General features: G+C 34.5%; 5 protein-coding genes across 18 annotated transcripts in view; all 5 read left to right on the top strand.

The window, feature by feature from the left end:
* LOC140864018 (uncharacterized) overlaps positions 1 to 4,189 on the top strand; it is a 4,846-nt gene extending 657 nt beyond the window's left edge. Inside the window, exons 3-8 of one of the 7 annotated variants that reach the window (XR_012144087.1) lie at positions 1 to 173; positions 281 to 388; positions 487 to 2,231; positions 2,679 to 2,751; positions 3,241 to 3,524; positions 3,896 to 4,187. The exon at positions 1 to 173 is cut by the window's left edge and continues 21 nt beyond it. Coding sequence is in view for 6 of the 7 variants with exons in the window: in XM_073267890.1 (XP_073123991.1) it covers positions 1 to 173; positions 281 to 388; positions 487 to 2,231; positions 2,679 to 2,751; positions 3,241 to 3,402 (2,261 nt within the window). In the remaining variant the exon portion in view is untranslated. Of the gene's footprint in view, positions 389 to 486; positions 2,232 to 2,678; positions 2,752 to 3,202 lie in introns of all 7 variants that reach the window. The other 6 variants (XM_073267890.1, XM_073267891.1, XM_073267892.1 and 3 more) reach the window with 6 other exon arrangements.
* Positions 4,190 to 17,206: 13,017 nt separating this feature from the next.
* LOC140864458 (plant intracellular Ras-group-related LRR protein 7) lies at positions 17,207 to 21,422 on the top strand. The gene is made up of 10 exons (XM_073268651.1): positions 17,207 to 17,535; positions 17,987 to 18,056; positions 18,249 to 18,295; positions 18,798 to 18,906; positions 19,031 to 19,116; positions 19,489 to 19,579; positions 20,038 to 20,123; positions 20,632 to 20,718; positions 20,807 to 20,942; positions 21,144 to 21,422. Exons 1-9 carry the CDS (start codon positions 17,437 to 17,439, stop codon positions 20,915 to 20,917), a joined length of 786 nt encoding a protein of 261 aa, XP_073124752.1. The 5' UTR covers positions 17,207 to 17,436; the 3' UTR covers positions 20,918 to 20,942; positions 21,144 to 21,422.
* An 887-nt stretch (positions 21,423 to 22,309) lies between these two features.
* On the top strand, positions 22,310 to 28,530 carry LOC140864093 (uncharacterized). Of its 2 annotated transcripts, XR_012144111.1 has the most exons (4): positions 22,310 to 22,955; positions 24,398 to 24,544; positions 25,045 to 26,496; positions 28,303 to 28,530. XR_012144111.1 is itself a non-coding variant. In XM_073268013.1 (3 exons), the coding sequence occupies exons 2-3, from the start codon at positions 24,403 to 24,405 to the stop codon at positions 26,427 to 26,429; spliced, it is 1,527 nt and encodes a 508-aa protein (XP_073124114.1). In that variant the 5' UTR covers positions 22,310 to 22,955; positions 24,398 to 24,402; the 3' UTR covers positions 26,430 to 26,902. The 2 variants fall into 2 exon arrangements, 1 of the variants encoding a protein (XP_073124114.1); XM_073268013.1 differs by lacking the exon at positions 28,303 to 28,530 and having other exon boundaries at positions 25,045 to 26,902.
* A 1,107-nt stretch (positions 28,531 to 29,637) lies between these two features.
* On the top strand, positions 29,638 to 31,748 carry LOC140866743 (uncharacterized). Of its 2 annotated transcripts, none has more exons than XM_073271778.1 (2): positions 29,638 to 29,693; positions 29,860 to 31,748. In XM_073271778.1, the coding sequence occupies exon 2, from the start codon at positions 30,078 to 30,080 to the stop codon at positions 31,641 to 31,643; it is 1,566 nt and encodes a 521-aa protein (XP_073127879.1). In that variant the 5' UTR covers positions 29,638 to 29,693; positions 29,860 to 30,077; the 3' UTR covers positions 31,644 to 31,748. The 2 variants fall into 2 exon arrangements, with proteins under 2 accessions (XP_073127879.1, XP_073127880.1); XM_073271779.1 differs by having other exon boundaries at positions 29,639 to 29,985; positions 30,113 to 31,748.
* A 15,930-nt stretch (positions 31,749 to 47,678) lies between these two features.
* LOC140865649 (uncharacterized) lies at positions 47,679 to 52,815 on the top strand. 6 transcript variants are annotated; one of them, XR_012144671.1, is made up of 9 exons: positions 47,679 to 47,817; positions 48,343 to 48,417; positions 49,200 to 49,259; positions 49,920 to 50,022; positions 50,448 to 51,018; positions 51,532 to 51,667; positions 51,854 to 52,021; positions 52,106 to 52,256; positions 52,340 to 52,812. XR_012144671.1 is itself a non-coding variant. In XM_073270365.1 (8 exons), exons 2-8 carry the CDS (start codon positions 48,343 to 48,345, stop codon positions 52,172 to 52,174), a joined length of 1,182 nt encoding a protein of 393 aa, XP_073126466.1. In that variant the 5' UTR covers positions 47,693 to 47,817; positions 48,307 to 48,342; the 3' UTR covers positions 52,175 to 52,332. The 6 variants fall into 6 exon arrangements, 2 of the variants coding, with proteins under 2 accessions (XP_073126466.1, XP_073126467.1); XR_012144672.1 differs by having other exon boundaries at positions 47,693 to 47,817; positions 48,307 to 48,417; positions 52,106 to 52,225; positions 52,340 to 52,815; XR_012144673.1 differs by having other exon boundaries at positions 47,693 to 47,817; positions 48,307 to 48,417; positions 52,106 to 52,225; positions 52,436 to 52,814.
* The last annotated feature ends 19,079 nt before the right edge of the window (positions 52,816 to 71,894 follow it).

The following is a 71,894-nucleotide window of genomic DNA, read 5'->3' as shown; positions in this document are numbered from 1 at the left end:
AAATACTTGAGGATATCGGTAAAAACGCGAGAGAATGGGTGTCCTTGAGAGTTTTGGAGAGTTTATATGATCAAGGAGTTCGTGCAAATTCTGTAACTTTGTCTCCAGCCAAAAGAATTGGATTTGATCCGTCTGAGCAATGTGAAGATGTCCTGAAACGAATATTACCAGAGGTACTAGTTTATTGAAATAAAGGTTTTTTTTTTCTGGACATGATACTTCTCAAAATTGCCTTGTCAATTAGTGCCAGCAGTATTGATAATCCCAGAATTGTGGACAGACATCTGTGTCAGATTTGAAAACAGCTGGACTAGAGATGTTGAAATGGGACTTTCAGCCCTTTATTGTGCATAAAAGATCTAGCTTGGCTAAATGTTCCTTACAAAAGGTGAATGATACTCTTTCACCCTGGTCTACACATTAAATTGATTGAGGTACTCTGACTCACCTCTGCTTCTAATTTTTCTGGGGTTCCTTGTAAAACAGCTGAAGGATGCAATTCTTATAGGTAGCCATCCTCTCTCTGCATCTCTAAAGGAACAAAGTGGTTTGTTGGGTGGGAACCAAACTGAAGATAAAGTCCCAGAGGAAGAAAGTAACAACAATGATATTACAACAAAACCCAAGGGAAGTAATACAAACACTCAAATTGGTGCAGCAAATGATCAATTGAATTCTTCCACTCTTGCAGATTGCAGCAACCCCTTCTACAAAAATAGACCCAATCAAAACTCGTTACTGTCTAAGAGGAAAAGAAGTACCGCCGTCGAGAGTATGCAGTTGACAGATACATCTATGGCAACTGTGCAACACAGTGAGGGAGAACTATGCACATTAGGAAAGAAATCTCATGTCGTGGGCCCAGGGAAAAATGGTTCCTTTAGGGATGATAATAATGAGCATACTTCATTGAAGAGGCATGCTGATCCTGATGAAGTTTTGCCTTGTCAAGAGCAGGTTCATAATTTTGTGCCAGATGACACATCTAAAGAGGACGGTGGAGGCTTACATCTGTTGGCAAATGCAGTGTCAATATTCGGGCAAAACAGTGAAGGAGATATCAGTGGCTCATGGGAAAAAATTAATGTTCGAGGCATGGGGACTAATTTACCTTCTAGAGTATATAATAACAATCAAACTTCCACAGAAAGTGTTACTGGTTTGGATGAAATTTTACCTTGTGAAAAGCATGCGCATCATTGTGACGCTGACATTCCAAATGAAGCACTTACTGAGGAACAGGAGCAAGATCATGATGTTAAGGATGCGGAAGGTGACAAAGAAGGTGCCTCTGAGCGAAAAACACGTAAAGGCATGGAACCTCAGCAAAATATTCAGAGAAATGTTTGTGAAACCGAATATGGCAACACTTTCTGTGGTAATGATGTATATTCTGATGATATGACTGATCTCACCAGACAAAAGAATGCTTTTTTCCTCTCAGAATTCACCCACACCCAAGATTCTTTGGAAAAAGTTGATTGGAGAGAGTCAAGTCGTTGCATCAAATGTAATAAGAGTGGGAAATTATTGATATGTAGTTCTAACTCCTGCTCTTCAGCGATTCACGAGGGCTGTTTGGGTTCTGATGCAATCTTTGATAAAATGGAAGAATTTCACTGTCCATTTTGTGCATACTCTCTGGCACTCTCAAAGTACTTGCAAGTTAAGGCAAAGGTCTCTTTGGCAAGAAAGGACTTGGCTACCTTTCTGTCTTGGGGAAGCAGAAAACAATCAAAGGGAAAGTTTTGTATGTCACATGGGATAGTTCATGATCATTTAGAACAGGATGATGATTTGCACAAAAGTGAACTACAGGCCAGGGGGGTTAAAGTCAATATGCATCATTGCAGGAAAAAAATTGAAGGTAAAGAGGTAGGTCCTTCGGTGTCGAGTTCTGGTGGCAATCCCCCTCAAGGTGTAGCATCAACCAATGAGCTGACAAAAGATTTGAATAAAGACAAACAAGGAGAAGGGATGGGGCAAGAATCTCAATCTCCTGGAGTTCATGGACAAAACCAAGTGGCTGCAATTGCAAATCGTATATCTCAGGGTAAAAATACCGGGCACAGATCAAAGAAGGAAGTTCCGTGTCCTTCTGACTCAGACAGTGAAAGCACATCCTTACCAATTAATGAGTATACTGATGAAGATGAAATATCTGGAGAGGGAAGTGAGGATTCTGATTTTTCCAAGTACTTCATAAGCATCCGAAAGCACAAAAGACAAAGGTGAACTTTTCCTGAAAACTATTACAATTAGCAGTTGAGGCTCTTATTTTAGGTCGTCTTTTATGGCTAATTGTTATTTACGGTATGTTACTTGTTCTAGTTAGAAATTAATTGGTGATTAAATTTTAAAATCATGTTTGGGTAATCAAGATGTTGTATGAACTGCAATTCCTCTCCATTTGATCCAAGTTTTACTTGTGATATCATGTCTATATTACACATCAATGTCCACTAGTTTTTTATTTACTGAATCTTGGAATTTATCTATTTTTTATTCTAGATAAGTTTTTTACGTGCTAAGCTATTTTCTTTGAAAGAAAAGCTATAATTAGAAATGCTTAGCAAGGAAACTCAAAAACCAATAAAAGTGGACGTATTATGAAACTTCATTGATAATGTATCTGCTTGAATTTACCTGAAACAGATGATTTTTGTTGCCCTCTGCAGTTCAAATCCTGGAAGACCTCAATTGAGGCGGAAAAGAGTCCCATGGACGATCGAAGAGGAACTGACATTGAAGGTAAGATTTCCATTTTCCTCTATCTGAATGGTGCTTCTAAATTTTGAAGCCTATCTTCGAAACAGTACACAGAACTGAAGAGAGGAGGAGTGCAAATATCTTTATTCTTTAATGGAAGTATAAAGTTACTTTCAGGTCCTACTTCCTAGTACTGTGTGCTATATTAATATCACTAGAACCAAAGTTGTCTGGTCTCAACTGGACTACATTACCAAGTGTGGACCAAATCTCAATAGGAATAGTATCGGGAAATAAAAGATCAAAACTTTCCCACAATATGGCAAGCAATTACTGAGTATCTCCTTGCCAGTTGTTTTGTGTCATCATCTAGGTTTTTGCAGAAGAAAAAATCTGGACCGTTGCTGCTAGAACTTCAGTTTTAGATAGGTTAAAATGTGTTGTTTTCGTCCTCGTCCTAACACGCAAGTTTTTTTCTTGTTCTTTTTCGAAGTAGTAGTTGAAGTATCTTGCTGGTTTTCTCTGCAACAGAATGGGATGCAGAGATTTTGTGGGGATCAAAGTAAAGTTATTCCATGGAAGAAAATTTTGGACTATGGGGAAAATGTTTTCCACGAAAGCCGTACTACAGTAGACCTTAAAGATAAATGGAGGAACGTCAAGAAGCTCCTTGGAAACGCTCCATCCATCTAATGAGGATGCACGGGTGACATAATCATTGGGTCGAGCCCAGTGACGAAATCATGGAAAGGAAACTTCAATGAGCTTGTAGTTTTGTTATAAGCAATGGTTACCATGGCGTATGGCTTTTTTTGGTACTCTCTTAACTATTTATTGATGCTCAAGGTTATTTTTGTTAGCCAAGTAGTGTCTATCGACTAAACCTTTCATATATAAAGGTGCCCGACATAGTGACATGTATTTACAATGTGCATATACCGTTCAGTGAGATATATCAAACAGAGTTGCTGCAATGTATCTTGAACCTTTAACTACTGAATATCTTCCCCCCTATCAGTCCCTTCTTAACTTTCTGCCAAAGCTTTAGCATAAACCCTCTTGACCCTGTACTCTCCTTTGTGCTTTCCCGCACGCTGCCGCTTGTTTTTGGGCAGGAAATCTTCTTCGTCTTTGCGTTCTCTTTATATATTTGTTTCAAACGGTTGACGTGGAAAGGCGACTTCAGGTAAAATGAACGGGGAGATGAAACACCATTTGATGCACGAATGGCTCGGTTAAGCTGTTTGGTGATGTCTTTGAGTTCGTATGAGTCGAGGAGGTTGCTGCCATTGTAATTTGGGCTTAGTTTGTAAATGGGAGTGAGCGTATATGCAGGAGAATTGGTTGATTTGACATCCATTGAAACTCCTCTTTTGCATTGTTTTGAGTAGCTTTTATGTGTTGTTTTTTTCGGCTCTATTTTGTTGATTGTGAATGAGACGTGCTTTGTAAATACCGTTATTGTCCCTAGATTGTATCTTGGGTCTAACTATGCTCACATTGTTTTTAACGGTTTTTGTTGGTGATTTAGATGGACTCTGCTAGGGGTTATGCAACAATCAACTTGTAAATTTAACTTACCGCAGTATTAAAAAGTTTAAAACTCACAACTTGTATACATACCAGAACTTAATATGATTCGAATAAGTTTATCGTCTCATACTCAAGTCTAAGAAAGAAAAAAATTATCGCTTTAATCGAAACAAACGACCAAACCAAATTAAATCGAAAATTTGGTTTGATTTAATCGATCAATCCAATTTAATCGATTCAATTTCGGCTTTCAATTTTTTTTAAAAAAAAGTTAAACCGATAAAATCGATATTTTTATTTACATGAAAAAGTAATATATTGAGGATTGGTGTTGCGCTTTCCTATAATAATACAAAAACAGAAATAAAAATAAATTAAAAAAAAAATTGTAAATAGTGGATAGGAAATTGGGAGGATGCATGTGGAGGTTGTTGGAAGGAGTGAGAAGTGGGAAGGAAGTTGAGAGAGGGAGAGTGTGATGAGGGGTATAAAAAAGAATAAACAGGTAAAAATTCACCATGACACCATAATCAGTTGGTATAGGGTGCTTAGACTTAATAATATAGTAAAATATGTTGTTCTTTTTTCACTTTAATTTCGCTTGCATCCTCGTTATGTTTTCGGTTGATCAAGTATTGTATGATTCACATGTACTCGTTTACTCTTAATCTTGAATTTGAGAACTTCACCACTTTAACAGTTTGGGCGTGCAATTATTCGGTTAAACCAAAAAAACCGAATTAAAAAAAATGGGTTTGGAAATTTAAAATATTCGGTTAAACCAAATTAATATAAATCTTTAATTTAAATTTTATATGGGCCATAAAATTTAAATGAGGAAAGCCCAATTCCAAATATTCAACCCAACCCTATGTATCATACATGTTTCAATGGCTTACCTTATTTTGCCCTAGTTCAGAATTCAGATCTCTTGAACTAGAATTACGAGTATAGATTCTTGTGTATTATGAGTATAGATTCTTGTGTGTGTCAACCAACCGTGTTAACCTCTGTGCCCACCGTGTATAAAATACTCAACTATTGTATATGATGGGTACAGAGATTGACACGATTGGTGGACAGCATAGCAAAACTCCTAAGTGTAATAGCATAAATGCTTACGTATAATGTATTCTTTTACTTTTCAAATTGTTGATTTTCAGTTTATGATTTTTAATAAGATGAAATTTTTTAACCATTTGTGTATTTATGATATATTTAGAATGATGAATAATTAATTTTTTAAAAAAATATCACTTGCTTTATCGAAAAAAAATTGAAATAAATTAATTATAGATGTCCTTCCGCCCATTCTTTATTAATTAATATTAATATTAATATATATATATATATATATTAATATATATATATATATATCCACCAGACGAAATCTGCATAATAAATGTGATGCTGGGTGAAATTGAAAAATTAATTTGGTGTGAGTGGTCATACCAAAACAAATTCTCTAATAGATTTATTTAATTATTATAATATAATAGTAACATGATATAGTAAGTAAATATATTTATTTAGTCATTGAAATGTGACTTCCATGCTTATTTTAACCAATAGATTTTTTTATTTGACACCAATCCAATTTAAATGAATAATTTATATATATATATATATATATATAGTTTTTCTATTTTGCACACCTATCATGTCCGTCTATCATGCCCATCAATAATGTGACTATTTTATTGGATGTGATAAGATAAAATAGAATAATGGCATATGAATTGAAGATGCAACGTGATGTTCAAAATATTAGATGAATTAATCAATCATACAAAATTATTGCAAAAGCCATGTAATTAATAAATCAATATAATTAACAATCTAAAAATTAGATTTAGACATTTATAAATGCGACCTGGTTGAATTTTTTATAAACTATCGGTTTGGATACAGAAGTTGGAAGGTTAAATTAAAAAGCCTTTAAATAAGTTCAAAATTTTAAGTGTTTTTATTTTAATTTTAAAAAAACATAAGCGATTTTGATGTTTAGATAAATGTCAAAAATAATTTTATTTAAAATTTTAAATATGGTTAGAAGCAAAACCCAAAAAAAAAATAAAATTCTAGCTTTTAAATTTTTTTTCAAGTGTTTTTTTTTTAAAATGACTTTTCTAACCAAACACAATAACTTCATGAAAAGTATTTTTTTTTTTTTTTAAAGAAAAATGGTTTTATCACCTCAGCTTCTCAAACCAAACGGACTCTAATTGCAAAAAAGTGGTCGTGATTGGTTTAGTTTTTATTTTATGTTACAATTGATAATCAAGTCATCTCAAATATATAAACTCTCATATAAAATTAAAATATGATTGAAAACATATTTTACAAATAATTTTTTTTATTTTAATTTTTTAAAAAATCCGTTCAAGAAATAATTGTACTTTTTTGTGATTTAGTACACGTATGTATATATATATATATATATATATATATATATATATATATATAGGGCAAATTATTTTAAACTCCCCACTACTAAACTTTTCTTTAACTTAACTCCCTAGTCCCTACCCACTCTTTTTTTTATTTTCACTCCCTAGTGGTCCCCATTTTTGAATTAAAAATTAAATAAAACTTATCATTTGTACGTGGCTTTGTTATACCTATCGAACCATTCCCGGCCATGCAAGACTATCAGTTACGCAAGGTTTCCAGCCGATATACTCCGGATTAAGGGTCCAACATGCTTCCGTAAGATAAATTGAATTTAAATACCTCTTTGACCATAATGTCGTCGGGTCATACATGCCAAGTTTTACGAAGTGCTCCTCACACCCCAACCACGCAGTCGCAACAGATGGTTTCTGCACAAGCTCCTTCAACGATACCCAGCACAGCCTTAATTCTTTTTCTACCTTAAGACGTATGATATATAAATTTAATTATAAAATATGAGCATGAAGAACGAGAGATTTAGGAAATTTATTCAGACATAATATTATTACATAAATCAACTCCTTTGAAGAGGAGAAGACAACTTTTTTAGCTACTCATAGTAGCCTTGTTCTTGAAATACATAAAAGAAAACTTAATACAATAAAAAGAGAAATATTACAACAATTTATTTGTAAGAAACCTGAAGGGAATGATCGATATCTTCAGCTTCCTCAAATGCCTATATTTATAGTTGTAGTTCCACTCGTTTCACCGAGAAACTTTAGGAAATCTCACAGCTGTCTTGTATTTCTTTATGCCATTATTGATGACATCTTTTACTAGTGGAGGAGGCAGTTGTCTTGAATTTTTTATGCCATTATTGATGGCATCTTTTACTAGTGGAGGAATCACATGCCTGCCACTTTCTTTTGGCTTTATTCTCCTCACATGCCTGCTTTATTGTTGTCGGGGCATCTTTTGCTTTTGAAGTAGGCCCCTGTGAAAACGCATCTTTGGTGGTCCTTGTCCACATTTGCTTGTCTCGGAAAAATCCTTTCGATCCGTTCGGGGTCTAAAGGTTTTTCCAAATTCTGGCTCCTTTTGATTTGGGCATTCTGGGCAGATATTCTCTGACCATCGTCCAATATGAGCCATGTTACAGAATTTTCGGCGAGTTTCTTTACTCCTCGGTAGCTTGTTGTTCCACAAAAGATTTCTCTTCTTTTCGAAGAGTTCTTCCGCAAATGCTGTAGTTTTTCCTGTCATTGTGTTTAACAGGAACGATCCATTCACAGAATTCTGATAAAATTTGAATGGAAACTTGACTTTATCCATCTCAGTAAGACAGACCCAAATACCCCATGCCCTTGGTTGAGATCTCATTTTCCCCGAAAGTGGATACCAAGGGTATTTCTTTAGTTTTAGGATCTTTGATAAATTTATGACTGTTTATATCAGGTCTCCTCAGCTTGATAAAATGAAAGGGTTCGTGTGATCCTTTCACTGTTGGTTCTGGAGCTGCACTGAAAAAGTATAATTCAAGCACATCTCCTCTGACCAAATGATCATTAGTTGCCCATGTTTCTTGGACTGCTTCCTGGATCCATTTTGGTAACTATGATATCTCCGGGAAGCTTGGTGATGTTGTATAAACTGAGGCCAAAGCCCCAAATTCATACCAGAGTTTTACATCTTTAGGATTGACATTATTTTTTAGCCAAACCCTTGGATATATTCCTGCAACATCAACCATTCGGCGGCCGGAGCTGGCTGACAGCAGGCCATAAAGTCTGCTGCTACATGGCTTAGGGTAAAGAACATGGGGGGGGGGGGGGGGGGGAAGTCTGTACGTATTCTTTTATTAATTATTTTGGGTTATGGGTTTTTTAGGCGGGCCGGGCTTGGGTCTTGGGTCTTGGGTCCGGGTCGGGTTACGTCTTGATTGGTCAAATTAATTTTAGTCCGGGTTTAGATTATTAATAATTAGGCTTGGATATTTTAATTAATTGAGTGTTTAAGTTAGTAATTTATGGGTTGGACTCGATTAAATTAATTAATTAGACTAATTTAATGGGCTTTAATAATTATTGAGGTGAGCCCACTAATTTGTCATGGACCGTGTGATCCATGAGAATTATTGGGTCAAGCTGTGTCGGGTTTAATAATTTTATCGGTCTAATTTATAAGTTAATGATTAGTTAATAATTTTATTAATTCAACTTTAAGTTAATAAGTTGATGAGCCTAATTTATGTTTTAATGAGCCCATTAGTTTTCCATGGGCTCGGAGGCCCATGAAGCTTAATGGGCCAGGTCAGGTTGGGCTTTTGGGTTTTTGGACCAATCTAAGAATTTTTGAGTTTAAGTCTAGTGGTCAGCAGCTCGAACAAGTCCATGGAAAAATAAACATCCGTAAATATATATTTAATTCATGCATGCATTTTTATTAAATATATAAATATGATTTTTAAGAAAATAAATTAAATATATATTTACGGACAAATTTTTATGAAATAAAGAAATAATGAGAATTTTTATGTTCATGCATCATTAAGAATTTTTATGATAAGTTTAATTTCATGTTAAGAAAAAAAAATATATTTTTATGGAAGTTGAAGTGAAGGTGGAAAGTGATGTGGTTGGAGGCCGGGATACCTGGGCCCGGTGACCTTCCTAATGATGTTTATGTATGATGAGCTTATGGATCCAGCTGAGAGGGCTGGTGAAGTGGCATCACAGAGGTGGAAATCCCACCGCCATGTACGTTGGTTTATAGATTGATCAATCGCTTAGTATGATGCCACCGACATGGATACGACCTGTTGAGAACTAAGAAATCATGATAAGTTATTTTATGAGATTTATTAAGTATGATGATACATGTTTAGCATTATGATAAATCAGTATAATTATTTTATTTCATGTTTATATGTATATAATTTTAAGATCATGCACGTATATTTATATTCACGTATTTATATGATGTGTGCTTGTGTGTGGTTTCATTTTGTTATGTAAGGATAGAACGTGCTGAGCCTCTAGGCTCACTAGATTTAAATGGTGCAGGTGAGCAAAATGTCAATGAAGTTAATGTGTTTCCGACTGGAGGCGAGGGTGTATGAGTATCCAGGCAGCTAGTACCCGTGACCATAGCTCATTTATGATATTGATGTTTTGAGAGTAGAACGTTTATTTCCGCATATGTTTTATTATTATGGATTTTTAGTATGTGCATGAAATTTAGATTTGAGTATTTATTTTCTAAGTTTTCATAAATTTTTGTGAAAGAAATATTATTTAGGAATTTTATTATGAAATTCTTATGAAATATTATTTAGTAATAATTTTAAGTATTTAATTGCATGCGTGTACCTTTATTGTATTTTTTGTGTATTTTTATTTTAAATTAAGTAAAGTTATTTTTAAGTATTATATATATATGTATGGGCATATATATATTTATATTCATTATTTTATTATCGGAGAGTTTTAAAAAAAAAAAAATCCAGTAGAAGTTTTAGGACGTTTCATTTGGTATCAGAGCCATGGTCCTTGGAGGGTGACTAGTCTGCTTCTCGGAGCTCAGAAGCCGCACTGCCAGTCTGTAAGTTTTAAGTGTTTAAAATTATGATTTATGCATGGGACACAGGAGTTATATTTTTAATGATTTATGAAAATGAGAATTTAAAGTTACGACAGTCTTAAAGTCAAAAATATTAGTTATGCATTGCGATTTACGTGGGAAAATATATGGTGGTGCAGTATGCCTCCTAGACAGATGAACCAACGCGGGAATCCTCCAACTCCTCCTCAGCAAAATTCGCTCACAGCACTGGAGCAGGTCAGTGCTAATATGATGACAGGGATCACCACACTGTTGGAGCAACATGCAGCACGACCCCAACTTTCACACGACGAAGACGTTGCGGAACGGTTCCAGAAAAAGGGACCGAAGGAGTTTTCTGGTGCCACTGACCCACTCATGGTTGAGGGGTGGATCCGTTCCTTGGAGACCATATTTGCTTATATGGAACTCACTAATGCCGATAAAGTAAAGTGCGCGGTATACATGATGAAAGATGATGCAGCCCTTTGGTGGGAGGGCGCAGTTCGAGGTGTGAACCCACGGACTTTGATGTGGGAGGAGTTCAAGCGGATGTTCTTCGCCAAATATTTTACTGAGGATGTGCGCAGTCGAATGATTAGGGAGTTCATGAGTCTCCGACAGGGGGACAAGACAGTGGTTGAGTACATCAAGCAGTTCGAGAGGGGGTGTCATTTTGTGCCCCTGATTGATGATAGTGCGCAGGAGAAGATGAGACAGTTTGTCGATGGGCTTAGGGCGGACATCAAGCATGATGTACGCATGTTGGACGTCACTACTTATGAGGCTGCGGTTAGTAGGGCATTGAGATCCGAGGATGGTAGGAAGGAAATCTTGAGGGAGCAACAGAGGAAGAGACAGTTCCAACCATCGTACCACGAGTCGCATCCACAGCAGGATGCAAAGAAGCAGTCCACTGGGCCGTCGAAGGTACCAAATCCACTGAGACAGCAGGGAGCTATCGTTCCTCGTGCAGAAGCACTACCTCTCTGCCAGAAATGCCAGAAGCCCCATCCAGGACCGTGCATGAAGGGATCAGGCATGTGCTATCATTGCAAGGAACCAGGACACATTATGCTGCACTGTCCCAAGAAGAATGCTGTCGGACGTGTTTATGTGATGCAGGCGGAGGAAGCAGTGCCGGATACTTTGCGCATCACAGGTAATTTTTCTTAACGCATTAAAATTTGTCGTTTTTGGATTGCTCTATTCGGGACTACGCGAAGAAACTTGTTATTGCCTGGAGTTCGTTTCAATTTCGAGGACGAAATTCCATTTAAGGGGGAGAGAATTGTAACGCCCAGAAATTCGTCACGTAAATTCGCATGCATAACTAGGGAATTTAATAATTTTAAAATAATGTAAAAATGTGTTAAATTATTTTTATGAATGATTATTTAAATTATGTGATTTATTTGCATGTTTTAAATAATTTCTTTCGGCATTTAAATCTGTTTGATGTGATTTATGAATTTATTTGAGAAATCTTATTTTTATGATCGCGTAGGCGGGGCCGTGGACGGACGAGATGTTATTTTCACTCAAAATATTTTATGAGATTTTTAAGAGCCTTAAAATATTATTTTAAGGTATAATTTGAAGAAAATTATGGTATTTATATATATATATTTATTTATGTGCTAGTTTTTATCCAAAATAAGTTATTTTAATTACTTTTATTAACCTTTAAAAATCTCCTATTTTATTATTTTGAGATTATTAAGTTTTTAGCAAATTATCATGTATTTATTTTAAGTTTAAATTATAGTATTTATCTATCCTAATTATTTATTAACTAATTAACCTAGTTTATCCTAAGTATCTACCCAAAATCCCTCCCAAAACCTACGATCGTATCCCCTAGCCGCCTCCATCACCCTCTTCTCCACCATCTTCATTGTTCCATCAGATATTTCTTAGCCCCATAGCCGAGCGTTAAAAGTTTTTGGGTTATTTAGAAGATTCGTTCGTCCCGGCGAGCCCGATACGCGTCGTTTACGTCGTTTCGTCCAAATAATTCTCAAGGCACGTTTAATTCCATTCTTGAACACCATTTGAATCATATTACAATGTTTTTAAGCTTGAGTGATCTGATGCATGCCTACGATTTCATTGATCCATGTTCTTCATGTTTTATTTTCATTTGTGTGCATGGACTCGGTTCTTTGGCATAATTTCCACCCATGGTCATTCGCGTCTACTGCTCCACTGTTAGAGGTCTGAGTCAAGGTCCCTAGGGTTGAATTAACTAGTGGGTTCCGACCTAGAAGTGGTGGTGTAAGCTGCTGGGTGTGGGCTGTACAAGGGAACCCACGCAGTAAGCTTTGTCTTGATTGGGAAAGGGAGAAACTCACGTTGCTTGTATTGTGCATGGACATTCTTCACGTTTTCTTGTGATGGATTGAACATGGCTGCTGGTTCATGGGTAAGGGGCCGTGTTAGGGTCCCTTAGGGTCAGGTTAGGTGGGTGGTAAGGGGCTGGAGACGGCTAGGACCGAAGCCTTCTTCCTTGGTTGCAAAGCAGAATACGGCGGTTTCGGGATTCCCGAATAGTGTGTCGCTAGGGCGGTGTAGGGATCGGTTCAAGGCGAGACTTGGTTCGTTGGAACCGCCCAGACGTAGGCTACGTCTGGGCGGTGGAGTTCCGGCCATTCGGCGGTCGGAGCTGGCTGGCAGCAGGCCATAAAGCCTGCTGCTACATGGCTTAGAGTAAAGAACATGGGGGGGGGGGGGAGTCTGTACGTATTCTTTTATTAATTATTTTGGGTTATGGGTTTTTTAGGCGGGCCGGGCTTGGGTCTTGGGTCCGGGGCCGGGTCGGGTCATGTCTTGATTGATCAAATTAATTTTAGTCCGGGTCTAGATTATTAATAATTAGGCTTGGATATTTTATTTTAATTAATTGAGTGTTTAAGTTAGTAATTTATGGGCTGGACTCGATTAAATTAATTAATTAGACTAATTTAATGGGCTTTAATAATTATTGAGGTGAGCCCACTAATTTGTCATGGACCGTGTGATCCATGAGAATTATTGGGTCAAGCTGTGTCGGGTTTAATAATTTTATCGGTCTAATTTATAAGTTAATGATTAGTTAATAATTTTATTAATTCAACTTTAAGTTAATAAGTTGATGAGCCTAATTTATGTTTTAATGAGCCCATTAGTTTTCCATGGGCTCGGAGGCCCATGAAGCTTAATGGGCCAGGTCAGGTTGGGCTTTTGGGTTTTTGGACCAATCTAAGAATTTTTGAGTTTAAGTCTAGTGGTCAGCAGCTCGAACAAGTCCATGGAAAAATAAACATCCGTAAATATATATTTAATTCATGCATGCATTTTTATTAAATATATAAATATGATTTTTAAAAAAATAAATTAAATATATATTTACGGACAAATTTTCATGAAATAAAAAAATAATGAGAATTTTTATGTTCATGCATCATTAAGAATTTTTATGATAAGTTTAATTTCATGTTAAGAAAAAAAAAATATATTTTTATGGAAGTTGAAGTGAAGGTGGAAAGTGATGTGGTTGGAGGCCGGGATACCTGGGCCCGGTGACCTTCCTAATGATGTTTATGTATGATGAGCTTATGGATCCAGCTGAGAGGGCTGGTGAAGTGGCAGCACAGAGGTGGAAATCCCACCGCCACGTACGTTGATTTATAGATTGATCAATCGCTTAGTATGATGCCACCGACATGGATACGACCTGTTGAGAACTAAGAAATCATGATAAGTTATTTTATGAGATTTATTAAGTATGATGATACATGTTTAGCATTATGATAAATCAGTATAATTATTTTATTTCATGTTTATATGTATATAATTTTAAGATCATGCACGTATATTTATATTCACGTATTTTATATGATGTGTGCTTGTGTGTGGTTTCATTTTGTTATGTAAGGATAGAACGTGCTGAGCCTCTAGGCTCACTAGATTTAAATGGTGCAGATGAGCAAAATGTCAATGAAGTTAATGTGTTTTCGACTGGCGGCGAGGGTGTATGAGTATCCAGGCAGCTAGTACCCGTGACCATAGCTCATTTATGATATTGATGTTTTGAGAGTAGAACGTTTATTTCCGCATATGTTTTATTATTATGGATTTTTAGTATGTGCATGAAATTTAGATTTGAGTATTTATTTTCTAAGTTTTCATAAATTTTTGTGAAAGAAATATTATTTAGGAATTTTATTATGAAATTCTTATGAAATATTATTTAATAATTAATTTTAAGTATTTAATTGCATGCGTGTACCTTTATTGTATTTTTTGTGTATTTTTATTTTAAATTAAGTAAAGTTATTTTTAAGTATTATATATATATATATATATGTATGGGTATATATATATTTATATTCATTATTTTATTATCGGAGAGTTTTAAAAAAAAAAAAATCAAGTAGAAGTTTTAGGACGTTTCACCTTTCCTAAAAAATAAGATTGAATCTAAACCTGAGAAAGCTAGGTTATTAAGATGGCAAGCATTATGTCAAAATTATATTTTTGATATTGTTATTATTAAATCTCATGAAAATATTCTTGCAGATTTCTTAACAAGAGATGGAAGACAGTGACGTGGATTCCATCATTAAAATGCAGAGGCATCTCAAGGAACACCTTGGGTTGCTTCAAAACGAGTTCAACCAGTTAGCCATTAATGCTGAAATGGCCGACAGGTTACAACAAGCTGATCGGATCAAAGTATCTAATCGAATTACAGGATGTATGCAAGCTCAAACACAACTATGGGCTGCTATTCAAGGGCCAATTGTGAAGGCTATAGAGAAACCATTGGTTTCTCATAAACAAGATATGCTAAAACCATTGGTTTTACAAGAACAAGAAATACAACCACCGGTTGTGAAACAAGATGTTGAGGAATCCAAAACTCAAGAAACAAGTGCTAATCTATCATCAGCCTTTGATGATCTGGATGAAGCAACAATTGATGAGGATAACTCATCAAGTCAACCCTCCGCCTCGGGGATAAAAGAGGAAGATATCAATCTTCGGCCCAACACTGACAAGGGCAAATCTAAGATTGATACTAATACATCTATTATTTATACATTCCAGGTTTATCAACAAAGGTGGGAGAAATTGAATACAAGGAGTGAAATCAACCCGAACACTTGTAGGGTTGATGTTGCAGGAATATATTCAAGGGTTTGGCTAAAAAACAATGTCAATCCTAAAGATGTAAAACTCTGGTATGAATTTGGGGCTTTGGCCTTTGTTTATACAACGTCACCAAACTTCCCGAAGATATCGCAGTTACCAAAATGGATCCAGGAAGCAGTCCAAGAAACATGGGCAAATAATGATCATTTGTCAAGAGGAGATGTGCTTGAGTTATACTTTTTTAGTGCAGCTCCAGAACCAACAGTGAAAGGATCACATGAACCATTTCATTTCATCAAGCTGAGGAGACCTGATATAAACAGTCATAAATTTATCAAGGATCCTAAAACTGAAGAAATACTCTTGGTGTCCACTTTTGGGGAAAATGAGATCTCAACCAGAAGGGCATGGGGTATTTGAGTCTGTCTTACTGAGATGGACAAAGTCAAGTTTCCATTCAAATTTTATCAGAATTCTGTGAATGGATCGTTACTGTTGAACACAATGACAGGAAAAACTACAGCATTTGTGGAAGAACTCTTCGAAAAGAAGAGAAACCTTTTGTGGAACAGCAAGCTGCCGGGGAGTAAAGAAATTCGCCGAAAATTTTGTAACATGGCTCATATTGGACGATGGTCAGAGAATATCTGCCCAAAATGCCCAAATCAGAAGGAGCCAGAATTTGAAAAAACCTTTAGACCCCGAACGGATCGAAAGAATTTTTCCGAGACAAGCAAAGGGGGACAAGGAACACCGAAGATGCGTTTTCACAGGGGCCTACTTCAAAAGCAAAAGATGCCCCGACAACAATAAAGCATGCATGTGAGGAGAATAAAGCCAAAAGAAAGTGGCATGTGATTCCTCCACTAGTAAAAGATGCCATCAATAATTACATAAAAAATTCCAGACAGTTGCCTCTTCCACTAGTAAAAGATGTCATCAATAATGTCATAAAGAAATACAAGACAACTGTAAGATTCCCTGAAGTTTCTCGGTGAAACTAGTGGAACTACAGCTATAAATACAGGCATTTAAGGAAGCTGAAGATATCGATCATTCCCTTCAGTTTTCTTACAAATAAATTGTTGTAATATTTTTTTTTCTATTGTATTAAGTTTTCTTTTATGTATTTCAAGAACAAGACTACTATGAGTAGCTAAACAAATTGTCTTCTCCTCTTCAAAGGAATTGATTTATGTAATAATATTATGTTTGAATAAATTTCCTAAATCTCTCGTTCTTCATGCTCATATTTTATAATTAAATTTATATACCATACGCCTTAAGGTAGAAAATGAATTAAGGCTGTGCTGGGTGTCGTTGAAGGAGCTTGTGCAGAAACCATCTGTTGCGACTGCGTGGTTGGGGTGTGAGGAGCACTTTGTAAAACTCGGCAGGTATGACCCGACGACATTATGGTCAAAGAGGTATTTAAATTCAATTTATCTTACGGAAGCATGTTGGACCCTTAATCCGAAGTATATCGGCTGGAAACCTTGCGTAACTGATAGTTTTGCATGGCCGGGACTGGTTCGATAGATATAACAAAGCCACGTACAAAGGATAAGTTTTATTTAATTTTTAATTTAAAAATGGGGACACTAGGAAGTGAAAATAAAGAAAAGGATGGATAAAGAGTTAAGTTAAAAGAGAGAGTTAAGTTAAAAGAGAAATTTAGTAGTAAAGAGTTTAAAATAATTTGTCGTTTCTTTTATTATGTTGAATCAGATGGAATATTCATCCTGGAAAAGAAAAAGGAAAAAAAAAAAACTTAATTTGGTGAAGCAAATTGAAATCAACTTTGAAAAATTCAACCTTCGAATTATAAACTACAGCCCAACGCGGTTTCTCATTCCCAAGTGTCACAATTCTCTCTCCGAATTTCGTCGGATTGAATCCTCACATTTCTCAATCATAAACCCTTTTGTCCATAAATTGTTTGACATCTCCATTGTCAAATTCCGAAAAATTTTGAATAAAAATTGGGAAAAATCCTACAGTCTTGAGTAGCTTCTTTTTAATGTTTATCTTGATCATTGAAGGTGAATTAAATTGAGCTAAATGGGTTGTTGCAGCAGCAAGAACGCCGATTCCAGAGCGAGTCGCGTCGCTCGATGGCGCTCCACGGGGATTGTAGCCTTGCGCGACTCTAAATTGAAGGTACCATCTTTTTTTTTTTTTTGCCTGATTATTATTGTTGTCACTATTGTTTAATGCGTTATACTTTAAGGTGGTCGGATACCCGGGATTGCCTTTTCTTTCTGAATTTTCGTGGTAGCTTTATTGGATGGTGTATTGGTGTTGAAAATGATTTGCATGCAAGGACAGAAGCATTTCTGAATATTTATGTGGTGTTGCTGTTGCAGGTTTTTTTTTCTTAGGAAGATGTAAGGACATAATTCTTGGTAATCCATATTAGTCTGTAGGTTGAGTTAGTTTCAGGCAGTTAACTAGTTTAAGTATTTGTGGATTCTTGTAGAACTCACAAATTGATTTTGGTGTTCTCTGTTGTTGAGAAGGTTCTCAAATATTGATGTTTGAATGCTGAAAATATTTTCTCCTGACATGTGTTTTCCTTATGTTGATTGGAAATGTTTACCATGGTTTACAGACATTTCCGGATGAAGTTCTCAATTTGGAGAGATCAGTGCGCACACTTGATTTGACGCATAACAGATTAGGTAATATTTCAAGTATAAAAACAATTTAGTCATAATTACTGTTCTCATTACAATTGATTTTTATCCTGAACTTGGGTTATGGTGGGGCATTAGTGTGTCATGTAGATTTGCAAAACATCACTAGACAAAAAATATTAACTGTGCTTTTGTCAATCGCTTCAATTTCCTAAATTCTCTTCTTTGCTGTGACAGTTGATGTTCCGACGGAGATAAGCAAATTGATTAATTTGCAGCGTTTGGTAAGAATTAAGATTTGCATGTGTTAATCTTGGTGAATTTTTTTGAATATTTGTTGCATGAGTTAAATACTTCTTTGTTGTAAAGGCTAATATTACTTGTTTTTATCCATCAGTAATTCTTCTATATCTTCGTGATAGTTTAAGACAATCTAAAATGTATTATTATGGATAGTTGTGAATTTTACATGCTATATGTAAAGTAAAAAATAATTTTCAAGAGTTCACGGATGTTGCATATTTGTTTTACTCTTTATATACATTAAAATTGTTCAGGTTTTTTCATGATTGTCTTAGATGAAACAAAAGAAAACACTTTCTGTCAGAACTAAGACCTTTATTGCTCTATGTTTTTCCATACGACAACCTACAACAATTTTATTTGTCATAGTATTATTTTCGTCATGCAGTGCCCTTGAATAGGATGTTACTTCTGAGGATTGAATTATATCATCCTGGCATCTGTTTTCTCACATATATAATTGATTAACCTTTTCTTTCACAGATTTTAGCTGATAATCTTATTGAGCGTCTTCCAATGAACTTAGGAAAGCTTCAGTCTTTAAAGGTTATGACACTCGATGGAAATAAAGTGACCACATTACCTGATGAATGTGAGTTCCTCGGTCTCAAAATGAAAGGATTCTACTTCAATATGTTGTGAAATCGCCCCCTTACTACTTTAACCTTAAAGTTCTAAAATTAATTGATAAGTGAAAATTATTGTGAATTTCACAGTGGGCCAGTTGGTGAAACTGGAGAGGCTATCGATATCAGGAAATTTGTTGATTCAGTTGCCCGAAACTATAGGGAGCTTGCGCAATGTGAGTTGCTTGTTCTAGTGTTTCACTCATCATTTGACAGTATTTCAGATTTTGTGACTTGACATGTTGCTTACCGTTTTTTCCTACTTTAGAGAGATTAAGCAAACTTCATCATTTTACCTATTTTTTTTTATTATTATTATTATTATTATTATTATTATTATAAGGATGTTAATGAATTGTAGCTTTTCAATGTGATATATCAAGTATTTTACATAATGAACCAGCGAAAATGGTCCATCACGAGGTTGTTTGGTTTTGAATTCGTTGCTTGACTGGATTTTGGATGTAGTCTCTATTATTTGATAGCAATAGGTTGTTTTATATGTTGTATATGCTGAAGAAAGTCATTCAAAACTTTGAACTCTGCAGTTGGTGCTGTTAAATGTATCAAACAACAAAATAAAGTTTCTTCCGGAGTCAATTGGTAGCTGTTACTCGCTGGAGGAGTTTCAAGCTAATGGTACTTTCTGATGTATCCTTTCGTACTTTTTTTTGTAAGACACTCAATTCAGTTGTACAAATAGAATGTCCTAGATGTACATAAGTTGTGGTTGCGAAATATACCAATACCTGAATTCCAAAGGATAGTACAGAACAATTAGCGTCAAATAGCTTTAAGTTAGCATAGACCTCCACTCAGTTAGCAACAAATGGATGGTTTTCATTCCTCATGTCTGATTGTGTCAATAGCATTTTCTAGTGCTTGGTGTTTATATATGAGTCTCATCCCCATCAGTTTCTTAACGATCAGTTCATTCCTTTCACATAGATACAATTTATATGACACAAAAGAGAGACTGGTTAGAAGGATGTCTTATTTGGTTTAGAAGGATCGATGTCTTGTACTTCTATTGTTCCCTGCATGTGCATTATTGAATTTTAATTTCTAATAATTGTTATATAACATACATCATACAGAAAATTCTATTGAAGAGCTTCCCGCTTCAGTTTGCAATCTTGTTAATCTAAAGTCACTCTGTTTGGATAACAATGACGTGAAGCAGGTATCATTTAACTTCATTTTATTTTTGGTGTTAATGTTTTTAATTGAAATATCTCGCTTACCTTAGTCCTAAGCATATGATCGTTATGCTTTTATTTTAATGCATGTAGTCGTGGTGCCTGTTCGATGTTAGGTTTTTGGTGTGTGAGAATGCTAAAATGAAATGACACAAAATAATATGGGGCGGTGCGTATTTTTAGAAAAAAAATTATACATTTGTTGCACCTGAGTAACTTTAATCAAGACCTTATGTTCCATCGTCCCAAAGTTGTAACTTCTCCTCGGAAGATTTAGTTTTCTAGACTCGGTCTTTTTTTTTGTGGGGGCAAATTTAGATCTCCCCCAGTGTAATGAAATACACTGGGAGAGGTCAAATTTGCAAAAAGTATTTTGACCGAGCCTATTTAACAAAATTGCCCTCTAACTTTTCCATGTAATGTCATCTGGCTGATAATTTGAACTCTTTCTGCTAGCGATTTATTTATTAATTAGTGTCCTACACTTCACAGATACCTCCAAACTTGTTGAAAGATTGCAAAAGTCTGCAGAATATATCCCTCCATGGAAACCCAATATCTATGGATCATTTTCAACAGGTGAAACCATTTAAATATTTTGTGCTCCCGTGTTGTACATCTTATTCCGCAAGCATTCAACATTTTCTTTTTCTTTTGTTCTTGTCAGATGGAAGGGTTCCCAGAATTCGAGTCACGGAGGAAAAGAAAGTTTGACAAACAGATTGATTCTAATGTGATGATCAGCTCCAAAGGCCTTGACGAGGGCGTCGACCTGTAAATCTTGCAACTGAAATTTTTTTAAGGTTTGAACTCTTTCCAATGGGAAAATTTTCTTTTATTTGAAGTTAATTCATGCTGCTACATTTTCGTCAACTATCTTCCTAGATACTTCATCATAATATTTTGGCAGTCTTCATCGTTCTACTCTGACATTGCTTGGTCCTCAGATGTAAATTTAGTGTGTGTGTGTGTGTTTTTTTTTTTTTTTTTTAACTTTTTTGCAGTTGCTGTATGTCGTGATGTTCGGGTTCAGTCTCCTCGATATTCAATCACAGCGCGCCATCTCTTTACGATCCTCTTCTGCTGCCGATTATTTATTAGTGTGCCTATATTTCTTAGCTCTTCTCCCCTTGTTCGACTGCCATATGCATCTGCAGTAGTTCTGCACTGTGATAGCCATGTAAATAATGATAACGATTTTTTTTCTCTTTGTATTGTATATTTGAAAATCTTGCGGAGGAAACTTGTACACCCATGAAATAAATATATATTAGTTAAAAATATATATATCAACGTCCAAAAATAGATTTCCAATGTAATTAGTATTACATTGTAGAAGAAAAATGTATGGATTTATCTTCCAAATGAAATAAATTTACAAATCTAATGCACTTAATCCATTTTTTTTTTCAAAAATGTGAATTTGCATTTCCCAATGCTCCATTTGTTCGAATTTTTGTGATCCATCCTCCATTCGTCGGTTGGATTTGGAAAAAAATAAAAATTAAAAAAACACTTCTGAAATTTCAAATTATAAATGTGTGAAGCCCAATTGAATGATTTACATGACAATGGCCTATTCGTTTGGCAATCAAGACAAATATGTTTTAACAAAGAGATTAAATGTGCTGGACTTTTAATAAATAAATAATAAATAATATACTAGCAAATCAATATATATATTTTAATTAAGTTTTCACGTCTTTTAGATTTCCACAGGATAGGATGCAATTAGTTCGCTACAAGAAAGAAATATAGGGTACAAACGTGCAGAGTGGGTGATCACGGTGCGATTTGATCGGTTTTTTTTATTAAATTGAAATCAAATTGTTACGTACGATTTGGGTAAGAATATTTTGAAAATTACGTTTATTTAAAAAAATTTAGGTACTGTTTTGAACGATTTCGATTAAATTGTTTTTAAAATTACAAAAAAAAAATCTATTGAACAAAAAAATCTATACAACGTACATTGTACATCATTGATCAAAGGGGCCTCATAGCCAAATAAAAGAGTTTGTGGGTTATTTGACAATAACAAATACTTTCAGGGATGTGTTTGAAAATAACAAAAATTGCATGGCAAGGTCATTGCTGTAATTTCATCTGGGCTTGTTACAGTATCGTCACTAACAATAGCTTTACCTTTTTATTTTTTCCTATTTATTAATTATATTATAAGTCAAACAAAATAATTTTCCCCTCTTTTCGATCCCCTTTCTTCTTCGCCTAATTTCAACCATTTTTCTCTTTTGGATCTTTAAATTGAGAGCATATCCTTTCAATTCGGTTGTTTATCTTTGTATCGATACCTCATTTACCTTCCTTTGTTTATGGAATTGAAATCTAGGGTTAGGGTTTGTAGTTGTTCGATTCTGGATAGATCTTGTCGAATTAAGCTGTGATTTGCGTAGATCGTTCAGTATTTATTTGTATTTTCACGGTTTCCTAAGTTTTTTGTTGAATTTGGAAAATTATAAAAAACATCATCGTTATCATTTTTTTGTGATTTAATTGCTTTGAATTTTGATTTCCTTTTTCCTGATAGTTTCTTGGATTTTCGAAATAAAGTTTTTTCGATTTTTCGGTAAATTTTTGCAGATTGATTTGTTTGTGTCTGTCATTTAGGGATCTAGAGTTTGTTTATTTGATTTTTTTTAAAAAAAAATTAAAATTAAGCTGGAGAATTTATTTAATTGGACCGGCAGCAAGAAAACTGCTTCGGTGCTTAGTAATTTTCGCCAAGCCCATTAATATACGATCAGAAATTCATCGATCAGCTGTTCCGTTTGATTCGAAGATTCTATTATTTAGAGGTATGTAAATATTTTTTTTTTTAGAAATTTTAACTTTTCCGACTGCTTTTGAAATTTTCTTTGCTTAGAGGAGCTTAATTTTTTTTATCCATTTATATATTTATATGATACTTCTTCAGCAATTTACCTTATTATTTTTTTCCATAATTAGAGTCAACATGAATTTGGGTTAATTCAAGTTCTTTGATGACATAAAATAAAAATTCAAAGTACAGTGACGACATCGCCTTACTGATGCATGGCCTTATCTTGCTTTTTGGTGGAGCCCAACTTATCATTGATGGGTTTTATTTCAAATAACATTTATTTACTATTCTTGGTATGTTGCAACATGCATGGTCGTGGGATAAGAATGGCATACCAGGTTTCAAATTGCAAATGGTGTGAAACAAATTTAGGCATGCACCACTAATCTGCCTGTTCTTTACATGAAATAATAGAAGAGAAATCTAAAACAAATTGTACGAGCTGCAGTTGCCCTTATGGATTCTATTCCTGGCATCATCATGAAAGAAAATATGAGTTGGCATTTGTACTTGGAATTCTAATTCTTAGTGGGTGCTTGCTATTTTCACTAGATTGACTCTGTTAGAACTTAGAAGCGCTACTGAGCTGCACTTTTTTCTTATTAGTTTGAAACCCAAAATTTTCTGTTGGAATTATTGATTTTCATCATTATTATTCTGAGGTGCAACTCTTTTTAGAAGTCTAGTACCTACTGGTTGGATATCAATATCATTCATTACCGAGATCGTTCTCTACCTATTCTGGAATAAGTAGATATTTTCTGCACGGAGATGTTGTGATGGCCTAATAAAATCTTGGCAAACCATGGTAAAAAGATGAAGTACTTTCTTGTATAAGTTTCTAATTAAAGGGGGTCCGTTTCTCATTATTACCTAATTTAGCACTACCTAATCATTTGACAAGAGTGATGCAAAATTACTTTACCTTGGTCAGTTTGGTACTTTGATTGGAGAAGAATAGAAGGATTTTTAATGATACAACGGAGTCGGGTGAAGAGTGTTGGGAAAAGATAAAGATTTGGACATCTACATGGATAAGGAAGCATAAGGAGTTTATTTCATTTTCAGTTTCAGATTTATCTAGGGATTGGACCTTTATATACTGTTAATATGATTTGAGCTTTAGGTGCTCCGTGTGCGAATATCTTGTCCGCATTTTGTAATTAACAGCTGATTATTATATAATATAATTTCGTTCCTACAAAAAAAAGAATGGGGGAAAGAGATCTGATTTTCTGTTGTAGCTTGTATTCTTTTTCCGTTTTCTTTTATATCATCTGTGAAAGTTGCATATAGTGTTTTGTCTCTTCAGAGCTTCATATATATTCAATTTTATTTTTATTTTCTGTTTAGTTGTATGGTGAATTTTCTTCTCTACTCTGAATTCTTTTTTCCAAATTATTTTGCCTTTTGCAGTTAAAATGGTACAGAAACGCATTTTTGATGAAGACGAGTCGATTGAAGTTTCATCTAAACAAGCTAGGCAACTTGAACCAAATAAGCAACTCATTACAACTTTGGAATTTCCTTCTGACTCTGCATTTCTGAGTCCTCATGTTTCAGGTGGGGAAGAGGAAGTGACATTTTCCTGACCTTCTAAAAATGTCTAGCCTAAGAGTTTTAAGTCACATAGCAAGCTTCTTAGAGTTGAACAATAGAGTCTGTGTTCAGTGTTCTTCTACTGTCCACTGTCCATGAATTCAGTGTACTACCTGAGATCTACGAAATGATTTGAGTGTGTTCACTGTAAAAATGTAGTTAAAGTTTGGTCCTGAGAGATCTCGTGATATTGGATCATCGGCAAGTTATATGATTTATTTGATTCGATGTTTCAGCATTCTTATATTCTGTTGTTAATTATCAATGGTGCTGTCGATTCTTATGATGGCATCTCGAGTTTATTTTTAAAATTTTTGAACTACATTAATTTGCAGCTCGTTACTTCAATATTCTCTCTCTTTGTTTTCATTTAACTGCCTTACAATTCAAGTTTTGGAACTGAATTTTTGTTTTCTAGTCTGAGTTCATTCGTTTGTCAATTGACTGAAACCATTGTGCTTCAGGTCAAGGTGATAACTGTTCAACTAAAATTAAGCCTGAATATAGCGAGAAGTTCCATGTTACTGGTGCAGATCCTCTATTTTTCATCACGAAAGATGTTGCATCCACTGCCTCCAGTTCTCTTCCCTACAGTTCCTGGGCCACCAGCAGTGTCTGTGAAGAGGATAGAAGGTTGGAGTCACCATTTCACTTGTTGCAATCCCCTGATTATCATAACACTGAACGCCCACCAAGGACCAATGTGCACCATGCGGAGATTTATTCGTTTCTTTTGGATCATCCTCCTCGAAAAGTTGTTCCTGTGGGACCAGATTTCCAGGCTACCGTACTGGAATGGGTTGGGCATGGAAATCAAACGACCCTTGAATGCTCCAAGTATCAACAGGAAGAATCTAATCTGATTTTTCAATCCCCAGAATCTGTTCCTTTCAAACCTTTTGATTTTGAGAAGGAATTAGCTGGATGTCGTGTCATTCCAATGCCAGAATCAAAATTGCTTGCAGATAGTAATGAGGTTGGGGTTGGTAGAATAGATTGTTCATGTGAAGACATGGGCTCAATCAGATGTGTCCAACAACACATTCTAGAAGCCAGAGAGAAACTTAAGAGAACACTTGGGCTTAAGGCTTTTGCTGAGCTAGGTTTCTGTGATATGGGAGAGTTAGTTGCGGAGAAATGGAGTGAAGATGAAGAGCAATTATTTCACGAGGTTGTATTTTCCAATCCTGCATCAGTAGGGAAGAACTTCTGGGACCATCTAGCAGTTGTATTTCCCTCCAGGACAAGGAAGGAAATTGTCAGTTATTATTTTAATGTCTTTATGCTTCGAAAACGTGCTGAGCAAAACAGGATCGATCCAATGAATATTGACAGCGATGATGATCAATGGCAGGGGACTGACGATTCTAGTGATGATGAGGTTGAAGTTGATGAAGATGTTGGCTTTGAGGTTGAATTGCCTTTAGATGCCGGTAGACATGAAATCTTTGATAAAGTCACGCATCCATCTGGTGAGGATGTTTGCCAGGCAACTGCTGTATATCCTGGTAATACACATGCCATGTGCCAGATTTCAGGTGGCGGCCATTCTCATAAAACCGGCAGTCCTGGTATTAAAAATGAATCTCGTGCATCTGGTGATGCTGATGTTGCTCTTGGCGAGCGTGCGGAGAAAAGTGATGATCATAGACAATGGACTGGCACTAATGGGGCCAGTGGACATGACTTCATGTTGGAGGCTTGTAATGCTCGAGAATGGGAAGGCGGGTACATTGCTCACACAAGAAAAGAAGTGGATCTCTTGCCCACATGTAGTATGATTGAAGAAGTGTTTGGTACCGGATCTTGGAACAACTGTAAGGCCCGGGATGGACAGGGCTTGAGCTAGCGTCCGATACCTTCTTTGATCTCGAACATTTTTGTTGGCCTTATGGCGTTTTAACACCCTGGCTCAGGTAACCAACGGATCTACTCTGGAGAACAGTTCCAATTTTCCTTGTAAATTTTCAGCACCTGCTGATTCTGTAAGATTTGCTAATTGTTATCATTTGGCAGTCTTTATTTTACTAGTTACCTGTTTGTCTCCCCAGTTTTCCCCGTCGTTCGGCCTCGAACTCCTGAGATTTATGTTTTAACCCATTACAATGGCATGATACACTCTGTAAATTATCTAATTTATGGCTTTTTAGGAGCCAAGGGTATTTACCCTTGTAAATTATTTATCACCCTATGAACAACCAATATATATTTTTCTGCAGGGGAGTTTACTTTTTTGTATTATTAGCCTTAAAAACTTGAATACGGAAAGTATGTGACAATTGGGATCAAAATGTCGTCTCATTCAACATGGAGTGGTTTTTATTATATGTTATTGCATACTTTTGTGTTTTTTCTAATATATTTTTTGCTAGCTGTACTAATCATTAACTAAGTAAAAAATAATAGTGCTATTCGAGGGACAGGTGGGAGTTTTGAGTGTTTCTTAAGCATGTGTTGCTCAGAAACATGCTGATAATATGTACACAAATATACATGGAAATACCATTAATATATATATTTGTATGCATTGTAATATGTGAAAATTGGATTTTGTTACATATTTATTGGATTATTTGTGTTCTTATGCAAATTAAGGAAGTTATTGAAAAAGTTAGTTTTATTGAGAAAATTGTTATTATTTTCTTATTTAACGAGAGTGTATTCACGATGTAAAAAATTGTTGGAAGTAACTAATGTATTTAATGAAATGTGGTAGATAAAAATGAGAATAAAGAAAATAATGGAAATTATAGATACTTGGCTATAGTTATATTTGAGATTTCCAAAACCTTTTCCTTTTTGTTATTTAAATGAATATTGTTTTGTGCATTAACAAGTGTTGCAATGTTGTTACTTAAATTCTCAGTTCTCATCTGTTTTCTAACATTTATCATGTAGTCTAACAATCATTTACCTAAAATAATTTATAGACGTGAAAAACTATGTTTCTTGGAAAATATTAAAGAGACCATTAGGTAGATCATGCAACTCTCCATTGGTTGAAGTGTTGGTAAAAGTTGTTCATTTTCAATAATCCATTAATACCCATGTCTATCTTTTACTGCATGAGAGTGATTAATGAAGAGTTTGAAACTGATAAAAAAAAAATTTAAAAAAATAATCGCCAGTATTTGACGACGATTAATTAGAAATCGTCACTAAACTGCGTGTTTTCTTGTAGTGGATAGCATAGATGCCTAATATAGATAGGCCATCCCATATGAGTTAATTATCATAATCACTGTGATGTTAGGATTAGGTGCTAGATGGGTGTAGCAAATTGTAGGGAACAATTTGACCAATGAAGCCAAAAGAAAGGTATCTTATCTTTCTTGTACTTAATGATGCTAATAAGGTAGTAGAGAGAAGACAAGTGAGTGGCCAACCTTTTGCTTGGAAGGTGTTTGCTTGTCAATTTAAGCATCACTTTGGGGCAATGTTTGAACTTTGCTCACAAGTGAAGTCACTTTATTAATGTAAATGCTTTCAAATGGAAAAATCATTAATGTTCATTGTTGAGGAGCTTTGGATTGATTGATCGGCTAAATCGATCGACTATTACGGGAAAAATATCGAGTATAACTAGTTCATGATTATCTACGTGAACCCGATTAGGTAAATTAACTTTGGTATATTATAAGATTTAACTTTAAATTAATTTCCTCATGAAGAAATATAATATGGTTTGACATATACAGCTAAATCTTGGAGTGAAATTGCAGGCTAAAAGATGGAATTAGAAGACATTTGAAAGTGCGGTTTTTGCAATGAAAAAAGCCGGCATGGCAGCAAATTTGGGCCGGCACTGTCACTACTGCTGCATGCTCAGCCTCAAGTTGTCAACTAAGTTTTGTATTAAAATAAAATAATACATTTTTCTGCCATCTTTTTTTATTTATATTTTGTATCATTTTTTTCAAATTTGTTATGTTGTTTTTTACACCTAAAAATTTGATGGGTCAATGTCATTTTTCTCCCACTCTGTTTTGTGAAAGTGGGTGGCAAATACTTGCATAAAAGTAGGGGGGGATTCCTTCTTAAAAAGTAGTAGATATCCACATAATAAAATAAAATGATAAATAGAGGCAAAGATCCACAACTTGAACAGCTACTTATTGTTGGATCCACCAGAATGATACTTACAAAGAATTGCACGGTTAATACCAAAGAACACCAATTTAATTTGTTTCTATGTACATACATTTTCATTTTTGAAATATATAAAGTTCAGATATTTAATATTTTAAAGGAGTATTTGCAAAAAAAAAAATAAAAAAATTATGCTTTTATAGAAGTGATTAAGTTTATGTATTGTGATTTTTTTTTTAAAATAAAGTTTATAAATTGTGATGAAGTGAGAAAAAAATCAAAAGTCGAGCAGTGTTTAAAAATAAAAGTAAAAAAACTAGAATTTTTTTAGGTAGAATGTTTGGTAGATAAGTGAGTCTAATACTATATTTTTAACAAAAATACCCAAAATACACATTAAATGTAAAATATAATTTTGAATTAGACAACAATATTGAGTGTAATAGTGTTCGTTCAGAAAAAATTTCTATTTATTTACTTAAATATAAAATAATAATTACTTTTGAAGAATCAAAATGAGACCACTTTCTCAGTTAAATCTAGAAGAAGCAAAATGTGATGTTAAGAAACACATAAGAAAAACTTAGTGAAAAATCTATTTTATTATTATTTGTATTATTTTTTTTAAGAAATGGCAAACAGTACTCTTTATGTAATACCCAGATAAAATTAATTGTCAGCTCCAATATTCCAATTGGAGCTGAAAGCCTGAAACTCAGCAAGAGGAGTAAGGATATCTCAAAGGGCCCCCCCACCAATTTATTGTCACTTTCTTTGCTTTGTTTCTCTTTTTTTATCTTAGCTTTCATGCATGGATTTCTCCTCCCTATTGTAGTTTGTGACAGATAGAAATTTAATATGAATATATAATATTTATTTTATATATATATTTTTTAATTCTTTGTTTCTTGTTTTATATTGGCTTGTTCTTTGCCATCATTTGCAACAAAGCCAACTGATTCTGCTCTTTCCAATTTGATATTTACTTCAACTTTCAACTACCCTAAAGCTACTACTACTACAAGTAAGAGTAGCTTAAAAAAAAAAGAGGAGTCTCTTCCTTAGTTGCTAACTGAACTGATCTTTTCTTTCTTTTTATTCTTCTTTTTCATATATATATTTTTTCTTGTCAGTCAGATCTTGTTCTGCTCTGGAACTCTGACAAATTCTTGAATCTCTGTTCTCTCCAGCTGTTGTTCAAGATTCAAGATATCGAATCCAGTCGTCTGCTTTCGAGCTTCAAGTTCATGTTTCTTGATTTGAGCTTACTGGTTATGTGTTTGGGATTGGAGAAAACTGGATTGATCCCATTTCTGGTTTGACTTTGATCCCATCTTCTTGATTTGATCTTTTTGCATTTGGTGTGCTGTTTTTGCATCTTTGTTTCTGTGAAATTTTCTACTCAATTATGGAGGAAGTGAAGCACATGTGCAAATTCTGCAGCAAAAGTTTCCCCTGTGGCAGATCCTTAGGTGGCCACATGAGGTCTCATTTGATCAATGTTTCATCTAATCAAACTCAGAAGAATGATCACAAGTTGCAAAAGAAGAAGCTCCCACCTCATACAAATGGCAAAAGCAATGCTAAACTGGAGGAGATCATAGTATTCGGAGGCCGAGTCGGTTCGGACAAGATAAGAAAATTCTCAAAGTCAGTTAAAGAAGTGGATGCTTTGCTTCAAAGAAAGCTCTGTAAAGAATGCGGCAAAAGTTTCCAATCTTGGAAGGCTTTGTTTGGCCACATGAAATCTCACTCTCTTAGTGGAAGGATTGAGAATAGCTTGGAAGAGGATTCCCGGGACGGTTCCGATGATCGTCGAAAAATGATCATGGATAGCTGTTCAGATGATGAGGCAGCGACTCCCTTTCGCAAGAGAAAGAGATCAGAGAGATTGAAAAGGTTCACATCTACTGCAAATTCATCTTCTTTAGCCAACTTTTCGTCGTATGTTTCTGATATCGATCAGGGAGAGCAAGAAGCTGTAGCTTTGAGTTTGATCATGCTTTCAAGGGATGTGAGGAAATGGGATGGTATGCATTCTTTTGAATCTTCTGATAATAATTCTGATCTTTTAGAGGCTAAGAACATTGGTAAAATTGTGGACAAAAACTCGAAAGCTGGTGAGTTCTTGAGGTTCAAGGAACTGAAAAATGGGGAGATAGATTCTCTAGTTGTGGATTCTGAGGTTAAAACTCCATATTCAAGAAATGGACACAAAACAAGAACTGAATTTGGTGCAGATGAACATTTTAAGAAGTCCAAGTATGTCGACATCGGATGCAACGAATCCGAAGTTAGCTCCACAAAGAATTTGATCAAGAAAAGTGAATTGGATCTGCTTGAAGAACAAGATTTCAAGAAGAACAAGAAAAGGAAATTTACAAATTCAAGTGATTCTGACTTGACTTTGCCTGTGGAAAACTACAGATTCCCATTATCCTACAAACAGTTTGACTCCGAAGATTTCGCGAAAAACAGCAAATTTTTGTGCACAATTTGTAAAAGAGCTTTCCCTTCTTACCAAGCTCTTGGGGGTCACAGAGCTAGCCATAAAAAGTTCAAAGGCTGCTGTGCTCCAAGAAATGAAAACACAGAAAGTTCACCAGTTCAAAGTGACCAAAACATCGAAAATATACGTGATTTCGCAGCAAAAGCTGCATCAGAAGTTGGATTCAAGAAAGCTAAAGATCATGAATGCCCAATTTGCTTCAAGATTTTCTCATCAGGCCAAGCTTTAGGTGGCCACAAAAGATCACACTTGATTAGTCATCAAACCAAAATCAGCCATCCATCTACAGAACCTCAGAAACCAATGCCCGAAATCCGAGACTTTCTTGATCTCAACATGCCTGCTCCTGTCGATGAAGAATGCAGTGACTTCAAATCTTGGTGGACAGGGATCAGCCATGAACAAGAGCGCGATCTCAGTCACAAGAACGAGCACGAGCTGCTGCTCGGCCTCATCTCCAGCTGATCATAGTCTTGCTGTTTTGCTTACCTTTTACTAATTCACCAATTCATTGATTCTTTACAGAAAATTCAAGTGTTCTATGGTCTATTAGCCACTAAAGTTGCTTCAATTTTTTACCAAAAAGTTTCCCATTAAACATTTTCTTGAGTCATCTCTTCCACTTGTTTTTACCATTTCTAGATTATGCAACACTTGATCATTACTATATTCTTGTTCTTGCTTGAAAATGATAGTGATAATTAATTTAATTGTAATTTCTAGTTCATCTATACATCATCCACAAATTAAAGTCATCTGCTGTAATTATCTTGACTTGGCAATGAAGGGAAATGAATGAAGATTGAAAATTGGACTTGCTATTTAAGTATATACACATGAAGTCATTACCATGTGGAGTCTTTTTATATTGTACACATATACAAAGTTTGCAAGTGAGCTAAAGGTGGTGGTTTAGTCACCTACCATTTAAAATGACCACCCATCCCATCTCCCTTTCATTATATTATAATATATACACACACATATATGTGTGTGTGTGGTTTTTTCTTTTTTCTTTTTTTTTTTTTATATATCTATGTGTATATATACATGAGTGTGTTTTTTGGTTGCCAAGGTCTAAACGATGGGTAAGGTGAATAAAATAATGCATCCATCACCTTAATATTACATAGGCAAATAGTGACCAAGATATGTTTGAAGGGGATCGGTCATTGCTACCTTTTCTGGCGTTTTTTTTTAATGATAGATTTAATGATTTTTTTTTTTTTTCACGTGAAATGTTTATATTGATTCTGGCATATAAGCACTACCTATATTCTAGCATCGACAAATCATTTGAATGATGAGCAATTAAAAAAAAAACTATTCTAGCTATGTATTGTATTTATGTCTCACAAAAATCGACTATTTACATTTACGTCCCTTATATTCGACGCATTTGACACTTAAGTCATTTACCTCCTATAATTTTTGCATTAAAGCAGAGATCGAGAGATAAGTGTCAAATACATTAAATATAGAGGGGTGAATAGAAAAAATCTCATATAGTATATATGTAATAACTAATTAAATTAACTAAAAATCCAAGAGTTTATAAATTTAAGAGTGGATTAAAGATTTTGGACGAAGAAATCGATTGAATGCGTATATTCGATCAATCAAAGCTACCAGTTTTTGTTTGATTTAAAAAAAAAACTGCATATATATAGAACTTGAAAAATTATTCATTTTCTTACATTGTTCTAGACAGTCAAGTTAAAATAAAGTAGTTGATGATAACTGTATAGTTGCTGCTAAAGATATATAAAATTATAGTAATGATATATAATAATTATGAGTTAAAACTTGAAAGATTTGTCTTCTTAATCGTCATTTACGAGGAATCTATTTAAAGTCAAAAGCCTAATAAGTAATAATGCTTTTTATTTTAATAGATCATGCAAATTATTTCCAGTACTTAATTCAACCTAAAATAAACCGCATACAATTAATTATGGTCATTTTAAATTCAACATCTAACTCTCAATTATTGTTTTTATGACGATAAAACATACCGTCGCTACTTTTTGATGCGAATTTGGTAACTGTAGTCTGTAAATGTAAATTACGCTAGCTAGTCATGTCGACATTAACTCGGACACACGGAAGGATGTGACTCTGAATTATTTGCTTATTTTGTTGATAAGTTAAGCTTCCAAAATTGTGAAAAATAATTTATTTGCATCCACGTCTTCTGATCAGGTTTTTGGTAAAGACATATGTCACTACTTTTTAGTTAGTCAAATACATTATTATCAAGATTCTCCTGTTCAAATCTAATTTGTATAAAATTTTTTAATACAAATTAATTTAATTTACTAATGCAAACCTATATTGACCAGGAATCATATATACGCATAAATAATTCTTCTATAAATAAAATTTCTCCTTGTTAAGTAATTTTGTGTCAAATATATTAAAATGAGATGCATTAAAGTTAGCGGATGTGAGTTATCACGATATAAAAAAACCACACTATATGTATGTTGGTCATATTTTTTTTTCATATTTTTTATATGAGTTTTTAAATAATTATTAAGACAATTTAGTAGATCTTTTGTGAAACGATATCACAGAGCTTTATTTTGGATCAACCATGTTCATATTTATAATAAAAAAAATAATACTTTTGGCATAAAAAATAATATTTTATCATTGATGACCCAATGAAAAGATCCATCTCATAAGATTGATTAGTGAGATCGGCTAACATGAGTTTTGTAAGGAAAAATTATAATTTTAGTCATGTAAGTTGGTTTTTTTTTTTTGGTCTTAATCCAGTAACTTGGATTTTTTTTTTATTTTGGTCTATTTTCATCGAAAGTCACTAAATCACCCGAATATTACTTATTTGGCATCTACGGAGACTCGTGTGGTTAGAATTAAGCTTATATCACACGTATTAAAATATACTTAATCAAAATAAAACAAAACAATAAATTTTTTTTCTCGATTTGTGAACAATCAGTGTCCTTTTTTATTTATTTTTTATTTTTATTTTTGCGTAAGGAATTTTAATTTATATATGTAACATATGGTTAATTACTTAATTACAACCAAATGAATCATATAGTGACTTTTGATGAAAAATGAAAAAAAAATTTTAAAAAAAATTCAAGTTACTGGATAATTAAAACCAAATTTGAAAAGTTATAGGACTAAACTAAAAATAGACCAACTTACATGACTAAAATTATAATTTTTTATTTTTTGTGAAGACAATTATTTAAGTATGATACTGTTTTTAATTATAATTATAAAATCCATGATATTATCATTTGGGCTTGGTAGTGTCCAAGATCTGGGCTCCGCCCTTGGAAATTTAAGTAAAGGACTTGTCTTCTGTTGGGCTTTCATTGTTAATTGGTGGAAACTTCAGTTTAAACCCCTTTACATCAAATTCTGTAGTAATTTATTTAGTTTGCTTTTAAATTTCAAATCAAATTACATTATTTGATCATCACCACACAAAATAATTTTGATCGACTTATCTTAGCTCTATGATAGTGTACTAACATAACTATATATCATTTTTGTTAAACGAAAAAAAAATTAACCAAATCCAATATATCTATACCATGATACTTATTTTAGTAAATTATAATAATCTGACCATAACTATTTATTTTGGGTTAAAATAATATAATTTTTATTTTATTTATTTTTAAAAAGACAAAATAGTCATTTAACATTTTTATATAAAATCAATCAAATCAAATAAATTATAATCTATCAATCAAATCCAATACTTTTTTAACTATCATTTCTTATTTATTTTTTATTACATTATATTACTTATTATATCATATCTCAAACCAAACGGTGTCTAGCTAGTGTATAAATTGAATATAAATTATACCATCCATGATTATATTTTATCGTCTGCATCAAACAATAATTATTTCAGTTATACAAACAAACAAATACCATAATTAATATATACTAGTGTATATGCACACACCCGTTGTGTGTGACAAAAAAGTTGTTTTTTTTTATTAAAATTAATTTCAAAAAAAAATCTAATAAATTTATGAAAACAAAAAATTATCTGATAATTATCCCACGTCGTATCCCAACACGATCCATCGTGGCATCATCAGACTCCCTTTCTCCACTCCATTAATTTCATTACTGAATGATGCCTAACAAAAAAACTCTGAGTTTCATCAACTTTCATTTCATCATGTCTACATATTTTATGTTTGAATTGTATGACATATTTCTAGTTCAATTGCAAGAAGATTGATCAGTTGTACTTTCATGGTATTTTAATAGGTGTTATTTATAAGGGTTTAATTAAGCAATTTATGGTGTAAATATAATAGACAATGGTTTTTAAAATTTAGAACAAAAACAATTTGCTAAAAAGTTGTATTTTAAACAAAAGACAACGCTTTTTTTCATTAAAAAAACGTCGTCTGCATTGTCTTTGATGTGGATTTTTTACAACAGTGTTTTTAACAACATTTTCAGCCACATAAACAATGTGTTGTCTATGACCTTTTTTCTTGTAGTTTTCCCACACCATTTTATATATTTCTAATTTCTAATATCAAAACACCAATTGAGAATAGAAATAATAATCAATTTGAATGCATCACTGTTGAGGAATTTCAAAAATAGTATAAGGATTTTAATTGAATCTCCAAGGCACGTTATATAACGTTTTTTAAAAAATGTTTCTCGATCTCTCTTAGGATACAATGTTGTAAACCACTATAATTCAAATCTAATGATGCAGGTATTTATAGAAAATTAAGAGTCGATCCCGATAATCACAGCGGAGATCATTATTCGTCATCGGCAACAAAATGTCTGAAAATATTAAATGAATTCAGAAAAATATACTAACAATCAATACCAAAATTCGGATATTAGAGGCCGAAATCGATGTTATCCTTCAAAATTAACCCCGAAAACGATAAATCGCATCATTTAACAAGTTCAATGAAAATTCGGGTATTTGACATTTACCATTTTTTGTGTTCATTATTAATTAAAATAACTATCTTAAAACGTTGATTTTTGTAGCATTTACCATTTTTTGTGTTTATTATTTTGAAGTTATATTGATGGAAAGTACACAAAATTTTGAAGTTAATATTCAATAATTTTCTGGAGGCACAATGAGCTAGGATCGGAGATTCCACTCTATCTTTAATTTACTCAAAATTAACTTCATTTTCACCTGAAAAACATATATAGTTGCACAAAGATTGCACATTAGATGCACAAATAATATAATGGACGTCATTCGATCAATATTGCACAAATATTGCACGTCGTTAGTAATTAGATGCACAAATATTGCACAATAATCTATAAATTAACTAAAGAATCGTCGTCTTCTGTTCTTCTTTTTCTCCTATCATTCTACATATCATTCAATCGAAAAAAGTCAAGGCATTGCATTTGCATGAACAATTTTGAAATTAATAGTTTTTTAAGATATTCGAAATGGTGACAGGTCTCATCTTCTTGCTACATTACCTCTGTTGATGATGGCGTCATTTCTGCATTAACCTGTCGCGGGGTTCGTGTGAATTCATGCAGGATGTGGCTGAAAGAAGGCGCCACGAGCTAGTAATTCGAACCCTAGTTCTTGCAAACTTGTGGGTTCAGTTTCCCTGTGGAATCTCAAAATTGCTTCGATTTCGATTGATATTGGATCCACTTTGTCGTGTGCAAATTGTGGGATAGGCCCTGAAATGTGGGAATCAACCATTTTTCGAACTCAAGAAAATTAGGGTTTCCAAGTATCAAAGAATTAGGTTTAGGTAATGTTTGTGATTATTTATATTGTAAAAATTATTTAGTACACCTGTGATTATGATAGACTTAAGACTCTTATCTTGTTCATTATATATATTGTAAAAATTATTTAGTACACTTGTGATTATTTACATTTAAAAATTATTTAACTTTTTTTTTTATAATTTTATTTTTTAGATTTTAGATGATATATATGATTATTTTGTGACTACGATAACACCATGTGTGATTATTCTACAACTCCCCATATATTATATATAATGTAGAATCGAGATGTATAGTATAGCTTAATTTCAATCGCGCGCTCAAATATTTTTCAAAATTAAAAAAAAAAATGAATTCGAAAATAATAATAACAACAACGATAATTTTATTGGACATGTTCCTTGTATTGACAACACAAAAATGGATAAGTACAAAATTTTTGAATTTCATATATTCAATATATCATTTGCATGTTTGGAGGCACAATGAGAATCAGAGACTTCATCTTTTACTGAAAATTAACATCATTTTCACCTGAAAAATATCAATATATAGTTGCACGTTAGATGCACAAATATTGCACAATATTCTATAGACTATATAGTATGATAAACCTACACAAACAAAAGATATATAAAATCCCAAAAATATAAATATATTTATTATTTTCATTGTAAAGCACTGAAGAAATTATACCCAGTGCGGGCACCATTCCTCAGTTCCCTCAGATATTTGAGAGCTTCAGTCTTTGATCTGAACGCTCTCCGAACACCCGGCGCGTAATACTTCTGCATTGAAATAAAAATCAAGAATCACAACAAAAATTATTATAATATTTTTTAATCAAGAAAAAATCCTTAACATATATATGATATTATCATGTATACCTTGTCAACGTAGCCCGCGAATCTCCCTTTGTCCATTGGCCTCTGCTTCTCTACTTTCCTCCACCCTTCCGGCATCCAAGAATCGTCGTCTTCTAATCTTCTATTCATCCTAGCATTCTGCAGAACAAGTTGGATTGGATTCAAAGCAAGTCATGAAAATGCATGAAATATCTTAAAGAATTTTTAAGATATTCAAAATCGTGACATGTCTCATCTTCTTGCTGCATTAATTACCTCTGTTGATGATGGTGTCGTTTCTGAATAAACCCGTCTCGTGGTTCGGGTGAATTCATGCAGAATGTGACTGAAAGAAGGCGCCACGAGTAATTCAAACCCTAGTTCTTGCAAACTTTTGGGTTCAGTTTCTGTGAAATCTCAAATTGCTTCGATTTCGATTGATATTGGATCCAATTTGTCGTGTGTAAATTGTGGGATAGGCCCTGAAATGCGTGAAATGTGGGAATCAACCATTTTCGAACTTCAGAAAATTAGGGTTTCCAAGTATCAAAGAAGAAATAGGGTTTCTTTAACTCTTGCAATTTGTGCAGAACAGTGGGGAACATTAGGTCGAATTTATAGTTACACTGCAGAAAAATCTGAAATATGTTTAAAGAAATTTGATTAATTGGATCATTAATATATGAAATCTGTACGTACAGCATAAGCATCACTAGATTTGTACGAAACCCTATTGAAGAAGAAAAAATGGGTTCTTATTAAGAAATGATCAACAATTTTAGCGGGAAATATTTTTTTTTTTAATCGAATCGAGTATAGATCATAAAACAATAAGTATTGATTTAATGCAAGTAGATCAATGGTGTAATATCAAACATATGCTTTAAATTGTAATCATCTAAAAACGAATTAATATCAGAACACTAATGTAAAATTTTTGCCAAAATAATATCTGTTAATAGGGAAAAATATTTATTGCGAGCAATTAATATTATAAGATTTATAAATAAATGTTCTGATTTTATGGTTGAAAATCTCAAAATTCATGTATTGTGCGAGAGAGGGGAAATGTGGATTTAATAATAATAATAATTAGTCTTGCCATAAATATTTATATCAAATATTGACATATATATAAATCTCAAATCTCATTATTAAAGAGAATCCATAATCCTTGAAATATTGTATATATGTGTTGAAAACTTGTGAAGATTTGCGCAATAATAAGTGTACTGATTGAGATTTGAGCAAAAACAAATAAGAACTAATAGAAAAAATATTACCCAATAAAGAAATTAACTTTGCACATCTAAAAACCCGACAAGTTATTCTTTTTACCAATTTTCCACAATTCAAAAAAATGCGCACACACACACATACTAATTCATCCATGCAATATTATGATATATCTCTGAAATATAAATAAATATATAATAGGATTGTTATCATATCATCACCAAATGTGAAAATTAGACTAAATATTTTGGACAATTGATGTGATCTTTATATTTGATACATAGTCAGTATAGATAGACAGATAATAAATAGAAGGTCTTGGTTGTGTCCCATGGTCTGGGGCTTCTACCCACCGTAGAAATAAGGAATTAATGGGACTCGTCTTTTGTTGGGCCCTTTTTTTTTTTTAGACATCGGAACTCATATTCACTGTCATTTGGTAAGCCCAAGGTAAATTATATATCGCTAATGTAATCGCTTGCAAACTAAGCTTATTAGATAAACTAAACTGAGCAAGTCTTGTGTGACAGGTTCTCCAAGAAAGAGTTGATAGGGGGAATCGAGTTTCTGACCATTTGTCAAGAGCATGCATACTTCACCAACTCGAACATCTCTCGGAAGACTTTTATTCTTCTGATGGGTGGAAAATTCAGTTTAAACATCGTCATTTACATAAAACACTGAATTAAATTTTGTATTAATTTCAAATCAAATTCCCTTATTTGATCATCACCAAAAAAAATATATTCAAGTCTTATTTAAATTCTATGCTAATGTAATAACATAACTATAATTTTGGTTAAAACGACAATAAATTAACCAACTCGAATCTATACTATCTATTATATTAATACCATACCCGTTGAATAATTATTTTAGTTAGCGGTTGTGGATTCTCACGCTATAAAACAAATTATTACTTTATTTATTTACGAATAAATTAAATAAATACCATGAAACCTATTATAATAAACCTATAATATTCTGACCATAAACCACAATAAATTAACCAAATCGAGCTATAATGGTAGTGTTTACAACCTCTAAATATAAGTGATTATATATTTTTTTCACATATTTATTAAGAAATAATCATTTATTTTTAAAATTTGCGAACACTACCAATATCTATAAATAAATAAATATTGTACCCTTGGATTTAATTTGGAGTAACTAGAAACTTCAGTTATTTAAAGTAAATGGATAAATAAATACAATGAAACATGTTTTAATAAACTTATAAGTTATAACCTAATCATGACGACTATAGTTTTTGCCAAACAACAACAAATTAATTAAATCGAATCTATAATATATATTAAATATCATATACCTTAGGTATCCGTATTGTTTAGTATGGATGATGAGATGACCAAATTAAAAATATAAATATAATATATATATGTATATATATATATACATATATAAATATATATATATATATATATTTGATATTATTAGCACTCATGATGTGCACTTTTGTGTGCACCGCTGACGTGGCATCCTTCACATCCAATAGGTGAACGCCACATCAGCAGGTGCGCACATAAATGTACATGATAGGTGCTCACCATATCAAAACTATATATATATATATATATATATATATATATATATATATATATATATATATATATGAGTTATAAGGAACACATTATTAGAGTATATGCAAGGGCCAATGAAGTTTGACGATCAAGTCCAACTTCATTGGCACATATCATTATGGCCCCCTCCAAGGGGCAATGAAACTGCACGCGGAAGTTTTTGCGTGCAGTCAAGATGGTGGGACCCTCACGGACACTCTCCGCGCGGTCAAGCACCACCAATCTTGTTTTTCTTTTTTTTTTTTTTATTTTTTTTGTGCGGGGCCACCAATCTTTTGTTTTTCTTATTTTTTTATTAAAAAAGGGATCTCAACTATTATTTTAATTTATAAAAATGATTTTAATTAAAAATAAATTAAATAAATTGTTAAAAAAATCAAAAAATTTAAGGATAATTAATAAAAATATTTAAAAAGGTCAACGAATATATTTTTCAAAATCAATGAAATTTTATTTTTATTTATTTGTGTCAAGTTTAATTCATGTGTTTTTTTTTCATGTTTGTTTTTTTATTTTGGAATATTATGTATGCTTTTAAAATTATTTTTTTTATGTTTTTAAAAAATATTATTTTTGTTTATTATATTTATGTGCATTTTTTTAATGTAGTTTTTAAATTTAATTATGTTTATTTTTAATTTGTTATATTTATGTATATTTTTATTATGTTTTAAAAGCATTATTTAATTGATTAAAAAATTATTATTTCAATATCACCACTACAACATCAACACATCATTGTAGGAACACACAATGAAGTTATCAACGCTGACATCATCATGCGATCAAGTTATCAACTTGACCACACCAACTTCCTCACATCCTTGTACATGCTCTTAGACAAAGTAATTTATGTATTGCAATTGATTATATAAAATCTATGACGTGCAGCTCATCTGATATCAAGGTTCCAAGTATGAAACGAGGTCTCGACTCTCGAGTTTGAGACCCAATTGTAACAAAAATCTCTTCCCCAACTTTTAAAAAAATTGATTATATAAATGTTTGATGTATAGATTGAATGAGATCAATATTATTTTATCATTTACGCCAAACAAGCTAGATATAAATTATTTGAGTTACTTTACATGTACGAATAAACAAATACCATTATATATAGCTAGACGCACACTCCACTATCCCAACTAGAAACAACACGATCTATCGTGGCATGACACTCCCTTTCTCCACTCCATTCATTAATAAATGAAGCCAATTAACCAAAAAATTTGAGTTCTTTATAATTTTCATTTCATCTTCTCCACCATTTTTTGTATTTCTAATATCAAAATTAGCCTGATTGAGAATAGAAATATAAAGTAATACATTTGAATGTATGCATGCACTACTATATATATATATATATATATATATATATATATATATATATATATAAAAGATGGCAATACCATGGACAACTACGTGCAAGGGCGGAGGGAGCTACCCGGGTGGCCCATTTAATTTTTTTAAAAAAAATGTATTATATATATTTTTAGAAATAATTTTTTGTGTTATTTTTAAACCAATGCTATATTAGCTCGGGTAATCAAATTAAAAAAATTAAATAGCCCACACATAACCCAATAAAAAAAATTAAGTAACCAATATATCATCAAAATTGGGGTTTTTCGTCCTTATATTTTTGATTAAATTTGATTCAAATTTAAATTTTATCTCTATTAATATTCGTATTTTAAATAATTTTTTTACTTTTATAACCTAGATTTCTTCTTGCATTTTTTTTAATTTTTTTTGTACTTTCTGATATTGATTTATTTTTAAAGTGACTACATTGCAATGAAATGATTTTTTTTAGAATTGCAATTTTTTATTTCATAAAAAAGTTTAATGGTTCCGTTCAAGTTTCTATTTATATTAGATTATGCATCGCGCTAATCGTATGTTACTGATATGATGTCATATTAAAAAAAAATTGGATTGTGATATCAGTCAAAAGTTTTTAAATCTTACATAAGATTTCATAAAAAATCATGAAGATTTTATTAATAAAAAGCTTTTTAAGACTACGATGAACAAGTATATTATTCATCATTTTAATTTTATGCATTATTTTTTGTTTCTCGCTAAAAATTTTAGTCCGGGTGCATTTCGAATCCTGGCTCCACCATTGAGTACGTGAGCAACAGCTGACGTGACAATCACTCATTTGATGTACAAGGTGCCACGTCAGCTGTTACTCACGTAGTTGTCCAATATGGTAGTTGCACATATGATTGAAACTCTATATATATATATATATATATATATATATATATATATATATATAATACCGATTAGTTCGATATATATTATCCCTTCAAGGTTAACCCCAAGAACGAGAAATCTCGTCATGTGACAAGATCAATGGTGGTGGAAAGCAAAAGTTTACCGATCAGGTATACGTACTATATACACTAAAAATTATTTAGTACACTTGTGATTATGGGAAAAAAAAGTATTTTGTGATAATCGATACGATAAATTTTTAGGGTCAAATTTTTCAAATTTCAAAATTTTGTATATATGCGTTTTTTATATATAATTTTCGTTAGTATTTCTTTTTAGAGTAATTTTCGTTAGTATTATATGAGCAAAATCATTAGAACAAGGCAAGCAAAAAGCTGACCGCTTGAACTAGCCACGTATTTCCCATCCATGATAATATTTGAATCTATAAATATTAGTCATTTTATTCACACGAACACACACTATACTATTTATGTATAATGATTTTGATGTCAAGTAGTCATAGTCATGTAACAAATTTAGAGATGGCATTAAACTCAAGAATTAATTTAGAGACGCTTTAATTTTATATAATTTTTTAATATCTGTTGATTTTTGTGACATTTAAAATTTTTGTGTTATAATTTATTTTTTTTAGATTTAAGATGATATGATTATATATTTTGTGACTACATGAATTACACCACTTGTGATTATTCTACAACCCCCCATATATATATGTTATATCTATTCTATCTATTCTATTTTATTAAAGTTGAAAGATTGGTACGTATGGTCAACTTCTTTTTTTTTTTTTTGTATCTTAGTATATGTTTAATTACCAAAATGTCATTTTATTTCGTCTATTGATAACTACTTATTTACAAAAATGTCACGTTTATAAAATTAATTTATTTATTTACAAAAAAACACTTTTCGAAATTATTCTCTTTTTCTTTTATTTAAAAAAATGTATTACATAAGCACATAATGCGTCATGCGTGCTCCCGAGTACTAGTTATATAGAATGTAGCTAGCCAGAATCGAGATATATGGTACGTATGTGTAAGACGGATTATGTTTAATTTAATTTCCATTGCACACATTTTCAAAATTAGCTAGATATATATAAATGAATTCAAAAAATAATAATAATAATAACAATAACAATAATATTAATTTTATTGGCCGGGCATGCTCGTTGTATATAGATGTGTTTGACAGAACAAAATTGATTGGAATTAAAGTACCCAAATTTTGAAGTTAATTTATATTCAATATTTAATCTGGAGGCGACGATGAGGATCGGAGACTCCACTCCATCATTTTCACCTGAAAATTAAACATCAATAGTTGCACATTAGATGCACAAATATTGCACAATAATCTATACACTATAGATCGAGTATGATAAATCTACACACAAACAAAACAAAGAGATTTAAATTCCCAAAAAATATTACTATTATTTCATTCATGTTATAAAGTGAAGAAACATACCCTATGCTTGCACCATTCCTAAGTTCGCTCAGATATCTCAAAGCTTCGGTCTTCGATCTGAATGCTCTCCGAACACCCGGTGCATAATACTTCTGCATTAAAATTAAAATCAAGAATCAATAACAAAACTATAATATAAGACATTCTTTTCATGCAAAACACATTAATATTTAGCAATGTTGTGTATCTATATATATATACCTTGTCGACATAGCCCGCGAATCTGCCTTTATCCATCGGCCTCTGCTTTTCTACTTTCCGCCACCCTTCCGGCATCCAAGAATCGTCGTCTTCTGTTCTTCTATCTCTCCTAGCATTCTGATATAATAATTCGATTCGAAGAAAGTCAAGTAAATGCATGAACTATATTTGAAAAAATTTGTAAGATATATATATATTCAAAACAGTAATATATATAATTTAATCTTCTTGCTGCATTACCTCAGACGTTGATGATGGGGTCATTTCTGCATAAACCCGTCGCGGAGTTCGGGTGAATTCATGGAGAATATGGCTGAAAGAAGGCGCCACGAGTAATTCAAACCCTAGTTCTTGCAAACTTTTGGGTTCAGTTTCTCTGTGGAATCTCAAAATTGCTTCGATTTCGATTGATATTGGATCCACTTTGTCGTGTGTAAATTGTGGGATAGGCCCTGAAATGTGGGAATCAACCATTTTTCAAACTTCAGAAAATTAGGGCTTCTAAGTATCAAAGAAATTATAGGTTTTACTATACTCTTGCAATTTGTGCAGAATATTGGAGACATTAGGTTGAATTTATAGTTACACTCCATAAATATTCTGAAATCTGTTTAAGGAAATTTGATTAATTGGATCATTAATATGAAATCTGTAAGTACAGCTTATTGCTTGTGAATCGCTACATTTGAACGAAACCCTATTGAAGCAAAACGAAGGGAAAAAATAAGTTAATTCTTACTAACAATTTTAGCGGGAATTAATATTTTTGGAATCGAATCGATTATAGATTACTAGAGATAAATATTCGTTTAATGCAAGTAGATGGAGTAATATCAAACATATGCTTTAAAATTTTAGCGTTTATAAACGAATTAATTTCAGAACGTTAATTTAAAATTGCCAAAATAATATATTTATTAATATGGAAAGGTATTTCTTGCGAGCAATTAGTATCATAAGATTTATAAATAAATGTTCTGATTTTATGGTTAAAAATCTCAAAATTCATGTATTTTGAGAAGGAAATGTGGATTTAATAATCTTATAAATTGGTCTTGTCATAAATATTTCTAATTTTCTATCAAATATTAGCATATAAATCTCAAATCTAAATTATTACAGCGAACCATAATCCGAGAAATATTGAATATATATGTCGAAAAATTGTGAGGCGATTTCTTAGTTAATAAGTGTACTGATTGAGCAAAAACAAATCAGACTTAATAGGAAAAAAAGAATACTCAGAACCCAGTAAAGAAACATGGCACAGGCATCTTACCTTTTTTTTTTTTTTCATGCATCTTACCTTCATACCATATATAATACATCAACCCTTTAGAAAAACTATCATGATAAATTAAGTGGTGAGACTAATTGTCATGACATTTCACAAGCAATATTTGAATATATATTTTCGTAACTTTGAAAATTCACGAACCTATATCAAATTTGAAAATCTCTTTAACTCACTTCTTAATCCACGAATCCGGCCACGTCAAATTTGCAAACCACTTGCAATTTTTCAAATTTTTTTCCACCCGTCTTGCATTTCTCATCGTCTTATATAATAAATTTTATTCATCATTTTTAAAATTATTTTTACCTCACTTTATTTCTAAGATATATAACATTCTCTATGTATATTATCAATTCAAAATAACTCATCTAAATTACATTTATTTATATTTTGATATTTGTATACTACATATAATATATGTATCACGTGTTCATAAATACTAGTTTTAATTAAAAACCCGATATGCAATTCTTTTATTTAACTTTGAAAAGCATGCACTTGTTCTAAAACTTGTGGTTGAAAATACTAGGTTTTAATCATTTGTTCCAGAACTTAATTAAGAATCAAATTGATTAAAATTTAAATAAACATGCAACAAATAGAAAAAAAGTTAAATATTCTAAACTTGCATCCTGATTAAGTAGTATAGAATAATATATGCCCTAAATTATTTTTAAGTGATAGCTATATATAATTGAGTAGATATATACATTCATACGTATGTAAAATGGGTCGACTCAGTCTATACATACATGAAAAAGTAAATTTTTTTGTAAGTTAGATTAGATCCATGTCTTATAAAATTGATTCATGTTATGGTTTCATGATATGGTTTTTTGTATATATAATTTCATTCATAATTTTTTTACAGTATAACATGCATGTTTTTTTTTTATTTTTATTCATGAAATAAGGGAAAATTATTTTTTTGGTCATGTATATTTGTTACTTTGCGATTTCAATCCTCTATGTTTAATTTCATATTTCAGTTTTAGTCCGCTATCTTTATTTTTTGGCAATTTTAGTCTTTTTTTCCGATGTGACGCTGATGCAGATGTAGCACAAATGCAGTGATGATGTGGAGCTGGCATGTATAGTGCCACATAAGTATTTTCTAAGAAAAATGACTAAAATTGCCAAAAATCGGAACGGACAGGACTAAAATTGAAATATAAAAATATAGAAGACTGAAATTGTAAAGTGAAAAATATACAAGAACAAAATTACAGTTTTTCCCATGAAATAATTTTAAAAATGAGTAATATGCATCCACTTTCTAAAATTTTTTATTTGACACTCATCTCTCTAGACGTGTAATAAATTTTCACTTTGGAGATAAATGTCAACTAGTCAAATGGATAAAATATATGAATGATGTGAATAAAAACAATCCATATTTTAAAATTATAATTAGAAGTAGGAAAAATTGTATGCATGATCCATTGGTTTATTAATGTGATTTTGGTCTATTATGTTATCGAATTTCAGTCTTAGTTTTGTACGTATCTTTTGATTTTTTTTGTCATTTTAGTTTTTTTTTAATTTGTAGTATTGATGCGACACTACGTACATGTATCAACGTTATGTCAAATATTGAAATTATATAATAATAAAAAAAAGGATAGGAGACTAAAATTAAAACTGATAATATATAAAAGATCAAAATCACGACGAGACAAAAATTCAAGGCCAAAAATTCATTATTTCCTTAACGATGTGATGAATTTGACATAGAAATTTATGAACGTTACTTTAATTTCTGAAAACCATGGGTGCAAATTGTAATTGTGAAAGCTTTATTCAAAACAAGAAGTCTCCAGCATTTCAAGCTGTTGTTTGACCAATATTCTCATTCATAATTGGCCATTATTCTTTAATTTAATTTCTCCACAAAAAACAGAGAGCACAAATTCACGATTTCTTGCGGAGGTATCCGCAGCCTGTTTGCGTAATTATACGGAAATTCAAAATCGGTAAATCCCTCTTCTCCCCCGAGTTTTCTGTTGATTCAGCTGCTTTCATCGTCCATAGATGTCGTAAGGGCAAAAGAAATAATTTTTTGAGGCATTTTCTTGATTTTCTCTCATGGGTTATTTGTTACTCGCGATCATTTTCTGGGTTCTCCTGTAATCCTTTTGTCCTTTTGGTTTTGGTAATCGATTTGAGTTTATTTTGTTGGAGCTGAAAGACACGTCTTTTAATGTCTGTGCATGTTTGATCTTAAATATTATACTTGAATTGAAGCAACTTTTTAGAACAGAGACACTACCTTGGTGACACAAAATGGGGACATTGTTATTTTTGTTTTAATATGCCATGTAAATATTGTCAAGGATTTGCCTTAATGGGAATTTTTGCTCCTTGTGGCACACTGGCATTTTGATGAATGATGGGGTTTTCTATAAGGAAAAATGAACAAAAAGGACAAGTCTGTCTGATGGTTTATGGTTACATTTTTTCAGAGGGTGGTGAATATTTTATATCTCTGTTGCTTCTAGATGTCTGCTGGACGCGGTAGCAATATTTCTTTAAATGATGATGATTTGTCGGAGATCAGGGCAAGATGCAAGGAGGTTAGCAAATTTTCTCCTTTTTTGAAAAAGTACTTGTTTTGTAGTACTTAGATTGGAGAAATTTAAGAAATTAGATTATATTTTTTGAAATGGTATTGTACTTTGGACATTTTTATTGCTATTTGTTTCATTTATTGTTTGTTTTTCTTTTAAGTTCTAATAATATCGTTGTCATCTGATTTTTTCCAATGGATAAATAAGTAAAGTGATGGAATTTAGTGAAAATCTTGTTTCATCATTTGCAAACGAGTTAAGACTGACCACCAATGATGTCAGTGACCTGACTCTTTTGGTTTGTCAGGGATGAGTGAAGGAACTCAAACCTGAGAGATGAGTAAACATTGCCAAGGAGGCATGAGAAAAAATGAAATTTATGCAACATTAAATACTCTGGTAGTTATACATGAGGACACGATTGACTTCGACTACTTACAAGATTTTGGGAACAGTGTACTTTTGAATTAAATGTCGCAAGAGAAACGTGTCAGTCGGGAAAACCACAGAGCATTTTACAGGTCTAAATTGGTCATTTTAATAACATGCTTTTACAGGTTTAATTAGATCAATTTAATACCATGCAATCACGGGTCTAATCTGATAATATTAATTACATGCTTCAGATGCATGACTAAGTTCGCCTTTGCTTATCTCCTGAATTTGGGAATATATTTCCTATTTTATTACCGATTTCGGCAATGTTTCTATCAATGCCTGTTGCCTGGCCGTTATGCTGTTCAGCTGTTTTGTTGTTCGATAACTTTAAAGTTTGTCCTTTGATGCAGCTGACAAAGGAAAAGGAGATGTTGAGAGATTCAAAGTCCCAGAGTTTTGAACTAATCAGAGTATTACTTTTTTCTTTTAGTTACATGCTCATGTGATAAACTGTGTATTGCACAAAGCTTAGGCTATGGTACTTAAGTCTTTATTCTTTTTTTAATATTTCTATAAAATGGTGGTATCTGTTATTTGCTTTCACTGTGTTTTTCAAAAAATTACAGTAGCTAATCTTGGCTTCGAGATATTTGGAGAAGAGATGAAATAGGCAATTGTCTCACGTTATTCCTGCCTCCATCTTAGTGATTAAACATATTTCGTTCTGCATATCGCAAAAGCGCCATCTTCTTTAGGTTTATCTGTCCTTTTTTACGAGTGACCCATGCGGGCGAGAGCTGCCTTTGAGATAGACACCTTATGTTTTCCTCCACTTTCTCATTTAGGCAAGTAGTGGCTTTATTTATATTCTGATTGAAACCCTTACCATCTTTACTTTCTATCCCACTTTTGGTTATTTCCCTCCTTTATCCAATCTGTCATCGGCATTGTATATCCATTTCTGTGCTTTGGACATGAATTAAAGCATAAATAAAAACAAATCTGTTTTATGGAACTGCAAAGTGAATAACTCGTTGCCCATTGAATTACAAATTTGATGAATTTCAAGCAATATTAGGATATGAGACAGAATTGCCTTATAATTCTAGTATCACTTCTCTTTGATGCAGAAACTGGAATGTCATGTCAAGAATTTATCTGAAGCCCGTGAGGAAGACAAAAACTACATACGGGAATTGGAAAGAGAACTGAGTAATTGTTGCCAAGAAATAGGTGGGGCATCCTCTGTGATTTACTTCCATTCTTAGAGGTTATCTTCACATTATCTAGAGATGACGTGAAACTCTCTTTTCATGTGGTTTTGCTTCAAACTATTCTTCTCGGAGAGATTGCCAACAATGTCAACTAGAGTGATTTGCTACGAACAATGGCTTGTGGCTTGAGTTCTATTATTTTCTTATTTTATATTCATGATATAAAAACACCTACTTAAGTGGCCACTTTCTCCTTCTATAATTAAATTGCAACTTTTATGTTAAGATGTGGAGAGTCTTTTCCTTGAAACTGTTTTTCTCAAAATAATTAGAAGACAAAGAAGAGAGCCCCACCAAGTTGTCTTTTTCAATTTAGATAGTCGTAACATGATACTTCTATCATCTTGTTAATATTTGATTTTGGACTGATCAGTTAAATAATAGATTACCTGCAGGATCAACTAAATACAAGAAACTCTGACTTAAACTGCCCTGATGAAGAAATAAGCAGCCTTCGGTTATCACTTGCAAACATGGAAAATCTGGAGGAGGAGGTCGGACAGTTAAGGGATCAGATGAAGTTATCTGAATCTGAGCGAGTGCTGTTAATGGAAGAAATTGAGGATAAAGAAGTTATCATAAGGAACTCTGCATCATGTATCGAGAAGCTGGAGGAGTCAATATCATCTATGGGATTGGAGTATCAGTGTGAAATAGAGAGTACTAAGCTAGAGCTAATAGCCTTGGAGCAGAATTTTTTTGAAGCAAAAAAAATGCTAGAAGAAAAAACTCAACAAAATTCTTCTATGAACGAGTTAATTCAGGATCTTGAGCTGCAAATTCAGGATGCTGAGAAGGTAATTGAGATCTTAGACAAAGAAAATAAAGACTTGAAAGAAAAATTCAAAGCTTCTGAATTGAATGCCAAAGAATTTGCTGAGAAGATGGAGGAGCAATTTAATGGGTCGCTGCGGGAAAATGGTTATCAATCAACTAAAACAGAAAATGATGCAAGGTATTCAAAAGACTTCTATGCATTTATGTGTATCTGAGCGTGTATCATACCACTTGGTCAGCCGCTAAAATTTAATTGGTTATTTTTGCTCTACATTGGTGGAGTGATTACTTGGATGTAAATCCTACCGAGTTCAGAAGTAACTAGGGCCCACACTGTTTTTCAGTGGTAATTAATGCACCTGTTATGTCCTTGACTCCTTGAGAGCTAAAGGCCAACTGCTACTGTTTGAATATTCTTCATGACATCTTCCGTGCTTTGCTTGTTTTCGTGTTTTCAACTTTCATTCATATGGTTCACAAGCACCTTATTTAGGAGATTAAAATATGGTGTTATTCAGTGCAATGACATCAATTCCTTTGCGTAAGGTTTTTGAATGCTATTTGACGCCTCGCCATTGCAGCAGGAATCCATTAAAGTTGAAAAATGTAGACTTATCACATGCTACTCTGCTAAAAATTGTGTCGTTAACATGTTCAACTTATTTTGATGCTTCTGAACCTTTGCTTGTAGCACCTGTGGCAATATTTTGGGTCCCCTGCTTTCCGAGATTGGTACACCAGAAGCACCGGATGCAGAAATAAGAAACAAGATGGCTGAAATGACACGTCAGATAGACGACTATGAGCTTCTTGTGAGAGAGCTTAAGGTATGCTGGTATGATTATTTACACGCTTGCACTAACATGCAGCAACCATACAAATACTGACTTGTTCATAGTTAGTAAATGACTAAATGTGGCATCTTTTAAATTGGGTGAACATTTATATTTTTGGATATTTCCAATTTTGTTAATGTGGTTATCATTGTCTGAAAGTTTGTGAACATTTGCTAGGAAGAGTTGAGAAAAGAAAAGTTGAACGCGAAAGAAGAAGCAGAAGATTTAGCCCAGGAAATGGCCGAGTTGAGGTACCAAATAACAGGGTTGCTTGAAGAAGAGTACAAACGTCGTGCATGCATAGAACAAATATCTTTGCAAAGAATAGCTGAATTGGAAGCTCAGGTAGGCAAAGCTCCAATCTCTTACACTCCACATAGAAGAGATTATGTCAAGATTGATGAGTAGTATTTACGTTTTGTGATGAAGATTGCCAAACAACAGCAAAAATCCTACACCTCGCAAAGCCTCGTCGTCAGGAATATCAACAAAACATAAACTATAGCCTCATATTTCACAAGAGTCTTTTTATTGGACTTGCATCTAAGGGTTCGTTATTCCAATCTCCTCTTCATGCATGGTACATATCCCTTTATATTATTATCTTCTTGGCTGCGCTTACATTTCAACATTTCAGCACCATTAATGCAAACTTCATTGCAGGTGCACCATCTCTGTTGAACGAGCCTGAATTTATTAAGAATGTTAGAGCTTTCTGGTAGATCCTATTTTTCTGAGTTATTTTTTCTTATATACCAGTGTGCAGAGAAAATTCATAGGTGAGCGTGTGAAGTGCCATTTTAGTGGAATTCTGAGGAATTTTTTCGAAGATTGCCTTGTACATTGTCATAAAGTATGAGCATCAACTCCATATCTGGAGATCCTGTCTCAAAAAAAAAACAAAAACACAAAAAACTCTCCATATAAGGATATAGAGTTTTTTTATGGTTACTAACGTGTTTCTTTGGGTATCCATTTTTAAATAAAAAAAAATTTGTGTATATTTGTTGATGAAAACCACTATGTACATGTGTTTGCACACAAAAATTGGTTCGAGCGGGTTGATTGCAGGCGTGCCAGGCACGTGAGTGCCAATTGAAAAATAACAAATGAAAATAAAAATCTAACTTCTAACACCAAGCGAAAATGAGCCCCGGTTCCGTCGTTGATCTCAAGTTCACGGGTAAAACGCTAAAGAACTAAAATAAAGTAGAAAACGAATTATTAATAGCAATCGAAAATTGATTCTTTGCTACTGAAAATTCAAAATGACAAGTGTTTGTCATACTAATCACAAAAGAAAGTGATGTAATAGTTTCAGGAACCTAGCACAAACAAGCTAAACATGTACGCTATAATGTCTAGAAAATGATAAGATGAAGGTACGAAAATTCTGCAGAAATATTGCTAAAAAAAACAGAGCTTTTTGATAGCTATGTTTGTTGTTGAGATGATGTATGCCTGCTCTTCTCTTCAGACGGCTCATTTGTTCCCAAGTCCATAACTTTCACCCCACTATCTCTCAAAATGGACTACGATCTTTTCAACTGGTTTTTGACTTGGTCATTCCTTTTAAATATGACTTCCCCTTCATTTCCTGCTGACGGATTTTTGTCTTGTGGGTTTCATTTCTGGTGGACCGAACCACTTGGGATGCATGGTTTTTAGAAACTAGGTCAAGGAACTCTAATTCAATAATATTTATTTTATAGGCTAACAATTGCCCCCTGCAGGTTGATGGCCCATTGGGCCATCAGAACTGGATGATGAATTTCTCGCAACCTATCGAGCCAATGGATATGCTTTATGACTTGATTTTCAAAAAAAATCTCAATGATCATGTTCTTCAAATTTTGAATCACTTGATCACGTCACCTCAGCATTATCATTATTGTTCCTCCGATATTCGCGCCTCTCTTTTTTTCTCTCCCTAGGGCTTTTCATCTTCACCGAGTAATTACTTTGAGCTGGTTTAGAGTTTCATCCCTTCGCATTGTGTAAAACCTCGATAGCCTAGATTTTGGTCTGACATCCCGCTGATTCTCCAACCCGTAAGTTTATATCCCTTTGGTGGTTCATTTGCTGAAACCTGCATACACAACAGAAAATATCCCTCAATGGCTTAATTCACCTTTTATTTGTGCAGTATTTACTCCTTTTCCATGGCGTCTACTCCTGCCATTTCATCAATCGCTCCTGAGGAAATGGAGGTCATCAGGTAAGTTCAATCTCCTTGAGCTCACGGCTAATATTATCATCGCTTTGATTGCTTGGCATTCCTGTTGTCTTTATTTGACTTATGTTCCTCACAGGCCTACAAATCCCCTTATTAAACCTAACTGCGTTGAAGTTTTGGCAACCATAACCCACGCTCCGTATGTAGAAGTTCCCTTGCCCTCAGCAGTCTTTTCCAACCTGTTTCCTCTTGATTCTTTATCGGCATCCTCACTACTTTTGACCAGTTCCGTACAACCTCCTGCTAAAGCGGCTAAATTCAAATCTTGGCCCTGTTTTTCTCCTGAATGGGTGAATTGGATATAAGCTGGAACCCCATTTTGGTGATATTTGGAAATCCCAAGGGTTGTATTACTTCATTCACCTTACGAAAGGTCCGTTCCCGTTGCAAACCAACTTACTAGAATCTGCACTCCGTTTTTGGTCTCCCTCTTGAAATTCCTTCATATTCGCTTGTGGACCAATGACCATTACTCTTTATGATATCCTCCGTTTACTGAGGATTCCCATCTTTGGTCTAGAATTGATAGGGGTCATCTCGATGACGGATGTTCCAAATCTCCCAGATGAATATCTGAACTACACCTCCTATGCTTCTATCATAGGAACTTGACATACCGCTTCTGAGACCCCAAGTGCTGATGAACATATCTTGTTTATGTGGGTACTAGTATGCAAATTTTTGTTTTGTCCTGCTTCTGGTCGACCATCCGCAGAGTACTTATCCCTTGCGCGTCTTTTGAGTATTGGGAACCTTGTCAATTTAGGGGTCATGTTTTTAGGAGCTATCTACAGAGGGTTGAGTAAAAGTGTACTCGATACTCCCCTCCGCAAACTTCAAGGTGTTTGCTGGTTCTTGCAGTTGTGGCTCTTTTCCTATTTTCCAGACATTAGGAACCTTCCGTTTACTAGCATTAATCCTTCTGACAGTAATGCTTTGTCCTACTGCATCACCACAGTTTCTAAGGATTTCTTAATGACTTTTTTCAATACTCTTGGAGAGGGGCGTGTTTACTATTTTCCAGTGTTTCTCAACACAACAAATTATCCTTGGATCTTACGTTTCATGTCTCACCAAAGCAGGTCTTTTCCACAAGTTGTTGATGACATAGGACTTGCTTGTCTTCATTTAAAATTTTTGATTAGCAGTGGTACTTTTTCCAATGATAATGTCATTCTCCCTTTTGAAATATACAATTCTTTGATCATGGCCCGACAATTTGGCTTTCCTCCTACTGTATCCGAAAACCATATTTTCTTCCCTCAATAGTTTCCTGAAAACATTTGGGATGAGCTAGTTGATCGTCGTTTTTCTTTACCAACGGCTAAATTAAACCTAGTATGGGGATCCTTCTTTCAAGCTCCAATTCAGGAAGTGACTCGGGAAAGTATTGTTCCTTTTATGTCATGGTGGATTCCCAAATACCAAGCTCTTACTGCTGCTTTGACAGTTCCTCCTGGTAATTGTACAATTTCTAAACTGGACTTTTAAAATTAACTGTCTTACTTATTATTACTTTCCTTCCTTTAGCAGTTCAAACCTCTGACAAAAAGTTGAAAACCATGGGTAGTGGAGTGCCAAAAGAACATTCCCCTGCCAAAGTCAAAAAATGTACCCGTGTATCACGAAGATTGGCCAAGCAACCTTCACGTAGTTCCGAGGTTCCTGTTGATTCAGAAGAAGATGACACCATATCTGTTTCCTCAATTCCCTTCAACGTTGATGCCCCTGGATCAACTATTGAAGTAACTCAACCAATGAGTTCCATGCCATTGAAAGATGCAGTGTCTCCCTTCAAGCATCCAACGGCTGCTAATGTTACTGAGAACATCATTGCGGCGCAAATCATCACTGGCATATCTTCAAAAGTTCCTCTTCCCAAACTAAGTATCCCCATTCATGCTCCCCATGTTGCACAAGTTTCCAACATAGCCATCGCATCAACTGCTGTCGAGGTAACACTTTGTTTACAACTATATTCTTGTACCTATTTTTATTATTTCAATACCTTCTGGTACCTTTTGCAGGATTATTCTTCTCGGCGGATTCAAATGTGCACTTTTCATTCAGTCACGATGGACTTAAATTTCAGTTTTTTGCAAGACGCCAAAAGTGAACCCATTCCAGAGGTTCCCCCCATCCCAGCATAGAGTCCGTCAATCACGCTATGACCACCATCAAGTCTTTAATCTCTCAGGATTTACTCACATTAACAGAGCAGCAATATCAAGAACTTCTAACGGCTTTTCACTTGCTTCAGAGTTCCCAAGGGTTTACCAAATCCCCACTAGATATGGCTTCTCATTCTCTATCTTCTATCCTTTCACAGGCCCAAGATGTGGTGAACAAATATACCGAATTCTCGGTCAGAATAGAGACTTTCAAGGCCTCTAAAGAAACTTGGGATAATCTCAAGAGAGTGAGAGATCGTAATGTCAACAAACTGATTGAAGTGGGTCAAACTTTTGACAATGTGGAAGAACAAATATCGCATTTGAAGAAAGAATTGGCTACCTAAGAAGCCAATAGATTACAACTACTTGAGGAAGACGAATCTCTCAAAGCACAAATATTTTCGGCTGACCAAGAGATTGGCGACATTGGGATTCAATTGGTGAATCAAAAATCTGAGTATCAAGGCTGGAACACCATTATGAATGAATCCATGTCCATACAGCTAGAATGTAAGGAGAAGTGGGAAGAGTTGGCAGCCGCACTAGGTTAATTTCACTGTTTCATGGAGAAAACAATATTTCTTTTTGTTGTTAAAACATTTTCAAACACCTGTTTTTGAATATTTAAGTTTCTTCTCTGTTTCTGACTAATGGTCTGATTGACCATTTATCGTTAGTTATTTTATGCAATCATCCCTGCAAATTCTCAACTGTTTTATTTATTTACAAACACTCGGCCATAATTTAGCCTGATAATTACAAACATGGCGTTTATAGCCACTTTACATTACTTAGAGAGCATGTTCCTCTCGCATACTAGGAATGTATTGCTTCAGATATCTGCCATTGATGCATCGTTTGTGAGGTTCCTCTTCTACACTGGCTAGCCAATAAGCATTTCCGTCCAAAACTCGATGAACTTTAAATGGTCCTTCCCAATTTGGTGACCATTTTTCCAATTCTCTATCCTTAACTCCCACAGGTAGTATGACTTTCCAAACCAAGTCTCCTTCATGAAACGACTTCTTTTTAACCCGTTTATTGTAACTCCGAGCCACCTTTTCTTTTTGGAGCATGAGGCTATTGAGAGCTGATGCGATCATGGATGGCTCGCATGCTGATAAAGTGACTAAGGATCCGTTGGAGATGCCACGAGGACCGGTTACGAGAGGCCGAGCTCAGAAGTTCAAGGAAGCACTTCAATCCTTGATGTTGAAGTCGCAAGAGGGCGTTGGATTTCTTGATATTCAATTTGGAGGTAGTTATCACCGTATTGAGGTCAAAGGCGGTCAAGAAAGTGAAGAAATTGAAGACCTTGTTCGCAGCCCAGGCGCGCCCGCGCCCCAGACTCGCGCGCCCGCGCCCTTATTTTGCGAAGAAGAAGCGCGCCCGCGCCCCTTGATCACGCGCCCGCGCTTACGGATGCCAAATTGACGAAGAATTGTGCGAGCTCTCGGCGCGCCCGCGCCTTACAATTGGCGTGCCCGCGCCTTGCACTGCGCAACAAAGGCGCGCCCGCGCTTAGCCCTAGCGCGTCCGTCCCGATTATTTTATATGCACCGAAGGTGTTTTGTGTGTGTGTTCGGGATTTTTAATATTTTGGCATTATTTTGCTTATTTTAGGTCTTTTATTCCTACTAGGAAACTTTAGGAGATATCTTTGATATCTTTTTGATTTATTTAGCATTATCTTTCAATATTTTGGGTTGTAATATAAATACTACAGCATTCATTATTTTAAGGGCAATTAAGATTTCAGATTATTGATTATTCCATACAAAATTCTCTCTAGAATTTTATTAAGCTTTTGCTTACCCAAAAATCAAACTTATCAAAGTTTTCAACTTTGTGGCGTTTGTCGATTGATTATCCTCGTGGGTTGTCAGAAACAGGTTTTCTGAAGGTCCCGTTGTGATCAATTGTTTTCTTCGTGATTACTGTTGCTAGTTTCGTTGTAAGCTAGAGGTGGTTAATCCAAAACTTTTTTTACTTGTTTTCAAGATCGGGCAATTTCTTGATTTCTTTTGTTATTGGATTGAGGGTACGATTTTAATATAGTCGTGTTTGCCTTCCATACATTACGAATTCATATCATTTGGTATCAAAGCAAAGGTTTTGAATCAAGTAAGTATCTATCTTCATCTATCTCTTTCTTCGCGTTCTTCGTTCTTCTTACCCGTTCTTCATCTTCTTCGTTGGAATATTTCCTTCGTCGAATTTTTGTGTCGTTTCTTTCAAACTTGTTATCTAAGTCTCGTGTCTTGTGCTACAAGTTATAAAAAAAAAAATCGAGCAAAAAAAAAATAGAAAGAATCGAAAGCTTTAAAAAATATATATATATATATTGAAGAAGCAAGATAACTTGTTGTCAATTGTTCATTCTTGGGTTCAGGTCAAAATTCGAGTGTTCATAAAAATTCTTCATCTTGTTTTTGTCAGTCTTCGAGAGTCAATCTTCAAGTGTCTACGAGTTGTAAACTTGAAAGTTTGATTGAATTCTACATAAAGCAAAAGCCTGCATAAATTGAGTGGAAAAAAAAAGTGGTTGAGTGAATTCTTTGGAGTGAATTGTGAGAATTTGTGTGAGGTAATTTTATTACTAACGTTTTCTTGCAGGTACGATGAGTTCTTTTAGCCAAAACTTTTCTCAAGGTCAAATGGATGAATTGACCAAGATGATGATGGCGGCTTTGGGGCCAATACATGAGAAGTTGGATAAGCTTGAAGTTAGTGGAGGTGATGGTAAAAATAAAAAGAAAATATTTGAGGAAGATGATGATGGTGGAGAGGATGAAGAGAGTTTGGGTGAAAATTGGGGTAGAAATAGGAGGGTTCATGAAGGTGAAAGAAATAGAAGGGGAGCTGTGAGAGGAAGATACATCGAAGGGAGTCGAGAGGATGGGAATATTATTGGGATTAAGATGAAGATTCCTTCGTTCCATGGGAAATCTGATCCGGAGGCTTATTTGGAGTGGGAGATGAGAATTGAATCGGTGTTTGATTGCCACAACTACAATGATGCGAAAAAAATAAAACTGGCGATGGTTGAGTTTGTGGATTATGCTCTCATTTGGTGGGATCAATTTGTTACTTCTAGGAGGAGGAATCGAGAGCGTCCCATTGAGACATGGGAGGAGATGAAGCAAATATTGCGGAAGAGATTTGTGCCTAATTACTACTATCGTAATATGTTTAGGCATTTACAAAATTTGAAGCAAGGTTCGAAGAGTGTTGAGGATTACTTCAAGGAGTTGGAGGTCACCATGATTCGAGCTAATATTGAAGAGGATCGTGAAGCAACTATGGCTCGTTTCTTATGTGGTTTGAATAGGGAGATTCAAGACCAAGTGGAGCTTAGACATTGCATGGATCTTGAGGAGATGGTACAATTGGCCATGAAAGTGGAACAACAACTCAAAAGGAGAGGTATGGGTCGAAACTCTACTGTTGTGGGTTCTTCTACTCCTTGGCGTCCAAACGTTGGCAAACGAAAGGATGTCAAGCCGGTGTCCAAACCAAAAATTGACACCAAGCAAGAAACACCAAAGCAAGGAGTGCAAGGTAAATCTGAAACTCCTAATAATTGTTCTAGGGACATTAAATGCTTTCGATGTCAAGGTCTTGGTCATATTGCTAGTCAGTGTCCGAATAAAAAAATTATGATAATGAATGCTTGTGGTGAGTTTGAGTCGGAGAGTGAGGAGGATAATTATGATAGTATGCCTGCGTTGGAGGATCCCGATGATGAGGGATATGATGCGGTGGTTGGAGAGTTGTTGGTGACTAGGAGAGTGTTGAATGTGCAACAAAAAGAGGAGGAAGAAAATCAAAGGGAAAATTTGTTTCATACTAGATGCTTCGTGAAAAACAAAGTGTGTAGTGTCATCATTGATGGGGGTAGTTGTACTAATGTGGCAAGTAGTGAGCTTGTTGAAAAGTTGAGTTTGCCTACTTTAAAGCATCCTCAACCATATAAATTGCAGTGGTTTAACGATAGTTCGAAGGTGAGAGTGACTAGGCAAGTTTTAGTGTCTTTCTCAATTGGTAAATATGAGGATGAAGTGTTGTGTGATGTTGTTCCTATGCAAGCTTGTCATATTTTGTTAGGAAGACCGTGGCAATTTGATAGGAAGGTGATACATGACGGTTTTAAAAATCGTTATTCTTTTACTATGAAAAAGAACTCTGTTGTATTGTTGCATATGACTCCAAAGCAAGTGTTGGATGATCATTTGAAAAAGAAAAAGAGAGAAGAGGCCGAAAAAAAGAGTGAACAAAAAAGTGAGGTGGCCTTAGAAAAAAAAAGAATGAAAGAAAAAAAGATGAGAAAAAAATTGAGAGGAAAGAGGCCGATAAAAAAATATATATGGCCCAAAAGAGTGAGTTGCGAGAGATTTTACATGTGCATACTTCACTTGTGTTGATTTTCTATAAGGAGATTCTCCTTAACACAAGTGATAGAGCCGGAAATCTTCCGAGCAATATTGTTTCTCTCTTGCAGGAATTTGAAGAATTATTTTCGGAGGATTTACCTCAAGGACTACCACCTTTGAGGGGAATTGAGCATCAAATTGATCTTGTGCCCGGAAGTGCGTTACCGAATCGTCCAGCTTATAGGAGTAATCCGGAGGAAACAAAAGAGCTACAAAGGCAGGTAAGTGAACTTCTCGATAAGGGGTTTGTGCGTGAGTCGATATCTCCTTGTGCTGTACCTGTTTTGTTAGTGCCTAAGAAAGACGGTTCATGGAGAATGTGTGTTGATTGTAGAGCCATTAACAATATTACCATCAAGTATAGGCATCATATTCCTAGGCTAGATGATATGTTGGATGAATTGCATGGTTCTAGCATTTTTAGTAAAATTGATTTGAAAAGTGGTTATCATCAAATTAGGATGAGAGAAGGAGATGAGTGGAAAACTGCTTTCAAAACGAAATATGGATTGTATGAGTGGTTGGTTATGCCATTTGGGTTAACTAATGCACCTAGTACTTTTATGAGATTGATGAATCATGTCTTGCGTGCTTATATTGGGAAATTTGTTGTGGTATACTTTGATGATATCTTGGTGTATAGCAAAAATTTGAATGAGCATGTTGAACACTTGAGAATTGTGCTAATCACACTAAAGGCTGAGAATTTGTATGCTAATTTGAAAAAGTGTGTGTTTTGTACAAAAGAACTTGTGTTTCTTGGTTTTGTTGTGAGTGCTCAAGGAGTCAAAGTTGATGAGGACAAGGTAAGTGCAATTCGAGATTGGCCAACGCCTACTTCAATTGGCCAAGTTCGGAGTTTTCATGGTCTTGCAAGTTTCTATAGGAGATTTGTAAAAGACTTCAACACTTTGGCGGCTCCTATGACTGCAGTGATCAAGAAGAACGTTCCATTTCATTGGGGCGAGGAGCAAGAGAAGTCTTTTGATATCATTAAGCAGAAATTAATTAATGCTCTTTTACTTGTATTACCTGATTTTTCTAATACTTTTGAAATTGAATGTGATGCGTCAGGTGTAGGAATTGGCGGTGTGTTGATGCAAGGTGGACGACCAATTGCATACTTTAGTGAGAAGCTAAGTGGAGCAGCGCTGAATTATCCTACCTACGACAAGGAATTCTATGCCTTGGTTCGTGTGCTTGAAACATGGCAGCATTATTTGAGGCCAAAAGAATTTGTGATTCATACGGATCATGAGTCTTTAAAACATATCAAAGGACAACAAAAGCTGAACAAGAGGCATGCCAAGTGGGTGGCGTTTGTGGAGACTTTTCCCTATATTATCAAGTACAAGCTAGGGAAAGAAAACGTGGTAGCAGATGCTCTATCACGAAGGTATGTGCTTCTATCTACTCTGGACTCTAAGTTTTTGGGATTTGAGTATGTGAAGGAGTTGTATGCCAATGATCATGATTTTGGTGAGATTTATGTGTCATGTTTGCATGGTCCGAAGGATAAATTTTTCATGCATGATGGATATCTGTTTAAGGAAGATAAATTGTGTGTTCCTAAATCGTCCATACGTGAATTACTTGTTAGGGAATCACATGGGTGTGGTTTGATGGGGCATTTTGGTGTGGCTAAAACTTATGATACTTTGTATGAACATTTTTATTGGCCACATATGAAGCATGATGTTGAGAGTATTTGTGAGAGATGTGTGACTTGTAGGAAAGCTAAGTCTAAGACACAACCGCATGGATTGTATACCCCACTTCCTGTTCCTAGTGAATCATGGGTAGATATTTCGATGGATTTTGTTTTAGGATTACCAAGATCTAAGAAGGGGAGGGATTCTGTGTTTGTGGTGGTTGATAGATTTTTGAAAATGGCTCATTTTATTGCTTGTCATAAATCTGATGATGCATCTCATGTTGCGGACTTGTTCTTTAATGAAATTGTCAGATTGCATGGCATGCCTAAGAGTATTGTTTCTGATAGAGATACTCGTTTCTTGAGTTATTTTTGGAAAACATTATGGTGCAAGCTTGGTACTAAATTACTGTTTTCGACTACATGTCATCCTCAAACGGATGGTCAAACTGAGGTTGTTAATAGGACATTAGAAACTTTGTTGCGTGTTATAATTAAAAAAAATTTGAAGAGTTGGGAAGAATGTTTGCCATTTGTGGAGTTTGCATATAATCGTAGTGTGCATTCTACTACAAATTTTTCACCATTTGAAATTGTGTATGGTTTTAATCCTTTAACCCCGTTGGATTTGATGTATTTGCCTATGAGTGAAAGGGTTAACATGGATGGTAAGAAAAAGGCGAAATTTGTGAGAAATTTACATGAAAAAGTGAAGGCGAACATTGAGAAAAAGAATTTGCAGTATACAAAGCAAGCAAATAAGGGAAAGAAGAGAGTTGTGTTTGAACCAGGAGATTGGGTATGGTTGCATTTGAGGAAAGAGCGGTTTCCTGAAAAACGGCGCCCGCGCCCGCGCCCTTATTTTGCGAAGAAGAAGCGCGCCCGCGCCCCTTGATCGCGCGCCCGCGCCCCTTGATCGCGCGCCCGCGCTTACGGATGCCAAATTGACGAAGAATTGTGCGAGCTCTCGGCGCGCCCGCGCCTTGCACTGCGCAACAAAGGCGTGCCCGCGCTTAGCCCTAGCGCGCCCGCCCCGATTATTTTACATGCACCGAAGGTGTTTTGTGTGTGTGTTCGGGATTTTTAATATTTTGGCATTATTTTGCTTATTTTAGGTCTTTTATTCCTACTAGGAAACTTTAGGAGATATCTTTGATATATTTTTGATTTATTTTGCATTATCTTTCAATATTTTGGGTTGTAATATAAATACTACAACATTCATTATTTTAAGGGCAATTAAGATTTCAGATTATTGATTATTCCATACAAAATTCTCTCTAGAATTTTATTAAGCTTTTGCTTACCCAAAAATCAAACTTATCAAAATTTTCAACTTTGTGGCGTTTGTCGATTGATTATCCTCGTGGGTTGTCAGAAACAGGTTTTTTGAAGGTCCCGTTGTGATCAATTGTTTTCTTCGTGATTATTGTTGCTAGTTTCGTTGTAAGCTAGAGGTGGTTAATCCAAAACTTTTTTTACTTGTTTTCAAGATCGGGCAATTTCTTGATTTCTTTTGTTATTGGATTGAGGGTACGATTTTAATATAGTCGTGTTTGCCTTCCATACATTACGAATTCATATCAAGAGCTTGCATTCGTGTATCATCGAGATCCTCTAACTCTGTGATCATGGCTTCACTGTATGTTTCCGGAATCAAATGATTTTGCATAGCTATTCGTAATGACGGAACCATGATCTCCATAGGCAATACAGCTTCATGCCCATAAGCCAATGCAAAAGGACTCACCCCGGTTGCGGTTCTCTTTGATGTTCTGTACGCCCATAATGTTTCAGATAATAGCCTAGGCCAATCTCTTGGATTGTCTTCCATCATTTTCTGCAAGATTTGAATTAGCACTTTATTAGAGGCTTCTTCTTGCCCATTGGCCTGAGGGTAATATGGCGAAGAGCAGTGTAGCTTAATGCCATAATCTGCTGCAAAATCTTTGACTTCCGACCTTACAAACATGGTTCCTTGATCTGTGATAATAGATTTTGGTATACCAAATCGATGTATGATGTGCTCCTTGATAAAATCGATCAAATCTTTTTGTTCCACCTTTTTCAATGGTATAGCCTCCACCCATTTGGTAAAGAAGTCTGTGGCCACAATAATGAAATTATGGCCTTTAGATGAAGATGGGTAAATTTTCCCGATCAAATCCATAGCCCAACCTCGAAACGGCCACGGTTTTATAATGGCATACATTTCATCAGCAGGAACCCGTTGGATATTGCCATGTCTTTGGCAAGGTTGATATCCTTTAGAGTATCTAATGCAATCCCTCAACATTGATGGCCAATAATATCCATGCCTCCTCACGAGCCATCTCATTTTAATTCCTGATTGATGTGCACCGCATACTCCTTCATGAACATGTTTCATGACTTCCATTGCCTCGGGGAACCCAATGCATCTCAACAACAAACCATCCATTCCTTTCCTATATAAATCATCTTCTACCAATATATAATTAAGGACTTTCATCCTCAAATTGTAAGGAATTGGTCTCTTGGGAAATTGTAAGGCTTCTTTTAGTTCATCTCTCCAATCACCTGCCAAATTAACATCCACATTAAAAGTCTCAATTTGTAATCCCCTTTGCATGATGGAAGGATGATTCCTTTTCTGAATTAACACTAATCGATGAGTGAGTTTCTCAGACAATCTCAATCCCGAAGCAATTTGCGCTAATTCATTGGCCTCCCAATTTTGCTGTCTTGGTACATATTGAAAATTTATCTCCTCAAAATCATCAGCCAGCTGGGAAGCGGCTGCAAAATAGGGAATCAACGATAGACTCGTATATTTATACTCTCCAGCTACTTGCCGAAGTACCAACTGTGAGTTTCCAATTACTTGAACATTCTTTGCTCGCAAATCTTTGAGCACCTCCAACCCAATTACTAATGCTTCATATTCAGCTTGATTGTTAGTACAAGGAAAATCCAGATTAAAGGACAAGGCTGTTTTTATTCCGGTTGGAGATATAATTACTATGTCTGCACCCGCAGTTCCTTCAGTGCTAGAACCATCAAATTTCAATGTCCATGGTGGTTCTTCTGAAACATCCTAGAACTTCTAGTGAAATTTTTTTTTTTTTTAAATCTCTAATTATAAAATAATGAATATAAATATATATATGCTCATACATATATATATCGTACTTAAAAATAACTTTACTTAATTTAAAATACAAATACACCAAAGATACAATAAAAGTACACGCATGCAATTAAATACTTAAAAATAATTACTAAATAATAATTTATATGAATGCCATAATAAAACTCCTAAATAATATTTCTTTCACAAAAATTCATGAAAACTTAGAAAATAAATACTTAAATCTAAAATCATGCATATACTAAAAATCTATAATAATAAAACCTATGCGGACATAAATATTCTAGTCTCAACATAAAATTCATAATAGAGCGATGGTCACGGGTACTAGCCGCCTGGATACTCATACGCCCTCGCCGCCAGTCGGGAACACATTAACTTCATTAACATTCTGCTCACCTGCACCATTTAAATCTAGTGAGCCTAGAGGCTCAGCACGTTCTATCCTTACATAACAAAATGAAACCACACACAAGCACACATCATATAAAATACGTGAATAATAATTATACGTGCATGATCTTAAAATTATATGCATATAAACATAAATAAATAATCATACTGCTAAATCATCATGCTATAACATAATTCATCATACTTTATAATTTTCGTAAGTTCTCAACAGGTCGTATCCATGTCGGTGGCATCATACTGAGCGATTGATCAATCTATAAACCAACGTACGCGGCGGTGGGGTTTTCAACTCTGTGCTGCCACTTCACCAGTCCTCTCAGCTGGATCCATAAGCTCATCATACTTATACATCATTAGGAAGGTCACCGGGCCCAGGTATCCCGGCCTCCAACCACATCACTTTCCACCTTCACTTCAACTTCCATAAAAATATATTTTTCATAACATGCTCTTAAACTTATCATGAAAATTCTTAATGATGCATGAACTTAAAATTCTCATTTATTTCTTTATTTCATAAAAATTTGTCCGTAAATATATATTTAATTTATTTTCTTAAAAATCATACTTATATATCTAATAAAAATGCATGCATGAGTTAAATATATATTTACGAACATTTATTTTTCTAAGGACTTGTTCGAGCTGCTGACCACTTGACTTAAACCCATAAATTCCTAGACTGACCCAATAAGCATTAAGCCCAACATGACCTGACCCATCAATTCTCATGGACCCCCAGGTCCATGGCAAACTAATGGGCTCACTTAAAACATTAATTAAGCCCATTTAAATTGCTTAACTCAATATTAATTTAATAATTATTAATTATCTCATTAACTCTTAGTCCGACCCATTAACCTAAAAATTAGCCCATTAAATTACTAAACCCAACACGACTTGGCCCAATAATTCTCATGGATCACACGGTCCATGAAAAATTAGTGGCTCACCTCAATAATTAATAAAGCCCATTAAATTAGTCCAATTAATTAATTAATCAAGACCAACCCATCAATTAACTACTTAAACTCTTAATTAATTAAAATAAGAGACCCAAGCCCAAATAATAAAATCTAGACCCGGACTAAAAATATTTTGACCCATCAAGACTTGACCCAACCTGGACCCGGACCCAAAGACCCGAGCCCGGCTCACTTGAAACCATAGAACCCGACCCTAACCTATCCTCAAACCCCGTTGCGGCAGCTGCCGCCTTAGCCCCTTAAACACCTTGCTCCGGCCACCACCGGCCGGAGATCCGGCACCTGGACCACCCCAGGGTCTAGGTGCAATCCCAGCCTGGGGCCTGGCTCGAGCCAAGCCCTGCATGGCTCGGCCACAGCCCCTAAATCCCAAGAAAACCCCACGCAGCCCCTCCCATGGAACAGCCCTTACTCCCCTTAACTTTCTGACCAGCTCAGGCCACCCATGGCCGGAGCTCCGACACCTGGACCACCCCAGGGTCTAGGTGCAACCCCTGGACCAGGACTGGCTCGAGCCAAGCCTTGCATGGCTCGGCCAAGGCCCCTAAACCCCATGCAACCTGTGCAGGCCCCTTTTCTGGACAGCCCATGATACTTTGCATGTTCCGACCAGCTCCGGCCACCAAAGGCCAGAGCTCCGACACCTGGACCACCCCAGGGTCCAAGTGCATCCCTCGAACCAGGCCTGGCCCGATCCAAGCCTTGCATGGCTCGGCCAAGGCCCATAAACCAGACAGCTCCCTCTGCCCGCCTAGCTGCTGTCCCAGCCCCTTTTCCCTTGGTTCCAGCCCTTCCAGCCGTGAACCACCTTGCCTAAACCGACCCCTATGAACCCACCTAGACCCATGAACGATCATCTAGCAGTTCGAACCAAGCCATGTCCAGAAATAGTGCAAAATCGAGCCATGAAGTGCAAAAACGTGAGGAACATGCATGAACTTTAATGTTTTCTTTTCTAGATCATAACACATGCAATATCAGATCTTGTAAGCATAAAATCTTTGTAATATGATTTAAATGGTGGCCAAGAATGGATTCGAGACGTGCCTTGATAATTATTTAGACGAAACGACGTAAACGACGCATATCGGGCTCGCCGGGACGAACAGATCTTCTAAATAATCCAAAAACCTTCAAATATCGGCTATGGGGCTGGGAAAACTCTGATGGAACGTGAAAATGGTGGAGAATATGGTGATGGAGGCGGCTAAGAGGTGAGGCGTGGGTTTGGGTGGGATTTAGGGTATAATATTTAGGATAATCTAGGTTAAATAATTAATAGATAATTAGGATAATTAAATACTCTAATTTTAAAATTTAAAATACATTCTAATTTTCTAAAACTAAGTAAATCCCGAAATTATTATTAATGGGATTTTTAAAGCTTAATAAAAGTCATTAAAATGACTTATTTTGGGTAAAAAACGGACATATAAATATACATATATAAAAATACCATAATTTTCTTAAAATCTTACCTTAAAATAATATTTTAAGGCTCCTAAAAATCTCATAAAATATTTTGGGTGAAAACTAACATCTCGTCCGTCCACGGTCCCGCCTACGCGATCATAAAATAAACTTTCTCAAATAAATTCATAAATCACATCATACCGATTTAAATGCCGAAACAATATTTAAAACATGCCAATAAATCACATAATTCACATAATAACATATAAAATTAATTTAACACATTTTCACATTATTCTAAAATTATTAAATCTCCTAGTTATGCATGCGGATTTACGTGACGAATTTCTGGGCGTTACATCTTCGATCCCATACACAGGGATTTCCACTTCTTCTGGTATTGACTCATCAGAACCTGAATGATGAGCTAAGAAATCTGCGATAGCCTGTACCTTTATGGATTTTTGAGAGCAATAAATCAATGTAAACTCTGTTAATGCTAATGAACATTTGCCAATTCTACCTGACAACACCGGTCTACTAAGCATGTATTTGACCAAATCAGTTTTTGACACAACAAATACAGTTGACTGAATTAAATAATGTCTCAATTTAGTACATGCATAGAACAGAGTAAAACACAATTTTTCAATAGCAGAATATTTATATTCTACCTCATGGAGTGAATGACTTAAATAATATATAGCCTGCTCTTTATTTTCTTCATTGTTTTGGGCTAATAAACACCCTATTGATTTTGGAGCGGCTGCAATATATAATTTCAGAGGAACTCCATACCTTGGAGGCATCAATATTGGTGGTTTGGATAAATATTCCTTTATTCTCTCAAACGCTTCTTGGTGGTGAGCTTCCCACATGAATTCGTCGGTTTCCTTGAGCTTCAATAACTGGGAAAATTCTTTAGTTTTACCTGCCAGGTTCGAAATGAATCTTCTTAAGTAATTTACCTGGCCCAAGAACCTCTGTAGTTCTTTTTTACTCTTTGGTGGCCTAGCTTTTAAAATGGCGTTGGACTTGTTTTGATCTACTTCGACACCACGCTGGTGCACCAAAAACCCCAGGAAGTTCCCAGCTTTAACTCCAAAGGCACATTTCATTGGATTTAACTTTAGATTATGTTTCCGCATCCTTTCGAAACTCTTTCTCAAATGCTCCACATGATCTTCTGCTTTTCTTGACTTTACCACAATATCATCGATATATACTTCAATGAAGTGGTTAATCATATCATAAAAGATTGCATTCATTGCCCTTTGGTAAGTTGCACCAGCGTTCTTTAATCCGAATGGCATCACAAGACATTCTAAAGTACCAATAGCACCTGGACACCTAAAGGCAATCTTTGAGGTATCTCTTTCATCAATTTTTATTTGGTTATACCCAGAATAACCATCCATAAAAGACAATAATTCATTGTTGGCTTCTGAGTCAATGAGCATATCAGTTATTGGCATCACATATACATCTTTCGGAGTTGCTCTATTAAGATCCCTGAAATCAATACAAACTCTCAACTTTCCATTCTTTTTAATCACAGGAACTACATTTGACAGTCATTCCGCATATCTGATTGGTCTAATGAACCCTGTTTTCAACAATTTATCTATTTCATCATTCACCTTTGTTTCTACTTCTTTAGACATTCGCCTTGATGGATGTTTGTATGGTTTGAAATCGTCTTTAATAGAAAGACGATGTTCTACCAAGTGCCGATCCAACCCTGACATGTCTTCATAACTCAAAGCAAAACAATCTTGAAATTCTGTCAATAACTCTTTCATCATGATCTTCAATTCATCTGTGAGCAACGCACTAATATACACAGGTTTCGGATTATCCAAATCTCTCAAGTTCATTTCCTTTAATGGATCTTGAACCTGAGGTTGGTGATCCTCTAACTGTGATGGTGCATATGCGAGATCTCCCAGCTGTAATTACTCAAAATAATCAAGTTCTTCTTCAAAAATAATCTCTGACTCATTCACTTCCCATAATAAACTATCCCGTATCAAGTCAATTGTTTGCTGCACTTGGGCTTTCTTGATGGAGGTTGCAGCTACCTCTAGTTCCACTTGATGGAACTCAATAATCAACACCTTCAATGAGTGGCTGAATCATCGGCCTAGGAGGCGCAATGACCGTGGTCTTGAGAATTCTATTAAACATTTCATTGGTTTCCAGTGTCTCCATATATACGGATTTAGGCTGGCCATTTTTGTTTTTTCCATAGAACTTAATCGGTCCGAAATCACCATTGTAATACCTGGATTCAACCACGCTAGAACTCGCGTGGAAAGGTTGTGAATCTTCTTGCACAATCTCCACATCATCTCCAATCCAAAACATCAGGAACTGATGCATTGACGAAGGTATGGAATGATTTGCATTGATCCAATCTCGGCCTAACAAAGCCTGAAAATTGGCAGAAGAATTGACCACAAAGAATGCTGAAATTGATGTTTTACTTCCCACCAAAACCTCTGCAGGGAATACTCCAATAGTCTTAGTGGCTTTCCCAGTGAATGCTGTCACAGAAACCTTTGTAGGGATAAGATCAGTTTCCTCTTTTCCAAGGTTCTTGAACACCCTTAATGGTAAAATATTTACTGCAGAACCATTATCAATTATAACCCTTGATATTTGGTGACCATTCACATGGGCCTTGATATACAAAGGTCTGATATGCTTGGTCATCTCAATAGCAGGTGGAACAACAAACCTCGGTTTATCTTTTTGCAAATCTCGAGTTTCTTGACCATGGTTTACTTTCGTGGACAATGGTCTATTGGTTTGATGATATACTCTTATCTGTTGTGGAACCAACTTGTTGCCCCCTGAGCATGTTCGTCTGGAACTATCAAAAGAATTCCTTGGCCCATTGGCCATGGTTCTTTCTCTAAGTCCTTGAATCCTGTCATTATTTCTACACCAATTGGTCTTACCTTTGTAATTATCTTTTCTGACCTCAAACAACATATCTTTGGGAACCCAACCTTGCTTCACTAGTTTCCTCATATGCATCTCCTTATCTTGTCGGAACTCCCTTTTTTGGTTGATGATGTTTCTTAGATCCGGAGTACTGACGTTCACTTGAGCCACTGGAGGAAAAGGATCTTCGTCTATCAACATGGTGTCTTTCTTTTCAGGGAACTTCAGTATTCCCTTTGTAATCCTGTCCTGGACTATGTTCCTGAGAGCCCAACAAGCATTGGTGATATGATTAAAAGAATTATGATACTTACAGTATTTTTTTCCTTTCAATTTCTCTTTCGTTGGGATACGATGATCTATTGGAAAGGTGATAAACTTTTCCTTGACCAAGAAATCAAAGATCTCCTCTGTCTTTGACACATCAAACGTGTATTGTACGGCATTCTGACCTTGCATCATTGCGGAACCTGATTTTATTGGTTCTCCTGCCTTGTACTTTAAGGACGGGCATACAAAGGATCCTGATTTACCTACCTCTGCCAATGCAATATTCTCCAAGTCTTGATAATAAGAACCAACCGTGGTTTTCTTTCTTCGAGACTCTTCTTGCAGGAGTTCTTCATACTCAGCCACTTTCGCGGCCATTTCATAAAAATCGCGAAATTCAGTTCCCTGAAACTTCTTCCTTAACTCAAAGTCTAATCCTCTTTGAGCCAATTTGACGAATTCAGGTTCTGGAAAGAACACCTTACAATGGCTTTTTAATTTCTTGAATCGTTCAATGAACAACCATGTTGTTTCTCCAGATTTTTGAGTTAATCGGGAC

The sequence above is a fragment of the Henckelia pumila genome, chromosome 4 (assembly GCF_033568475.1).
Source record: "Henckelia pumila isolate YLH828 chromosome 4, ASM3356847v2, whole genome shotgun sequence".
In the NCBI taxonomy this organism is placed as follows: Eukaryota; Viridiplantae; Streptophyta; class Magnoliopsida; order Lamiales; family Gesneriaceae; genus Henckelia; species Henckelia pumila.
Note: the sequence above shows the minus strand (reverse complement) of the source record. Positions and strands in the feature narration are given on the sequence as shown.

What these genes read in the sequence shown, in the direction of transcription:
- LOC140864458 (XM_073268651.1), top strand. Translation starts at nt 17,437, where the DNA reads ATGGGTTGTTGCAGCAGCAAGAACGCCGATTCCAGAGCGAGTCGCGTC. An exon ending in GGAGGAGTTTCAAGCTAATG is followed by an intron (nt 19,580 to 20,037) that starts GTACTTTCTGAT and finishes TACATCATACAG; the next exon opens with AAAATTCTATTGAAGAGCTT. An exon ending in CTATGGATCATTTTCAACAG is followed by an intron (nt 20,719 to 20,806) that starts GTGAAACCATTT and finishes TGTTCTTGTCAG; the next exon opens with ATGGAAGGGTTCCCAGAATT.
- LOC140864093 (XM_073268013.1), top strand. Translation starts at nt 24,403, where the DNA reads ATGGTACAGAAACGCATTTTTGATGAAGACGAGTCGATTGAAGTTTCA. An exon ending in TCTGAGTCCTCATGTTTCAG is followed by an intron (nt 24,545 to 25,044) that starts GTGGGGAAGAGG and finishes ATTGTGCTTCAG; the next exon opens with GTCAAGGTGATAACTGTTCA.
- LOC140866743 (XM_073271778.1), top strand. Translation starts at nt 30,078, where the DNA reads ATGGAGGAAGTGAAGCACATGTGCAAATTCTGCAGCAAAAGTTTCCCC.
- LOC140865649 (XM_073270365.1), top strand. Translation starts at nt 48,343, where the DNA reads ATGTCTGCTGGACGCGGTAGCAATATTTCTTTAAATGATGATGATTTG. An exon ending in TCAGGGCAAGATGCAAGGAG is followed by an intron (nt 48,418 to 49,199) that starts GTTAGCAAATTT and finishes CCTTTGATGCAG; the next exon opens with CTGACAAAGGAAAAGGAGAT. An exon ending in AAAACAGAAAATGATGCAAG is followed by an intron (nt 51,019 to 51,531) that starts GTATTCAAAAGA and finishes CTTTGCTTGTAG; the next exon opens with CACCTGTGGCAATATTTTGG.